The sequence below is a fragment of the Pogona vitticeps genome, chromosome 15 (assembly GCF_051106095.1).
Source record: "Pogona vitticeps strain Pit_001003342236 chromosome 15, PviZW2.1, whole genome shotgun sequence".
Lineage (NCBI taxonomy): Eukaryota > Metazoa > Chordata > Lepidosauria > Squamata > Agamidae > Pogona > Pogona vitticeps.
In genome coordinates, this window is record NC_135797.1 from 3,967,181 (window position 1) to 4,038,240 (window position 71,060).

The 71,060-nt window shown below is 50.0% G+C and overlaps 1 protein-coding gene across 2 annotated transcripts; it reads left to right on the forward strand.

Moving 5' to 3' along the window:
• Positions 1 to 12,932: 12,932 nt before the first annotated feature.
• Positions 12,933 to 57,354, forward strand: EFNA3 (ephrin A3). Of its 2 annotated transcripts, XM_072983898.2 has the most exons (5): positions 12,944 to 13,334; positions 50,883 to 51,172; positions 53,539 to 53,604; positions 55,582 to 55,659; positions 56,018 to 57,354. In XM_072983898.2, exons 1-5 carry the CDS (start codon positions 13,219 to 13,221, stop codon positions 56,137 to 56,139), a joined length of 672 nt encoding a protein of 223 aa, XP_072839999.1. In that variant the 5' UTR covers positions 12,944 to 13,218; the 3' UTR covers positions 56,140 to 57,354. The 2 variants fall into 2 exon arrangements, with proteins under 2 accessions (XP_072840000.1, XP_072839999.1); XM_072983899.2 differs by lacking the exon at positions 55,582 to 55,659 and having other exon boundaries at positions 12,933 to 13,334.
• Positions 57,355 to 71,060: the final 13,706 nt, after the last annotated feature.

A 71,060-nucleotide genomic window follows, 5' to 3' on the forward strand; every position in this document is an offset into this window, starting at 1 on the left:
TTTTTAAGAAAAATTCAGCCAGGGGGGGAGTGGAAGCCCTCTTGGAATCCGTGGGGGAATCAGGCCAGCTCGGCGCTGGCAAGACGTTGACTCAAGCCGACGAACCATGAGGGCCTCATTCAATTTTAACGAGCGCCATGTCGCTAAAAAAGGAAACAGAACAATGGGCACAAGGGGTGTGTATGTGTGTGTGAGAGAGAGGCGGATGGACGGACGCACAGATGTACAATCTGGGCAAATGGACTGGTAGCCGTAATTGTCATGGATTTCCCTCTTGAGAATTTGGGGGAACCGAAGACGTCCGGCTTTTCCACACGATTCTTCTATTTATGGACTTCCACGAAATGTGGTGGTGGTGGCGGGGGGGGGGTTGGTCTGGATCCCTCTGGCGACCTGCCAGGAAAAGGGAACTCTCATTTATTTGCCACCCCCACGTCCACCTGATGGCTCCGCCCACGGCCCGCGAAGATTCCATTTATTCCGCGAAGATTCCGATGGCTCCACCCATGGCCCGCGAAGATTCCATTTATTCCGCGAAGATTCCGATGGCTCCGCCCACGGCCCGCGAAGATTCCATTTATTCCGCGAAGATTCCGACGGCTCCGCCCACAGCCCGCGAAGATTCCATTTATTCCACGAAGATTCTGATGGCTCCGCCCACGGCCCGCGAAGATTCCATTTATTGAGCGAAGATTCCGATGGCTCCGCCCACGGCCCGCGAAGATTCCATTTATTCCGCGAAGATTCCGATGGCTCCGCCCACGGCCCGCGAAGATTCCATTTATTCCGCGAAGATTCCGATGGCTCCGCCCACGGCCCGCGAAGATTCCATTTATTCCGCGAAGATTCCTATGGCTCCGCCCACGGCCCGCAAAGATTCCATTTATTCCGCGAAGATTCCGATGGCTCCGCCCACGGCACGCGAAGATTCCATTTATTCCGCGAAGATTCCGATGGCTCCGCCCACGGCCTGCGAAGATTCCATTTATTCCGCGAAGATCCCGATGGCTCCGCCCACGGCCTGCGAAGATTCCATTTATTCCGCGAAGATTCCGATGGCTCCGCCCACGGCCCGCAAAGATTCCATTAGGATTCTGCCAGAGCTAATCAGATCTCTCTCTCTCTCTTTTTTTTCCTAGAACTCCCATCTTTAGCCTGGGATCTACTTGCCCCTGATTATAGAGACAGAATTTTAAAAAAAATAGATCCAAAGGTAGCGTTTCCTAGCGGTTGGAGTCTAGCAATTCCCAGCCCAACATATAGGGGCCTTTCCCTTTTTCTCTCCTGGGGGTGTTCTGGGGACAGAGATGCACCCCCCCGGCCACGCCCCTGGCCCTCCCTTTCCTTGGGTCAGCCGGAGCAGGGCCGGAGGGGCTGAAGGCTGCTCACCAACCCCCCCCCACCTGGGCCTCTCCCCTGTTGCACTCCCGCCTGCGCCTTCTCACGCCCGCTCCATGTTTATTTATTTAATGAATAATTTATCCCACTCTCTGCTCAGCAGTCTCCATTATCACGCCCCACTCCCCCCTTTTTCTCGCTGAACCAACCCCCCCTCCCACTGCAGCTGCAAGGAGCAAACCATCATCACGCCTCCCCCCCCCCCCAATTTGAGCTCCGCTGCTCCTGCCTCTTCGCCCCTGCCTGCCTGGGTGATCATTTATTGAACACTGTCTATGCACTACTCTGGGAAGGGTTCCCTCACAAGAAGGCAAGGTTAAATATTAAGCAGAATGCATGGGGAGGCAGTTCAGATACACACACACACACACCCCAAACACACACCCTACCGACCCGGCCTTCTTCCTGCCCTCTTGGCTGGCATGATTTGCCCGCTTCCCTTCTCTCCGGGCGAAGGATCCGGCGCCACCCGCCCAGGCCTTCCACCCCTGCGAGGTTGAGATGCCGTAGTGAACTCTGCACTCTTTATTTTCTTCTGCGGACGTGCAAAAGGATGGAGGAATCATGGAGGGCAGATCCACTGTCGAGGACAAAGTTGCTGACTAGCTAGATCTACCCAGATCCGGCAGGGACAGCAGTCACGTAACTGATTTCCCAAGCGAAGGACGATGCCACCAATACTATTAAGTCTTGGTTATCATCATCGTACAGTACTTACAACCTGCCATTCTTTTTTAAAAAAGCTTTTTACTCATCATACTTATTTATTAAAGCTTTTTACTCATCGTATTTATTTATTCAAAATATTTTCACCCCGCCTTCTTGCTTAAAAGGACCCGAGGCGGCTGACAATATTGAAATACTTAATTATCGCACTTAGCTCCAGGCTGCATTTGTGATTCATTTTATCTTCCTAACGACCCTGTAAAGGAGGCCAGGGCAACAGTGGATAGTCCAAGGCCGGCCTGTCAGTTTCCTGACCGAGGACGGATTTGAACCCAGGTTTTCGAAACCGCTACCCCGCACAGGTTCCCAAAGGGTTTTTATTTTATATTATTAAATATTATTAAATATTATTAAAAACAAAAATCTTCACACGCCTTGTGAAGTAGATTAGTTTAAGAAGTTAGGGAGGGACCAGGAAGGAGAGAAGTTGAACCCAAAGGCTTTTCATCCATATCCCTGTTCTATAGGGTGGGGAAACTGAGGCACCCTGGCTCGAGCGTACGACCACGGTTGGATTTGAACGCAGGCCTTCAGCTTCCCCAAGCCTTTCGGATCTGCTTAGGCCTCGTGCTTCTCGTGGATTTTGGCAGCGCGACCCCCTCCGAGCTGCCCATGCGCATCAACTTCCTAGTCCTCAGTGGGGTTTCTCGGGTGGCTGGCTCCCCGCATCAAGTTCTGCTCAGCAAACCCAATGCGCTTCCCCCCACCCCCCACCCCCCTGCCTCTCCATCGCCTGGCGTTCTCCCAAAGCTGGCACATGGCGACGATGCCAGCCTGCCGCCGGCTTTGGGAGGGGGGGGGAAGTGAGTCAGCACCGAAAAAGCGACAAACAACCGCCTCTTCACGGGCGGCCGTGCCAACGCCGAGGAAACCGCACATCCGCGTCTCCCCCGCCGGCCCGCAGGAGAATGGGACGCGGAGTCCCGCATGGTCAGAGGTTTCAGGGGAGGTGACCCTCAGCCTCCGTGAACCGTCTCATCCATCCGGGAGGCTCGGCAAGAGCTGCTGGACGTGGGTTCGAAAAACCAGCCCGCTGGTGCCGGAGTTTGTAGGGCAGCGGTCCTGGATTGCTGGCTTTCTGGACTAGAGATTCCAGAATCGCCATCACTTTCCTGCGCTGTGGTATGATGCCACAGGCTGATTAATAATAATAATAATAATAATAATAATAATAATAATAATAATAATAATAATAATAATAATAATAATAATAATAATAATAATAATAATAATAATAATAATAATAATAATAATAGTAGTAGTAGTAGTCGTAGTAGTCGTAGTAGTCGTAGTAGTCGTAGTAGTAGTAGTACAGTGGTGCCTCGCTTAACGAGCGCACCGTACAATGACGAAATCGCATAGTGATCCCTTTTTTGGGATCGCTAATGCGATCACTCAACGTTGTTTAGATAGGGCGAAACTCGCTTTGCGAAGATCGGCAAGCGTTTCGCTTACCGATCTTCGCAAAACGAAGCCCCGACGATCAGCTGTTAGGCGGACAAAATGGCTGCCAGAAGCCCCGAAATGGCCGCGCGCAGCGTTGTCGCGCCCTCCCCTCGCTTAACGAGGGCGCAAAAATGGCTGCCGGCCATAGGAAGCATCGCTGAACGGTGAGTTTTCGGCCCATTTGGAACGCATTAAACGATGTTTAATGCGCTCCAATGGGTTTTTTTGATCCGTTCAGCGATATTTCGCTATAGTGAAGGTTAATCCGGAACGGATTAACCTCGCTATGCGAGGCACCACTGTATCAGAACGGCAGAGCAGGAAGGGATCCTATGGATCATGGAGTCTATTCCCTGTGAAGGAGAGGCATATGGGGGGAATTGAACTCCCAACTTCTGGCTCCTCAGGCAGATGCCTAAACCCCGGAGCTATCCAGTTTCTATAACGTGGTGTGCCTTTTTTGGGGGGGCAGCCAGCGTTCTCAACCTAATGCGAGGAGAGCTGGGTGCGCATGCCTTGTGGGGGGGCGTGCTTATATGTTTTCACTCTGCCAGTTAGATTAGAATTATCGATAATGTCAATAATGACACTCGTCAACAAATCAATAGTTAACTATTGGCTAAAAATTCTATTTACCACTCAGTCAGAATATTTAATATCATCATATGGGGAAATGAATTCTGGAACGTGGAAATCCTCCGTACTGCAACTAGTAGCCAAACTTGGATCTTCAGAAGAGTATGTAAGGCACCTTGGTCTGTCTGCAGCAAAAAGCTTATTAAAGCAGAGATTATTTGATCTCTGTTACCAAACAGATATAGGTTCGCTAAGCACTCTAAAAACGGCCCCGTTCTATAAGATTATTTCACCTCCGCCTATAAATCTTCCTTCTTATTTTGCCGATTTAGTGAGCTTCGACTATAGAAAAGCCTTCACTCAGGCACGTCTTGATATGCTGCCACTTGCTAGCTTAAAAGGGCGTTACACTCAAACTCCATACTGTGAGAGAGTTTGTTCTTGTGACCAAAAATCAGTTGAGAACTTAGTACATGTTGTGTTTTACTGTCCCCTATTCGTGACCCACCGTGAAAGGCTTTTGAAGCCTATTTTGGAAAGACATCCTGGAAGACCTGTCCAGAAAATGCTCGGGATCCTACTCTCAGACAGAAATAAATTTATCACATTTCGAATGGCAAGGTTTATATCTATACTTATGAAAATGAAAATAAAACTTGTAGCCCCCACTATTACTAATCAAGCAGTTATTTAAGTTCATGTAACCTTTGGGGCCCCCTCTCCCCGATAGATGCTTGTTATTGGCATCAGATATTGTCTTTCAACTGCCATCACTTAGTTTTCCCTATGGTATTTTTAAGATGTTAGAGGTTTTTAGCTGTGATAGATATTTAACCTGGTTTTAGTTCCCTCCCTCATACTACAGTGTATTGAATTGTACTGTATTGTGTTGTTTTTATTTGATGTACTTTGCAACGGCCTGTGTGCTACGCAATAAACTTATATGTATGTATGTATGTTTTCACTCTGCCAGAGGAAAGGGATCCCCCTGTTTTTTTAAGGGGAGCTATTTCCATACATCCGTGTGTGTACAAGAGGGATTCCCGCTCCTGCGCACGGGTGGCACTGCATGTGGCAGAAGGTGGTGGCTGGCACGCCACGGCAGACAGAAAGGCAACACGCTCCCGGTGGCCTCCACCGAGCGCCAGCTGGGAATCTCACACGCCTCCCCCAACCCTACCTTGCTTTCCTCTCTTCTCTCTCCCCCACCCACCCATTGCTGCTCACAACACACTCATCCTCTTCCCCACCACCACCACCCCGGTCCCTGGCACTGCCCGTTCTCCCTGTCGGCACTGGTTGTGCCGTCAGCCTGCCACGGTTCCATCCTGCCGGCTGCGCCGTGGGCGGGCGAGCGGGGAAGGGGAGGGCTGCTTTGGTGCTGCAGGCAGCCCGCGAGCCTCCGTCGGCCTGCCTGGCGAGACGCCAGGAGGAGAAGGACGGGGTGGTGGCCGCCAGCGGGGTGGTGCATCGCTCGCCCGGGCGACCCTGGTGAACCCCCTCCCTTGGTGGCAAGGGGGAAAAACATGAGGGTGCAGAGCCACTGGGGGGTTGTGAAGTGGTATCCACACGCACACACCACACACCCTCCTTGTGTTCTGCAAATCTCGGTGGCTATCCCAGTCTTTGGAGATGGGTTGTGTATCACTTCTGCCCAAACAACCAAAATCTCCCCACTACATATCCCCCTGAATATTTATCCCTAGGCGGGCACCTTGGGTTCGCTTTCTATTGCAAGTGCTGCCCTTTGGTCACGTCAACGCCACCGCAGCCCACGTTTTGATGGCGAGGTCTCAAAAGGGCCCCTTTTTGGCCTGTGGTGTTGTCCTTGATACTACGTAGGTGCAGAAGGACACCAGAGGCTTCTCCAGATCTGAGGTGGCTTGAGGTGAAGGAGGAGAACCTGCCGTCCTCGTCCCCCTGCTCACACCGACCTGCCGGTTGACTGCTGAACACGGGAAAGCATCTCCAGAGCCCCAAAAGTTAATTTACATGCAGGATAGAGGTCTTCCCTCCAAGAGAGGTGTAGACCGAGGTGCAGGGAGCATGAGGAACAAGCTAGGAGCTGCCAGGGAGGGTCTCCCATCTGCCACCTGAAGCAGGTGGGTCCCTCTGCCTCATAAAAGGTCCGGCTCTTTGTCTTGGCCAGATCTCTGGATGATCTGCATGTGTCTTAACCAATGGGTTCCATCTACCCACCCGCCGACCCATCTATCCATCCATCTCTTGTTGGTCCGTCTGTCGGTCACAGGACCTGAATCGATTAACTCGCCTAAAGCCCCCGGGGGAGATTTTGAATCCGGGCCCAGCCTCTGGAGTGCTACCCTTGAGAAGAGGGAGGCGATTCGGGGCCGAGTGATAAAACAGCCCGCTCTGGGAGATTCGTGGAAGCAGGTAAACCTTCTCCAAAAGGGTGAGGTTTTGGTGCAGCCCAGCAAATAGCTTCTGATGATCTTATCTCCGGCTGTGGACGGGGCAGGGAGCTGCCAAGAGCAGGCCGGTGGCAGATCAGCCCCCCCGGCCCCGAGGAGGAAATGCACTACTAAAAATCCGACCGAAGCAACTATGGGTCAGCCTCACGTTTCCATGTGCTAGCACCATCCTGAGAATGTAGGATGCTCTGGGGGGGAAACCATCGTGCTGGGAAAGGTGGAGGGCAGCAGGAAAAGAGGACCCCCAGAGACAAGATGGACGGACTCTCTAAAGGAAGCCACAGGCGTGAGTTTGCAGGAACTGAGTGGAAGATGGGACAATTTGGCGATCGCCCCTTGATGGGGTTCCCTGGTCGGAGAGGATCAGGGAACACTGTGGACGGATGGCGTTCGGTCCGGGAGGCTTCTCACTGGCGCTCCCGGCTCTCTTCATTTTAAGGGTTTTTCACCCTCTTTTAGCTGAATCCAGACACCCCCCCCCCACGGAGGGCTCTTCTCCGGGACCTAGAGAGAAGATCGCAAGGATCCAGTGGGATCAGAGCGGACTTAACCCTTCGAGCGCAGGCCGGGATGGCACCGGACAGGTGAGTGAGTGGTCCAAAAGGCCACCCAGAGCCTCTGAGTCTGTGGCTCTCTCCCCCCCTGCCCCCCAATACAACACACACCCCTTCTGCCTTCCCACTTCCCCTTCCTCCCACCTCCTCTGCCCCCACCCGGGCCCGCCATCAGCCCAGTCGTTCAGCGCTTGTTTTTTTCCATGTTACATTTTCTCCACTTCGCTTCCTCAGATGAATAATTAATTGAAGCTTTTTTTGGTCTTTCGGCTTCGTTTCACCAGCCACCTCCCTCCCTCCCTACGTGTGTGTGTGTGTGTGTGTGTGTGTGTGTGTCTGTGTGTGTCTGTGTGTGTGTCTGTGTGTGTCTGTGTGTGTTTACCCTGTGCCCAGCAGATGGGCACCTAAACGCCATTACTTCCCCGGTACACACTTCACACAAATGAACACCCTTTCCCCTATAGCTGTACACACACACACACACACACACACACACACACACACACACACACACACACACACACACACACACACACACACACACACACACACACACACACACACACACCTGGCTCCTCTGCCAGCAGGTTGAGGACAGCAGGGCCCAGATCCAAGGCAGAGTCCGGAGAAATGCCATTCGTAAGGACTACAAACCCCAGAATCCCCCAACACAGGCAGCAGCTGGGCATTACTGGCCAACTTTAGGACTTGTTCTCCCTGTCTGGCCATCTCTTTCTAATGAAACCATAATAGATGGTTTTATTAGAAAGAGATCTAGAGGCCAACAATATATATAAAAATATATATATTGTTGGTCTACATAAAGACAGTCTTCAGAACAACCCTTGAAGGTAGGCCAGGCCGAAAGTCCTCGGTTAGACAGAGGTTCGCTAGATGAATGTAATACTTCCGGCATTCTCCGTGTGGGGTTTATTACCTTGTCAGAGTAACTCTGCTGTTTTGCATGCCTTTTATTTTTATGGCTGTTGTTATCTTTGTCAGCGGCCCCAGGCGATGCAAAACGAGGAGGAAGGCAGGTATATAAGCCTTTAAAAATAAATAAATAAACGAATAACCCTAATGGTAAGTGAATGGTTGCTAGGTGAGGCAGGAAAGTAAAGCAGCGTTCAACAATAAACACAGACACACAAACACACACACAATATATATATATATATATATATATATATATATATATATATATATATATATATATATATATATATATATATGTATGTATGTAATCAGATCTATATTATGTACATATATAACCGATCTGTATTATTCATAACAGAACAGATTATTTGTATATTTGTTCCTCGACACATTTATATCCCGTTCTGTGTCTCGAAACAAAACACTCAGGGAGATTTCCGCATCTATCGAGATGATCTATATTTATTTCGATAATCTAGATGATTTAGATGGATCGCTGTATCTACAGGGTAGGAAATAGATAATAAAGCAGTGTTAATTTTAAAAAGAGAGAGAGAGAGAAAAGCCTTCTGGAACATTTAAATATATTAATATGTCGCCACTGAGGTGGGGTAGACCCATCAAGTCCTGAAGGCCTCAGAATATAAATATTCTCTCTGCTCCTCAAAGCCCTACTGTGAGGTAATTTTTAAAGCCACACACCCCTTCTTAGCGAGTGGTGGGTATTCTTTCATTTCTGGCAAGGCAACAAAACGTGGCCACAGGGTTTTTCGTTCTGGACTACACCACCCAGCATCCCCCAGCCGGCTGGCAAGGGGATTATGGGAGTCATAGTCCAAAAGCACTGCCTTTTGAAGTGGAAGCCGTGTGAGTCTGTGTACGTTTTTCGACAAGAAACACAAAGCGAAGCGAAAAAAAATGTTTTTTTAATGACATTGTGTTACCTTACAGACTAGCAGCTATATTTTAACGTAAGCTTTCACAGAACGTGGTCCATTTCTTCAGACATATGGGCTAGAATACGGAGACTACCTTCGTGCAAGACTCTGAGATAAAAACAAAAGTGGTGTTTAGTTGCATTTCACGCCTAGTAATGATTTATGACCCCTGTTTTGTATTCAGTTCTTTGAAGCCTGGTCCTGGAAACAGCAACAATGCTTAATTGTGACAAGGAACAAGACGTGGCAGACTTTACCTTTGAGCCTTGTTCCAAAAAAGGTGCGTCTGGTTCGTTGGGAAGGAAAATAACAGTAGATAACGACATAATGATTACATTTGGTAGTGGCTTATGAAACATTGGCTAATATTTAATCCAATGAGATGGGTGTCCAGCATGTGTATATATTTTATCCCAGTTCTTTCCCTCTGGATTCTTGTTCTGACTTTGGAGAAGACAATGTGCCAGCACCTACATGTGCTGACCTGGGGAGGCTGGCATTGGCTGCAGAGGATGCCCAGATTTAAAGCCACTTTGCCCCTAAAAAAACAGGGTTTCTCTTTCTCAAGGGCTGCCCACCCTAAGAATATATATATTCCCCTCTCACCCGGTGACCAGCAAAGGGACCAAGTTCCAGAGCCTCCAGTTCGCACCTCTACCTCTCTCCATGTTTTGTGCGCAACAACCCTATAAGGTAGATCATGCTGAACGTACATGACTGTCTGAAGGGCATTCAAGGACAGTAATGGCTGAGTGGGAATTTTAACCCAGGTTCTCTTGTGCCCTAGTCCGAGATGGTAATCATTACAGTTACTTGGCACTATTAATCATCATCGGAGAAGCTTGGTGTGGTTCTCTGCATTTGTGTGCTTGGCCTTCCCCCCCCCCCGGCCCCCAAGAAGGAAGGAAGATGGAGTGAATGAAGCAGGAAGTTGTTACAATAAGCCAGGAAGGAAACACCTTCTATTGACTTTGCGGGATTGTTCATGAAGAAGGAATGGGGTTGGCGAGGTGTTTCTAAGGAAATAACGCGAGCCGGGAGCCAAGCAATGGCCTGGGCTTCAGGAAGAGGAGGTGGCCTGCCATTGTGTGGATCTGAGCACAGATCTTGAAGGCAAAGGCCCAGATCCTTGCTCAGCTGGGCGAGCGGAAGAGCAGGTGTAAAGGCAGCAACGACCCTGGCTTCGCACATTTCAGCGTTAGCCATGGAATAAGATTTCTGAGGTCCTAGACTTTGTTAGACTAGAACTCCCAGAATCCCCAAAATTTACCCATGTTGGCCGGGGCAGCTGGGGGTTGTAGTCCCTCAGCACCTAAGCATACACCGCCACCCTTGTGTCTCCAACGTGCTAAACCAGCAGCTGTTTTTATCAGGTAGACTACCTCTGAACAGGCAGGTTCGTCTCAGGACGCTCGGGGCCATCTGTTGTTGTTTTTAATTTCGTTGGTTGGTGCCCGAGAGAAGAAAATACACCAGCTTTTCACGCTCTGTTGTTTAAGACAGTTCTCCTCCAGAAGCCCCTCAGTCAGCAAGGAAAGCGATGCAACCTCGGCTCTTCCGGCGTCGCTCTGACATTCGCTCAGATCTGGAACGTCACTTCATCTCCTCTTGGACGTTAGCTCCGTCGTCTTCCCTTCTGTCGTTTCCCTGATCTCAGGGATTAAAAATGTAAGTGCTCTGGGGCAGAGAACAGCGGTTTCCCTCTGAAAGCACCATGGATGTTGGTGGTTCCCCGGTAATAAGAAGACAAATTATCTAACGAATGAAGAGAGAAGATCTACAAGGCTTAGACCTGGCCACACCAAACGGTGCCCTGTTATCTGATTTTTTATTTTTATTTTTTTTGGTGGGGCGATAGATTAACCATGCGCAAGAGGAAGAATTAGGCACAGGCTGGGTGGCGCCGGGTGGACGCAAAGACACCGAACCATCTCAAGAAGGTTTAGGTGGTTGCCTAAAGCTACCACGCAGCCGTCTGGAGCGTGGAAATAGTGGGGTGCCCACCCTATTATTCACGGAGAAGCGATAAAGACGTTCGGCAACCCCGTTTCTCCCAACCCATCGGCGTCGCGGGGATGACGAGAAAGCCAGTGACTACACCGAGCACGCCCTGATCAGGTCTGGTTTCGCAAGCTAAGCAGAGCTGGGGGCTGGATAGGGCTTGGATAGGAGATGATGAGATTGGGCTAGGAAAGGATCTTGCTTGAGAACCCGGACGGCCAAGATGGGCCCAATGGATTGAGGATGATGGTCGTTCCAGGCCTTTCCTTGGTCCTGTTGGGCGCGAGAGAGTCTTCCCCGCCCACCACTTCCTTCTATTCAGCTCCTCGCTCTGATGATGCCCCCTGCTCCTTTAGTCCTAGCAGGGAAGCCGCCTCGCCATCTGACCTCCGATCAGAGCCTGGACGACATCCAGAATCCGACTGCCAAGATTTCCTAAGTTCTGGATCTGTTTGGTGGGAGGGGCCGGGATTCTTTTCAATGGGGAGGAAGGGTGGGGATCCAGAGGCCTCCGTTCCTCCCAGAGATCCCCCCCCCCCGGCCAGAGTTCACACCTTGGCCTCGGGCAACATTCCCGACGCGCCGCAGCTGCCAGGGCAAGTTTAGACACGGCTGGGCCTCGCGGAGTCTCTCCGGCGGGTTGGCTGGCTCCGTGGGTCTGGGATCCCAAGATTCCCCCTGGGGTGGTGGGCCATGAGGCTTCCGTGAATCGCCCCTCCTCCCCCAAAAAAGTCAGAAACACATGGCGGGGTTTCTGGAGAGATGGGCTGGCTGGGGCCCCTGAGATCCAGCAGAGAGATCTGTGCCAAATGTATACCAGCCGGTGCCAGGGCAAAAAACACACCACAATGGGCCAAGAGAGAGCAGCGAGCCACAGGCTATCCTCTGGAACCACCCTCCACCCACAGCCTGATGCCCACCAGTCCTAAACTGCCTGGGGATGATGGGCATTCTAGTCCCACTCCGGGCGATCAGAGAACGCTGTTTGTTCTGCGCTCAGAAAAGAGTAGGGGCACAGCTGGCAATTGTGGTCAGGGTGGGAAGCACTCTGCACAGCCTCAGAGGCCCCATTCTCTCTCTGCAGGTTCCTGAGCACTGACCGCCGTCCCCGTGCCGCCTTCCCTCTCCCTTGGTCAGAATGAAGCCTTCTCCTGGCTCTGCTTGGGGGGGGGAAGAGAGAGAGAGATGGAATGAAGCCCAAACTCCCGCTTTCCTGTCCAGATGTTCGCCACCTGGTAACAATTATTTTCTAAATGGAAAACTTTGCCAGGGGGGCAAAGGGGGGGGGCTTCTTCGGGCTACCCTGGAAGCGTTTGGCCCCGGTCACTCCCTTTCCTTCACACACACACACACACACACACACAGACACACACACACGGATAGAAATGGCTCAGCTTCGGGATCGCCGAGGGGATGGCCCTCCGTTTAAGCTCAGGGGCACCCTTGTTCAACTCCCAACATCACCGGCTGCTGTGCAGTTACATTCAGAGGCTAGTTCTCAGGCTGAGGTGGGTGCTCTCTGCACATTCCCAGAGGACCCCCTGATGTTCCGCTCTGGGCGGGAATTAAAAACCCCCTCGGGCACACGTTTACATCTAAGCTTCACTCCTGATTCTAAGCAGAAAAGCCACACCAGGGGCTGAGAACTACAGCTTGCAGGGGCGAGGGCCCAGGCACTCTGCTCATGCTCAAGAAACCCCCTTCCTATGGCCGCCAAAACCCACTCCCCCCACGCCAAGGGAGGCTGGAAAGCTGGAGGGTGCTAGAGTTGGAAAAGGGGGAGGAGGTGCGTGTATGTAGGATGGGGTGCTGGGGGTGGGAATCATGGGGGTGGGAGGGGCAAGGGGGCGTGGCCAGATGCAGCCCCGCCTCCCCGCCCCAAGCCCCCGCCCCTCCTCCCCTCCTCCGGCGGCAGGCTGGGCTGGCAAGCAGAGCGCCTCGGCGATGGCGAGAGCAGGGCGCACAGCTTAGGGCGCATCGGCGGCTTGGGGGGGGGAGCCCGTGGGAGTCGGCGGGGGCGCGCAACGGGGGCGCGCGCGCGCTGAGGAAGAGGAGGAGGAGCCGTGGCGGCGCTGGCAAGGGGGGGGGGCGGTGTGCGGGCTCCGGCGGCGGCGGCGGCTTTGGCTGGGGATCGGGGGGCTCCGCGGGCGCCCGGGCTGGATGCGCGCTTGAGCGGCGGCGGCGGCGGGCGCTGCGCTCCGGGCGGGCGGGATGGCCGCCCCCTTCCTCCTGCTGCTGATGCTGCCGGTGCTGCTCCTGCTCTGCCACGGCCCCGGGGCCAGCCTCGGCAACCGGCACGCGGTCCATTGGAACAGCTCGAACCCGCAGTGAGTCCCGGACGGAGGGGAAGGGAAGGGAGGGGGGAGATCGGGGAGGGGAGAGCCGGGGGGGGTGTGGGCGTAGGGGAGGGGGCGATGTCAGACCTTGGGGGCTGGAGGGGGACAGGGCGGGGGGGGGCGCGCCTTGTTAAAAAAAATAATAAGAGAAGGGGGGGCTGGAGGGGGAGGGAGAGGGGCACGCGTGCTCGGGAGGGATCGCGCAAGAGGGTGGGTGGGAAAGATCGCGATCCCTGGGGAGACGGGGGGGGGAGGAGAAGCGCGCTTGCAAATACCTGGAGGGGAGGGGAGAGGGGAGGATCGCTCCCTTGCCGGAGGATGGGGGGGGAGGATGAAAGAGAGGCGTTTATGGAGCCCTCCCTACCATTCTCAACCCCGCTCCACCCCCCCCTCCTCGTCTGGCGGCTGTCTGGACTGGGACCCCCCCCTTCTCTCCTTCTCCCCCCCCCCCATCAGCCCTTCGTCCCCCCCCCCCTCGCCCTCCCACCGTCGCCTTCCCCTCTGGGTTCTGCGATTCCAAGCCAGGGTTTCTGTTTCCCCCCCTCCACCCCCCCCAAAATCTAGGCAGTGGGGCCTCCGTAGTGCCGGAAAGGTGAGGCGAGGGGGGTGAGGTGGGGGGGGGTTGGGCTGCCCCCTCCCGTCGAGGATATATTGTTTTTTTCCGACGGGTGTTCCTCGACGGAGTTGCCAGCCGTGGGGGGGGGGACGGGGTGGGGGTCTGGGGGGGGAGGAGGAGTTGGGGCGGATGAAGGAGCCATAAAATAGGATGCTAGGCATGGCGTTGGAGAGGGAGAGAGAGAGAGAGAGAGGAAGGGGGAGAGGGAGGAGACACGAGACCAGGCGGGGTGAACGTGTGAATGCCCTTTGCTCCCCCCAAAACATGCTGGATGCGTGTCTGGGCGGGGGTTGGTACACTCTTCCGCACCTCACCCCCTGAGACCCAATCTCCTGGCACTGGGACACCCCCTTTCCCTCCCCCCCCGCTGCCCCCTTTCCCCCGCTCCTACACGCTAGCAGGGATCCGACACCCCCCCCCAGGCGAGATCCCTCAAGAGGTTAAGGAGATGCTTGTGGGGTCGGTCGGTGGCATGACCTATATATATATTGGTGGAGGCTGGCATGGGCGCCTAGGTGCCCAAGCCCCCACCCACTCAGCCCCCCCCCCCGGCCGTGCCAAGGGGCAGGCTCGCCAGACGGGCCCCGGCGAGGCTGACAGACAGGGGGGGAGACAGACACGCGCGCACGCATTCACACGTGGCTGCCCGGAGGTGCGGGAGCCCCGGGGGGGGGCTCTCCCTGGGTGTGGGTGTCTCCCCATCTCTGGAGCAACCCAGTGGCACGTGCCCAGGCAATGCCAGGCCTCCCCACTGGGAACTGGGCGAGGTTTTAAACACACACACACACACCTTTTGAAACATACCTTCAACTATATATGTGTGTGTGTATATATTCGATTTATTTCCCTTGGCTGGAAATATATATAAAGAGAGAGATCTCCTGTCGGATTCCAGAGGGACTGTTTACTGCAAACCCAAAGGCTACAGAATACTTCGAGCATTTCAGAGGTGGCCGACGGAGAGGGGTTGCCTCCATGCCAGGGCTGTGATGGGCTAGTAGGCCCTTCCCTCCATGCCAGTCTGGTGGGGTCAATTTCCCTGTTTTTTCGTGTTTTTTAATATCCCCCCCCCCAAAAAAATTCTGGACCACATTCCTCGCAAGTCCAAAGAGAATTCCCTAAAAGATCTTAGAAAATCTTGGGTTTATTTCGGTGGGGTGGAACCCCTTTTCCACACCTATGGAGGTGGGTGGCCACACTGCTGTCGGTGTGGCCCCCGGGACATGGATGCCGGCCGGGTTTGTAGGGGGGAGACGCCTCCTGTCTCCCTCTGTGGGTTGTAGGGCCAGGGAGTGAGATGTGAGGTGGTCCCCCCCCTCCGACCCCCTTTTGTGTGCATTTTCTTTTGTGGCTTGTGATTCTCCCTGTTCTTCAGAAATTGGCTGGTGGTCGTCCCGGGGGGGGGGGGACTGGAAAAGGGAAGGAATTTGGTGCTCCCGCTTCATGCCTCCTGTGAGTCAGACTAGGTTTTGGGGGGCTTCAGCGCCTGTATTTGAGAGAGGGGGGTCCTTTTTACGCATTCATGCAGGCTTCAGACATCCTGGCTGGGTGGGAGAGCCACTGGAACGACAGAAACAGTTTGCTTTCCTTTACAGTCCGGACATCGAGAGCTGGGTTGACTTATTAACATGGCGGGGCCACCCTGGCCGGGACGTGGCCACCAGCCACCTAGGTGGCCACCCCGTGGCCTGCAATTTCTCCCTCCTGGCTCTGGGAGGGGGCTTTCTTTCGCCGAGCCGCGCTCCCACCTGCGGCGTGTGGAGACTGCCACGCCAGCCTGGGTCCACGCCGTTCCCGTGGCTTTCGCGAGGGTGCCGGTCCGTAGGGCTCCTCGAGCGATCAAACGGGTCTGCAGAGCGAGCGGAAACGGAACTGTCCTCCCCGGCTTTGTTCTTCTTGCGTGGATCTCTCTTCTCCCTCCTCGGATAAAAAAAATAAAAAATCAATAGGGGGGTTTTAAAGTAATAATCTGGAAATTGTTATGGCCGCCGCGTGAAGCCACAGGGAGCCGGATCGATGGGGGGGGGGTGTTAACGGCGCCTGTGCGGCATCTCGAATCATCACCCTGCGGAGGAGAGGACACGCCGGCCAAGCCACGGCGTGGCGTGGAAGAGGGCAGTGCCCAGCCTGGGCCTGAAGCAATGTGATTTGGGCACACAGCGTTTCCCTCTCGGCTACCCCTTCTGGTGGCCACCTTCCACCAACGACTTCCATTCCCCGGAGAGGCGAGCATGGCGAGACGGGTTTGTGTGTGGGAACGGCTCCTTGGCCTGTCGTTCCCCCCACCCGCCTCCTGTCTCGGCCTCCCTCTGTCTGTCCACCGGGCCGGGTCTCTCACGCCCTCCAGTCCCTCCCTCTTTCCCTGGCCTGCTCTTTTGTGCCTCTGGAGAGAGAGCCCCCCCTTTTCACGCCTTTGAGAATGTGATCTGAGGCGGAAGTCCCAGCCTCATAAATCGCGCCTCTCGCATCGGGCACTTGGCGGGCACGGCACAATGGCCGAGAGGGGGGCCTGTCGCACCTCGGTGGCTGCCGTGCTCAAACCTGGCCTGACATGGGGTGTCTGTGTATATACATTTGTACATTATATATAGGGCAGGAAATCGGGCCTACAGGAAAGAGAGACGCAAGCTTGGAAGCTGAAGGATGGTTGCTAAGGGATGGGTACAAAAGGTTCAGGTAGAAATGGGCCAGGGGCAGACCCACAATGCACCGGGGCCTCCTTTGGGGGACCAAACGGGCACAATGGCGGCATTTGGCGTATCCTCTGAGGGAGCCTGCTTCTCCAGCACCCCAAAGCCCACCGCCGTTGACCGTCTCCTCCTTGGTTTCCTCCAGCTTTGGAGGGTCGCCAGATCCGCACTCGCCACCTAGCCCTTTCTCCTCCTCCTCCCCCCACCCCATTCCCCATCCCTGATCGGGGTGTCGGGGCGCCTGTTTTTTTTGTGGCGAAGCGGCGCGCGGCGTTTGCGGGAGAAAAGGGGGGGCCCTGCCGCAGAGCCGGGTTGCCGGCGCGTCGGGGATATTTATGGCGAAGCAGTGCGGCAAAGACTGGGTTGGAGAGCGAGCGCCGCACGGCGTCCCTTTGCGCCGTCGGAGTTCGGGGATAAATTATCGGCGGGACTGGCCCTTCTGGGGCTCGGTCTCTGGGGGTCAGACAGGCCGTAAACAACCCCTAGCGAGACACCTGCCTTTCCCTCCCTCGTGCGTGGCTTTTCGCTGTCCCTCGAGACGGTTTGTCCGGCTGGCGCCGGTCTGGATTCTCGCCTCTTAGGCTCGGCAGATAGCCTGGGATGGGTGCTGGAGTCTCGTCACCTCTTGTACGAAGCTGAGCGTGGAGGTTTAATAGACAACTGTCTTCCCCTTGGTAGGAGAACGAGGAGACGTCCATCAGTTTCTGTGGCACGTTGTGTTTTTGTCTTTTTCCGGTGCCAAAAAACGGGATCTGTTTTGAGATCCTCCTTCTCCTTCCTGCTGTTCTTCCTGCTTTCTGGCCCAGCCTAACCCTCTATCCAAAGAGGGAGGATGATTCCTGTAGCCATGTGCAATCCCGAAGCTGGCAGGGGAACCTGCCTTTCAGGCATGGGGGGGGTGGTGTTTCCCGGCCATGCCAGCCAAGCGTCCTCTTCTGCTTCCAGAATGCAGGAGGTTGTGTGGGTGGAGCGACGCACCCTTTATAAACCTCTGCTCTTCCTTCCTGATGCATTGAACCGATGCCTTACACAATGCAAGATTATTCTCGTCCTCGGCCAGCTTTGCTTCCTCCGTGGCTCGGAACCACGTCTGTGGTGTCCTTGTGGCCACTCGGGACTGCCTAGTGGCCCCCAGCTTCGATAGACACTAGGAATGAGTGAAAAGCTGAAAACTGTGGGGCTGTTCGTGGATCAACCCGTCTCGTATTTGGTCCTCTTTTCCTGCTGCTTTTCCCGATGCCGTCGTTTCTCCAGCCATTTTACGCTCTAACTAGAACTCAGCCTTGGTTAGATTCGGCTTATTTCTTTCTTGCCATCCGTGATCTCCATAAATTGACCCATCTCCTTCCCTACTTTATCATCACAACTACCCTGCGAGGTAGATCATGGCCTGCCCAAGATCCCCCGTGGCTTACATCTGACTCTGATCCTTCTAAGTCATAATCCTGCACTGCACAACACTGCCTGAGTTCCAGAACGGGCTTGGTGCTTATACGACCTCGTGTTTCGCACCCAGGACAGCCAAGAGCCTGGGTTTTTTTTTTCGAGCATCAACCTTTGCCCTCAACCTCTCCGTGGTCCTGCTCTTTGCGTGTTGGAGCGCCATCCTTGCTAGACGGTCTGCGGGTGGGTGGGTGGGTGAGCGTTTGGTCCCCTTACAGGCACTCCAGACCCCATGCGCCCCAAACCCTCTGAGGAATCTCCCTTTCCCAAGCAATTTATTGTGTCACCCTGATGGGTGTGCGCACGGCGACCTCTTTTTCCCCTGGACAAGGGCGGATGAGGCCCGAATGCTGATGACCTGCTGATTATTCTAGGATGGATTGACAAGCAGCAGGGAGATGGTCGTCCTAAACCCTCCCAAACAAATAGCATGCCCCGTATTTTTAAAATTATCTCCTAGTTTTTTCCTCCAGAGAATCAGAGACTTTCTTTTAACCCAAAAAGCAAGGTTCTCAGTTCAGGAGCTGTTAAACCTCCAGCCGATTGAATCTAAATATATATAAAAGGCACGTTGATGTTTTTTGCTTGTTTATTTGAATGCCTCTTTGAAGGTTTACAGTTCTCCTGGAAGAGTATCAAAAATATATAACCGAGTGTATCCAGTAATAACTCCGTATAAGCATGGTCCTCTCCGAGGAATACTACCGAATAAACCAGCCTTATCTTAATAAGAGAAGGCCAGATTAATTCCTTTCCAGCACGAGTTTGGGGAATTTTGCGAGCGAAAATGGTTTCGGAAATAGAGATTTTTTTTTCAATTAAATATAATCACGGTGCAAAGACGTTAATGCAATCAATAATACAATTATGCCACGCGTAACAACATTGCGTGTTTGCGCAGGTAATCGGATTGGGAACGCAAACGGACGCCTTGTAAGTTGCTACATTGTGGAGCGTCGGAAGAAAAAAGTTCGAAACAAGGAAAGGCATAAAGTCCGGCTGTCTATCCACCCAATGTAAAGTAGCTTCTCTCTTAACTTCCACCAACCGGGGGGCCTTCCAGATCTGCTGGACTACAAGGCTCATCGTTCCCAGCCAGCTAGTAATGGGAGTCATAGTTTGGGAGGGCAAACAGCCCAGGTTAAGGAAGGTGGCAAACAGAGGGATTGGAGAGAGTGCCGATGCCGTTATGTGCCAGAATATGCATTGCTGTGTAGGATTTGAACACAGGTCCTCAAAATGGAATCTTGTAGAAGGGGGTGTGTGTGTGTCTCCCTGTTTACTATCACGGTCTGCTGGGGACCTTGTAGAGGGGGCATTCTTTCCTGTGTTGGGTTCGAATTGGCATGGATACTGCCCCTCCTCATCACCCTGAGTTAAAATCTGGTACAGTGGTGCCTCGCTAGACAGTCACCCCGCATGAGTTTTTTCGCTAGACATTGACTTTTTGTGATTGCTATAGCGATTCGCAAAACAGTGATGCGTATGGGGGAATTTCGCTGGACAATGTTTGGTCCCTGCTTCGCAAACTGATTTTCGCTAGACGATGATTTTGACAGTTCCCTCCGCGCTCGTAAAACGTGTTTTCGGGACCTAAGCTTCGCAAGACAGCGATTTAAACAGTGGATCGGCGGTTCGCGAAGTGGCTTTCCTACGGCCAATCTTCACTAGACAACGACTATTCCCCATTGGAACGCATTAAAACAGGTTTCAACACATTCCAATGGGGAAATGCTTTTCGCTAGACAATGATTTCGCTCAACAGTGATTTCAGTGGAACGGATTATCATCATCTAGCAAGGCACCACTAGTATGAAATGAAGAATAAACAGCCGACGTCTGGAGTTTGAACAGCATACATGGCTTCAAAATCATTCTGTCATTCCACAATATTTTAAATCTGGGCCTTTCATTTGTTCTATTCTCCGTAAGCTGCCCCTATTACTTCCACGTAATAGATGTTTTATGGGAATTGAGTTCCAATTTCCAATCCTTGCTTGGTCATGGAAACTCACTGGGTTGTAGCAGTGGTAAAGCCGGTCCTTAAATAAATCCCTTACCTAGAAAGCCTTATCAGAGGTCCCTTTTGATCTGTCCAGACTGCAGACCAGATGCCGTAATGCTATTATTTTTGCATATTAAGTTAATCCAATCACTGGTAAATAAATAAGCGCTCCCAGTGGGATTCTTAGCCGTGGCGTTTTGTGGCTTCCTAGCATGAATGATTGTTATTCTGTGCCTTTGTAGAAAGCTTCTGGACTAACCATCCCCACAAGGCTAGATTTCACAATTTAACCCTAAAATTGTTACTTTTGTGTTAATGGGAGGATGTTGGTGGAAAGAGTAACAGCTTTGAAAACACAGACAAACACACACTGTTTTCCCCCTTTAGAGGTTATTTTCAAACATTCCAAGCATCCTTTCCCCTCTTTACACAAAACTAACAATTTTAATGCCAGATTTAACACATTGTTTCCAAGTTGCCCTCTCTTTTAAAACTGCAAGTTTTTTTCCCCTACCTCCGCAGACTTCCCATGTTCTGCAGTGGGATTTAATCCAGATGGATTTAAATCACAATTTAAATTATTTTTAAAATTGAAAAAAAAATGGTTGATTTAATTTTTTCCCCAATGATTTAAATTTTAAAAATCATTTTTTTAAAAAAAAATCAGCTTGTGATTTAAATTGATCTGATTTTGGAAAATCATTGGTTTTTCCTCTACCCTGGTCCCTCTTAATTCTGCTGGATGAAGTTTGGATTAGTTTCTCTGGATTTTCTACCAAAGAGGCGCTAGCCAGAAGGAGCGTTTGAGTGGCCACTGTAAAAAGCAAGATGTTGGCTTAGACCACAGATAAGATGAAGGTGGCCTGTAAGTAACCTGGTGGCACGAAACAACAGAGATTTAGCCACATTGATCCCTATCAAGATGGACTACTGCAATGGTCTCTGCTTGGGGCTGCCCTTGGAGATCAACAAAAGAATAATAATAAAAAACAGACCCCATCTTTTCACCGCCCAGCGTTAGTCCAAATGGGCTTCTGGGAGTTGCAGTCCAAGAACACCTGGGGACACCCCCCCCCCAGTTTGGGAAACCACGGCTTTAGAGGGTCAGGATTGCCCCGTGTCATTCTGGTGCTCTTCGTTGTTACGATTCTGCTGGATTATTTCCCTTCTGCTATTCCTGCAAGTCCTGCTCCGGCCGCACCTCATCCAGCCTGCGCTTTGCAGGAGAGTTAAGATGTGGGAAGCGGCAGCAGCTGTGGGCGATGGGCTGGGTGTGGTGGGGTTTGGCCATACCTAGGTTCATGGTGTGTCTGCCTGAAAATATACATATAGTGGTGCCTCGCTTAACGATTACCTCATTAAACGATGAAACCACTTTATGATGAAGTTTTTGCAATCGCTATTGAGATTGCAAAATGACATTCCTATGGGGAAAATTCACTTGGCGATGATCGGTTCCCTGCCTGGGGAACCGATTTTTCGCTAGACGATGATTCTAAAACAGCTGATCGGCAGCTCTAAAAATGGCCGCCCACTGTGCAAAATGGCTCCCCACTGTTTTTAGCACGGATTCCTCGCTTTACAGGCACCGGAAAATGGCCGCCCTATGGAGGAGCTTCGCAAAACGAGCAGGTATTTCGCCCATTGGAACGCATTGAACGGTTTTCAATTCATTTCAATGGGGTTTTTTAATTCGCTTGACGATGATTTCGCTTAACAGCGATTTGAACGCATTTCAGAGAAGGGAAAGGCCACCGTTTGGTTGCTGGAGAGGTGTCTCAAGAACAAGATCCTGTTCAACAGCTTTCCTGCTCCCTCGGTGGGATGCAGCAGCTCGCCGGCCTGCAAAGCACAGTTCGGGCCCTTGCACCTCTTTTGCTGGCCTGCAAAGTAGAGTTGAGTTCCATGCAGGGTATATAAAATGTGAATACCTCCACGGTTTTGATCAGGATTCTTTCTTGCTCTTATCTGGAGATCCCCAGTACGGCCACTCCCCTACAGACCACGCCCGATCATCCTTAGCTTGCAGACTTAGACATGATGATCCAGGCAACGTGATGGTCACCCCCGTCTCTGCCTGTTTTGCTGAACAACTAAGCATCAAAGAGATGCTCTTGCTTTCAGCCCTAAACCTTGCTCTCCCCCTTTGTTTTCAATCCCGTTCCCTGCTCTGTGACAGCCTTATTCTTGCCATTTCTTAAATGCACCTCCTCTCCCACCAAACTGTTCTCGCTAGCTGTGTTTTTGCCTGGACGGGCATACATCTGTAATTAGCCAGAGGACCTACCCAGTTCAGAGACTGTGACCAGAGACACCCCAGGGCGCCTCCTCTTTTCCCAGTTCTACTGGCTGGGTAGAACTGGTAAAGATGAGATGCCACGTGTGGAGTCAGAGCAAACCAAGGACATCAATTCTCCAAGATCTGCTGTCCGATTCCGTTCGGACCGTTTCTGGGCCAAACTGCATAACTTTCAGAAACGGAGAGGACCAAGGGATTTGCTTCCCGCCTAAGCCCCATCCGTTCCCTCCTTCCAGAGGCGGAAAAAGTCAAGAGAGAGAAGGATTATTCTGTGTCTGATCCGGTCATACCCCATGCGGGTCCACAGCGGGGTGGACTCTGGCTGGACAAAAGGCCGCCATCATCCAGGTTGGACAGAGGATCAAGGGTCACCCCCTTGGATTTTACTCACCAAAGGAAAACTCGATGCCGGCCGGTCAAAAACCCTGGCATGCCCTGCAGCAGAGGTTCCCCTTTAAACCGTGGATGAATTAAAGGACCTCTTCAGGGAACCTCGTTGGAAAAGACAGGGTGGGCTGACTGCCGAATCAGGTCGCCCCCGTTGCAGAGTCTGGCAGTCCACGTGCCAAAAATAATAATAATAATAACAAGAGTGTGCATCTCGGAGCCTGGCAGCGACTCTGACGCTCACAAGAGTCTGCGCCATTTTTTGTCCCACTTGTGGCTGGCTGCTCACTCATGGGACTTCCTTATCCGCAAACACAGAGTCCAGAAATGGTGGCTTCAGGTGGTTACAGCAACTGCAATGGCATCTTGAAAAACGAGTGCCGTTATTGTACTATACACCTTTGAGAGCTAGAACAGAAACAGAGGGTTAAAAGACTTGAAGGACGAAGAAAGTGGGCGGATGGGAGTCAGGATTCGAACTCAGTGTGCTGACTTCCCTTTTCCCCGTGGTAGTGCACAAACGGAGTGCGAGGAGAACTGTGAGGAAAGAAGTAAGGATTTGTGAACGGAAGCGCCATCTTTCAAAATAGGACCCCCTGTTTTAAAGAGTATTTAATCTTCCAACCAACCTCTGCTCTGTTTTTCAGAAATGCGATTACGTCTCTATACTCTTCTGGGTGGGATCAGATCTGGCGGTCCCTTTTTTTAGCCCGAGTAAAAATTTCATTGTAAAATTTCAAGATGGAATAAATTGTCCCATTTCTTTCATCTTGAATGATCAGCCGTAACAATCTGTCCGCTTCCCTTCTCGTTACACTGCCAACGTCTTCTAGCTTTGCGCACTGTTTTGGGCTAGTTTTATGATTTCTTGGTCTTTATTCATTAGCTTTACCATTTTGTCCATTGTCTCCTAGAGTCGGGAGACTCTCGGCTCTGATAAATCCATATTTCAAACGCTTCCCTCCGTTTTGCGGTTGCCTGTATGAAAGCCCGCCATTCTGTGCCACGCGACGGGACAGAAAATCTATGAAATCGTACAACCAGCATTCTTAAAGCCAATTTTAAATAATTTCTTGCTGCCGATTGCATGCATTACGTGAAGGAAGCTGAAGCAGCCCATCTGTATTCTAATTTTGTGTGTTTGGCGGGGGGAGCAGGCTATAATCTGGCTGTTCCGTTCAGCCAAATTCTTTACATTTTCCACCCTGATGTGTGCTTTCATTTGGGATCTTTATTGGCGTTTCTAAGGCTGTGATTTTTTTTTTTTGCGGGTTGCTGCTAGTTAACAGGAGGATGGCAAATTGAGAAAGGTGTGTGTGTGTTCGCGCATGCGTGTGTGTAAGAGATTTCTACATCAAAGCCTCCACTCTAGCGGATTTGGGACTGTCTGTAAGCCAAAAAATAGGATGCACTCTGGAATTTCCATGTTGACAAACACTTTTAGATGTGTCCTTTTTTTAAAAATGTGAATTTGAAACATGCAAATGATGTGCTGCCAAGCCAATTCTGAGTGAGAGCAAGCCAATTCTGAGTGAGGGCCATCCTTTAGCATTTTTTATCTATCAGAAGTGCTTTGTCAGTCCCTCCTTCTGGTGGCATTCATGTGCTCCTTTGCCCAAGACTATTCCAGGTGTCAGTGAATGGCATCCTATCAGCCACCCCCCCGGGTGATTTGATTTGGCTCTGCTCCTGAACGACATGGGGGTGGATTTGAACTCGCCACCCTAGGCGTTCCAGCCTCACTTAGCTACCTCAGCTCTAATGCTGGCCAAAAAAAAGTGCATAAAGCCACTTTTTTTTCCGGCAGAGGGAATGTATAGAAGTTCTACACCTAAGGTTTCAACACATTTTGGGGGGAAATAGGATTAAAGCCGATTCTGTCCTAGAAATACTCCCTCTGCACAAAACTAGTCAAGGGAACCAGATGGAGCCTTGATATGGGGGAGGTCATCGTTTGCTGAGGGCATTTTTAGCAAAACACGACTGGATTTCTTCAGCGATTAGGAAAGAGAGCAGAAAAGGCTGCCGTACACTTAATTAACCGTTACGTGGCTTAAAAGCCTAATCCGTTTACATGTTGAATATTTTTTAACGCAATAAGCTGCCATCGTGTTGCGCACTGAGATGAGAAACGGTACAATCGCCAGGCAAAATGGTGACCGAAACATTGGTTGATACTGTGGTCCACAAGTGCTATATTTTTATTTTTGATTCCTCCAGATGTTTAGCTAGGGGAACTGAGTGGACCTCTCTACCCTGATGTTTTCCAGATGTATATCAATCTCAAGGTCCCTTTATTACATGGGGATGGTGGGATATTTTTTTTAAAAAGACCAGTTCACCCGGAACATGCCTTGTGGGAGAAGACCCTCCTTAAAGTAGCAACCTGTGCAATTAAATTTTGGGCAATTTGTTAACAACCTCTGTAGTTAGATTTTGCGCAGTTTGTTAAGCTGTGCAGTTCGGTTTTGTGCAGTTTGTTACCAGCTTGTGCAGCTGGATTTTGTGCAATTTGTTAACAGCCTCTGTAGTTAAATTTTGTGCAATATGTTAACCCGTTCAATTAAATGTTGTGCAGTTTGTTAGCAACCAAGGCAGTTAACTTTTGTGCAAGTTTATTACGAATCTGAGCAGTTAAATTTTATGCAGTCCAAAAATTGTGTGCAACTTAATAACGGATAGTGTGGTTACATTTTGTCCCTGATCTGCTATGTCTCTTATTTCTGTAGCATGTACACCGGGCAAAATGCATGCTGTTTACTCTTCCCCTCAAACCTCATCAACTTGTTTAAGGAGAATTGACATGGAACTTAGAGGCGGGGAAACTCCTATGAGTCTGCCCTCAAAAATGGATAAAAATACCCTTGAAAAATAATTTTCAAAGGTAACTACAATATGCCTCTATGGCTTGATGCGTTATTTGCAAGCTGCAACTCCATCAGGGCAAAAAAAGAGTTATTTATCGCACCTAACTAAAACATCTGGATCACATGGTGCATTTAGGACTAAACTCAGTGAGTTGAGGCATTCAGAAAGACTCCTAAATTGGTTTTAAAGGAGCTGTGTGACTCCTGAAATTCCTTAAATGACAGCCTAACACAGCTATCTTGTTGAAACCGGTATTCACGGTGTTTTAATTGATGATCTCCCATCTGTGTGGATTTCTGGTTTGACAGTCGGGCATTGGCATCAGTTCTTATGCCGCCAATGTACTGTACATTAAGGGTTCAGATGCCATTTGGAGAATGAGCTGGGAAATAACGGCGTCGGGTTGGTGACTCTGATGTCACCGGCGGTAGCGAAGGTGCTGTGAATCCGCTCCAGCGTTGAGTCTGAACTTTAAAGCAGCTGTCCCCACCCAGGTGCTGAGCTGATGCAGTGGGGTGACGTTTGAGCACTTTGGATATCTCCGGCATAGTTCGGGGTGAAAAGGAGGGAGGGATTCACCTCCTGCCTGAAATCATCACAATCCTTAGCCTCCACCTTGGGGCCGATTCGGTGGGAAGAGGTTTCAGCACCTTGCAGAACTGGGGGGAAAATCTGGAGTGGATTCACTGCCCTCCCGGAGTCGTCACAAGCGAGCATCCACCTTGGAGAGATGAAGTAGAAAAGCCGGAGTAACCTTGTGGAAGGGAAAGAATCTGTGGGTTCAGACACGACCGAGAAGTGTGTAAGCGTGTTTCCTTTGGAGGGGGGCTGATAGTAAGCTCTGGCGCTCTTCATAGGCACAGAGGTACTCTTGTGGTGTGGTTCCTTGTCCATTTGGCTCAGCGGTTATTAAGTACGAGACTGTAGGGTGGAACTTTGGAAATATGGGTGCCGGCAGCGATATCGCTATGGGTCTTCTTCGGAGGAGAGAGCGCTCGTGTTTTTTGCTGTGTAAATAGCGCTGTCCGAGCCTTTGGACCTGTTTAAAGAGGGATTACAGATGCCGGGGAGAAAATCCTTCTTTTTAATGCCAGTTCAAGAAGCCTGCCCTTTTCAGGACCGGAGGGGAACCATATGGAGGGCAGGGGGTGCCGTTTTACCCTCCGCCGGGGGGGGGTCCCCGTAGGCCAGAGATAAGAGCAGTGCGGTTTTAACACCTCAAACTATAACGCAGCCTGCAAAGCGAACAGCTACATCCCTCGATCCGGATCGGTGTGTGTGTGGGGGGGAGGCTTTAATCCAGATTAACCCCAGGGTGAAGATTAAAAGGGCTTTTTTCTGCATTCATCTTAATCCTGTTAAGGAAAGCCGCTCCCCTGGGCTCTTTTCAATTTCCCTCCTCTTTTCCCCCCCTCTCCCCCCCCCCGGGCTCTGAAATGGAGACCCAGGATCAGTTCTTTCTAAGATTTCTGAGGAGCGAAATAAGATTCGCGACGGGTTAGAGGCGACTCCGCAGCTCCCTCGCTCGAGGACCCTAACGCTGTCTCCTCAGTATGTGAATTTCATCCTATAAATGGATACAGCAAAAATAGGATGTTGGTTTTTCTTACATGTTTTATTTTTAAGTTGGGAGGTTTATTTATTTATTTTTACCGAGGGGAGGGGAAAGACAGACAGACCAGTGTGTTGATGAGGAAAAGCCCCTGAAATGTTTATCAACTCATCTGTTTTAAATTTGACGTATTCTCTGCGTCCCCTTGGATTCCTGGAACAAAGAGAGATAAGATATAATTTTTGGGGGGAGGAGGAAGAAAGTGTGCAAGCTTCAGAGTGTCACAGGAGTCTTAGGAAGAGAAATGAAGGAAATTGCCATCGTTTTGCACGGGATGTTATAGATTAATCTCCGAAGCGTGCCTTTTTGGCTTGGGACGAGGCTGATGGAAAAAAAGGGGGGGGGGGGACAAAAGCCTTCACTTCCAGACCGGCGTTTGACACCGCGAAGGGAGTCACGATTCAGCAGCTGCTTTGCTTGCCGTCTGGGAGCGCAGCCGGGGGAAAAGCAAGCTGCCGCTTTGCGTTTATGTCCGCCACACCGAGATCTACCTTGTCAGGCCGATAACGCATCCTTGAAAAAGGTTGGCCGCCGTCCAGCGTTGGGGGGGTGTTTAGCGGCCGTGCGTCCCCGCGAGGCGTCGGGGTTTAAGCATGGAGGCTTCTGGGAGAATCTGCCAAAGGTGGCCAGCCGCCTGGCCTAACGCAGGCCGCTTCAAGGTCAGATTAGATCTGTGTCAACCAAGAACAATTTGAGGTTTACATTTCTTCCCTCTCGCCGAGGCGTCAGAAGGAAGATAAATTGGGGGGGGGGGGGGGAGAGAGGATAGGTTAAAAACCGAAATCAAAATATAAATAAAAGAAGAAATGAAAAAGAGAAAGACGTAGTGAAGTTGGGAGGTAGGCAAACAGAGTCCACATCTTGTGGCACGGAATTCCTCTCTTATTTTCCATTTTCACCTCTCTTTCTTACCTGGGGATATTGAACGGCTGGATAGCTCAGTGGGTTTAAGCCTCAGGCTCTGGAGCCAGAGGTTGGGAGTTCAAATCCCCCCACGGAGTCTTCCTGGACAGGGGGTTGGGCTGGATGATCTTGCGGGCCCCCTTCTAGCTCTGCAGTTCTAAGAGGGCTGTTCTTCCGTACGCAGAGCAGGTGCTTGGGGAAAGGGTGGGGAGCGCACCACGATCCCTGGCTGTCCACGGCCTCCCGCCTCGGTTTGTAGTCTCCCTGCCGTTTCCACTTCAAGGGGACTCTTATCGGCTGGCGCTCCACGCTCGCGGCGCGGCGTCTTCAGAGTCCTCAGAGCTGTTGAGCTGGAGGGCAGCCTCCCGGAGCGGGTCGCCTTGGCATGTCTTGCTCGCGGGTGGGCGGGCGAGACAACCGCGCGGCCGGCGGCTTTCCTGCCTGGAAATGATGGGGGGCAGAAAGCAAAAGATGCCTGTGGTTCTTCTGGGAAAGGATAAAGGGCACGAAGCGAAAAACCGGCGCCTTTTGATTCAGCTTCGCTAGGCCTGTGCGTCTGTCTTTCGACCCGAATTAAAATGAAATCCAGAGTTTACATCTTCTTAAAACACACAGAGAAGGAAAGTAGCCATGTGTTCTCATTTTAGGTGCCTAATGAGGACTAGTAGCATTGCATGTAATCATATAATAATCATGTGCTGTCTAGTCGATTCTTTTCAAGATTTCCAGATAGGGAATATACCAAAGTGGTTTCCCCCTCCCTTTTTCTGGGGGTGGCTCCGGGACTGTGCAGCTCGCCCAAGGCCACCCAGGCTGGCTCTTCTAGCAGGAGGCGCCGTGCGGATTCGAACTCCCAACCTCCGGCTCCACAGCCGGAGACCTCAGCTGCGGAGCTTAACATGGGAAGTGCAAGCTGCAAAATTGGCTCGCTGATCCTCCCTGGGAATGGAGAGGCTGCATTCTTTTCCTCCTGGATGGGAGAGTTGTATTGAAGCAGAACAGCACTCTGCCTCAAGGCGTCTACAGTCTTGAAATCTAAAGTTGCATCTCTGCGTGGAGGAGATGTGATGAAAAGAAAAGGCCAGGCCCAGTATAACCAGGGGAGGAACGAAGGCAGCAGAGCATCCGTTGAGTAACTTAATCTTATTTTGCCTAATTAGGTCCTGGTTTTACCTGCCAGGACATGGGGCAGGGAATGATGCAGGATGGGGCCAGCACATTCCTCGTTCTGCATTGTTTGGAAAGCTTTGGCGACTTGTCTTTTCAAAGCTGCCACAAAGGAATACAAGAGCAGAAAGAAGCGTGTCTCCCTGAGCATGCACAGAGTGCTTGTCCATCCGGACCTGAGCAACGCCAGCCGGACCCTTGTGGATCTGTGGCAGAGGGGGTTAGAAAGAAGGAAAGGGGCTGCCGTGGGGTATCAGCTGGAAAAATGATGTGTTTGGTTATAGTTTCCAGAGTCTTCTGTCTGGTACGACTGGTGGCACTTCACAAAAGTTACTTCTTATGACTGTGTACAATGGTGTCTCGCTTAACGACGATAATCCGTTCCAGGAAAATCGCCGTTAAACAAAAACATCGTAAAGCGAAATAAAAAACCCCATTGAAACACATTGAAACCAGTTCACTGCGTTCCAATGGGGTAAAAACTCACTGTCCAGCGAAGATCCTCCACATGGCGGCCATTTTCGCTGCCTGTATAGTGAGGAATCCGTTCCTAAACACAGCAGGAAGCCATTTTGTTTACCCGGCGGCCATTTTGAAACCACCAATCAGCTGTTAGAAAAACGTTGTTTTGCAAAGAATTGGTTCCCAAAGCAGGGAACCGATCATCGCAAAGCGAAATTCCCCCATTTAGACCATCGTTTTGCGATCACAAATGCGATCGCAAAAAGATCATCGTAAAGCGGATTCGTCGTAATGCGGGGCAATCGTAAAGTGAGGTACCACTTTATTTTAAAACTCCAGCACTCTTGGTTTGAAATAGGGCAGGGCTTCCTGTCAGCAAAAGTGTTGGGCCAGGTGGAGATGTTGGCACCCTTTTTTTTCCCTTTGGGTGGCGGGGTCCCCGAGGGCAAGGCAGAGCCTCAAAACCTGGCCCGTGACTCACGGCGTCAGCCGGTTTGGGGATTTGGCAACCGGGTGTCTCTGCTGAACAGGATGGGAAAGGACAGGGCCACAAAAGTCAGACAATGAGAGGTGTGTACAAGGCAGCAAACGTGGGTGCAGATGCTCGAGGCTGGTTGAGAACACCTGGCTTTTTTGGGGAGGGAGTATCCAAAAGATCTGTTTGTGGTAGGAAACATCAGCTTGTTTTTATGTATTGTGAATCATCTCTGTGTGGATAGAGTACGTTCAAGGGTGTAGACTCTTGGACTGCAAAGCAGAGCTTCATCTGGCTGGCAAAGCACAGCTCATCTCATGGCTTCCCCGGACCATGAAAGCACAGCTCGACTCCAATCTATGGATTCCCAGACCTGACAAAGCACAGGTCACTTCCAGGCCTTGGCTTCCTCTCTGGGCAGGCAAAGCACAGCGGACCCTCATCCCATGACTTTCTTGGGCTGGCAAAGCACAGCTCACCTCTGTGCCCATGGCTTTCGCAGGCTGGCAAAGCGAAGCTCGCTGCCTTGCGACTGTTGCCTGGCTTTTAATAGCTTTTTATCCGTTATCTCTAACGGCTGGTCAGAAATTGGAATATCGGAGGCCGGCTTCGACTGAATCCGATCGTAGGTAGCCCGGCAATGTCGATGCTCATTAGAAGAGTCTTTCCAGAGTTTCAGGAGAGGATTCGTTCCTGGAGGTGTTAGGGCTTGATCCTGCCAACGTTGACATGTAAGGTAGATGCTTTGCTGCAGAATTATGGCCCAATGTGAGTAACACGTGCAAAATAGCCTTGTTCTACTAACCCTAGGAAGATGTAGCAAGTCTGATGGGGACTCTGTGTGGGCAGAATCCGTCCCACTCCTTTTAGGTTCTCTCATCCATGCCCAGCTTGTGAGATTCCCAGAAGCGCCAGGCTGGTTACTGTGAGCAGCAGGACATGGCCCCCTTCCACCCACTGTGGGCCCGATCCACCGAGGTTGGGCAGCATAGCTTCTGAATGTCAGTGCATGGGCTTCGCGTCTTGCTGGGAAGTTTGGAGTCTGTGAGGACCCCCCCCCCGAACCCCTGCTTTCGTGGGAGGTGATCTGTCCCTTCTGACCCCCGTGGTAAGGACGTGTGGGGTCGGAGAAGGCACCGGCCCTGAGGCGTGGCGGGCCCACGGATGAAGGACCCACGGGCGTCTGCCGGGAGTCCTCCGTGGCCTGCCGCAGTCTGCGAAAACGCCACCTGGGGGGTGGGCTGCGCTCCCTCTCGCTGCGCGGGCCCTTAATTGAGTTGCCAGCTCCAGATTGATCGCTTAATTAAAACTCAATTAAAAGTCCCATTGATCTTGTTAGCCGAAGCGGGTTGGGTTGAGTCTTTGCTAGGGAATTAACCAGTGTGGCCGTTCCATCAAGGCAGTGGGGAGAAAAATATAAGATGCTCCTATGCCGAGCCGACACGTTTTCTACCTTCTCCCTTCGTTTCCGTCCCACAGAGGTTGTGGGGTAAATTTTCGCTTGCACGGGGGCAATGTTCTTAAAAAGGTTCCGCGCCGCTTCGGAGCACTTATTTTGTTTTATGGGTATGTATTTATTTATCTCTTTGGTGTTTACGGCCCCTTTACAAGCCGAGCGGCTTACAAACATGGCTAAAATCAGATTTAATAACAGCGCTGTTCGCAATGAGCCTCCGAAAATCGGTCAGTCGATCGGCTGGAGGCCTCGGGAACAGGAACGGCTGGAAATCGGTAAATTTGTACAGAAAATTGTACATTTCTTAAAGGGGTTCCCCCCCGAACCCTGTAAGGCTTGCCTGTAAGGATCTGGTGGCCTCTTCTGCTAAACATTCTGGCAAGGAACGAAACAGTGGGAAAGATTTGTTGTACGATTGAATTTCTTCTTGTTTCGGCCTTCTTGTAGATTCCTGCCTTATAACCGGGTAGGACTAGATGATTCCTGCGCGGATTGATTTTATCCTTGTTGTAGTAAAAACAGCCCCCTAGAATGGGCTTGGCAAAACGTTGGAAATCAGAACCCAAGCTTTGGGAAATCCACGCAAAGATGGAAGTCTGGGGAAGGAGGTGTGACCAGGGGGGGGGACTAGAGAGGGCCAGATTCAGCCCAACGGCCTGAGGGTCCCCATCCCTCCACTAAAGCACCCTTATGACATTCTTGACTCACCTGCTTCCAGGAAAGCCAGGTAGTGTTCTCTGTCTTGTACCCTCCAGGGAACTGGGGTTTGGAGGTAGACTGCCTTGGAACAAGGAGGTTCTGTTCCTGTAGATAGCAAGATTTTCATGTTTTTCCTGTGGATGAAGGTTCCCCATCCCTCACAAATACATTTAACACCTGAGATGACCCCAGTTTAGGAAAGAACTGTAGGGAGGTAGCATAGAAAACCACGCGGTTGCGTTGGTTTGCAAAATGAGTAGCCTAGGAAAAATTATTCACCTATGGATGGAGATGTGGCTGTATGGATTATTTATGGGCCATTGTCTTGGGGAAAAGAGGAAAAAGAATCACATTTTCAAGTGGTTGTTTCTCCACCCAGAGATTGCTGCCCCATGGGGGTTGTATCTCTCTGTCTGTAAAATGGGCACACCGGGGTCCCGCCTTGTAGGGTCGTCGTAACACTGAGCAAGGACTGTGTGTCTTCCTTCCTTTCGGGGGTCATAGGACACAGTGGGAGAAATTCCACGCTACAGAAGGTTTCTGTCGAACACCCTGCTTTCTTTGGGCATCAGGGTCAGCAACCATCAAGACCTTTCCGCCCCTTACCTTCAGCTCGCCTGGGTGGGATTCGGATCGCCGCTAGGCGAGGCAGGCACCGTAAGCAGCTTTTCATTGCCAGCTCCGGCAGAACGGGCGGCCCAGTGGGCCAGCTGAGCCGTTTTCTGTGGCACGCACAGGAAAGGGGGTCTCAGAAGAACCCGGCCTCCCTGCTCAGCCCCATAGCTACAGCCCGGCTGCCTTTTTATTCCCCCGCCCCCCACGCCATAGTCTGCGTTACTAGGAATGCTGTCGGGGAAGAAGGTGTAAAATCAATGAGCTGTTTTACTCTCTGCCGATCAATATTTCCCTGCTCCGCTGAAAAGCTGGGACGAAGGCCAGCCGGGGTGGTGGGGCTTGAGGGGGGCAGCGCCGGGCTGATGCCGAGGCTGTGGGGCCCAAATTTGTAACAGAGGTAAAATAACTCATAGGCATGCCAGCCCCTCCAACGCTCCCCCCGCGCTCTCTCTCTTTCTCTCCAGAAATTGTCGGGCGGTAACTTCCCGAAACTCTCGCTGCCGGCCAAGTTGGCTGGACCCGATGGGATTTGTAGTCCAGAATAAAAATCAGAATTAAAACCTTGAGGATCGTAGCTCCCCAAACGGGCTTTCGAACAGAGCTGGTGTCGGCGGCTGAGAAAGGTGACCCCGCATGGAGAACAGCACACCCTCGTTGTGCGCCAGAGTGGCTAGGAATTTAGAGGTAGACTGCCTCGGCATGGGGAGGCTCCATTCCTAATTCTTCTTTCCTTCACGCAGCCCACCAGCCGGATGTTCCCGGGAAGCTCAGAAATGGGATGCGAGTTTGGCTCCCACCGGCTTTTCCCGGGAAATGGAGACGCCGAAACATAATGCCCGATGAGAGGATATATATATAGTCCTGCTGGCAAGGAGTCGTTGATAGCCTGATCCTCTATGGATTTGTTTTAATCCCTTTTTAAAGCCATCGGTGTTGGCAGCCGTCTGAGTTTTTAATTCTACTCCATGTGGAAAAGGCCAGGTTTCCCTTTTTCTGTCTTAAATCCCACCTCTTCGGTCCCTCGTAGAGGAACCCCGTTGGGTTCTGATTTTAATGAGAGGCCGAAACACACGCCTCAGTCATTCTTGAGCCTCCAGCCCTCGTATCACTTTCTACCCATGCGTCTCGCGCCCGGCCACCGCTCGCTCGAAAAGCCCCGTTGCAAATTGCGCCCGATGAATTTTCCGCTGGCTTTGGGAGATTTTTACGACGGATTTTTTTCTTCCCTCGTGACCTTCCCTGTCGGCAGGCGAAGGGCTCGGAGCGGGCTCTCTCCCCTTTTCCATGGATCCGTTCCTTGAGGGGACGCTGGTCCTCATTGCTAAGTAGAACCTCCAGGTGGGGATGCAGTCTATCTCCGAATGACGCCAATTGTGGGGCAATGAGCAGGGGAGAGAGGATGTCATGAATTTATCTTCACTGATGCAGAAAACACACCGGACAGGCCGTATGAGATATTGGGCCCCTTGGGGTCATCCAGAGATGCTTGGATCGCGATTTCCATCTCGTCTTGATGGTATCTATGAGCAGGATGGGGGATGATAGGGATTGTGATCCAGTCCCACTTGGAAGGCGATGCATTGCCCAATCTGGCGCTAGCTAGATTGGTTTGTTCTGAACTAGGAGGCTGCCTGGATCGCATCAGGATGTGGATGAGGTGGGGCGTGGAGCAGTTGCACCGCACACCCCCAAACACACACATAATCTCATTTTCAATAAATGTTTTAAAATGCTGCGCTCGGGGCCTTCGGCCACACAGACGGCATTTCGTGGTGCTTAACACAGAAGGAGGGGTGAGCTGTATTTGAGAGATGAGCCAGATCCATACAGAGAGAGAGAGAGAGAGAGAGACCCAGGGGCTGAAGATCATCCCCTCTGGTCTATAGAACTCCTTGCCACTGGCTTTAAAAAAAGAGAACAAGAGGTGGGATATCTCCTTTAAGACACGTTTTCCCACTTAGCCTCATTTTTTAAAATTCAGATTTTGGCCTCCAGTTTTATCAGGCTGGTATTAAGGCACAGCAGGCAGCTTTTTTTTAAAAAAAGAAAATTTCAGGCCAACATCTGGATCTCCCGACTCTTTCCACGCAGGGCCGGAAAAGGGCCCCCGCTCCTTCTTTCCGTGGTCCGGGTCGTGGGCCGTCGGGGAGGATCCGTGAGGGGCGGCGTCCCTTCTGAACTATTCAGAAGCGCCGGGTTCAAGACGAGTGCGCCTTGGCTTCCAGCTGCGACCGATGCCTAATAACGAGGGAAGGATATTCCCATCATGCCTTGCTTCTGACCCTCCTCCAGGCGCTCCGGGAGATGCTGCCATCGGTATTCAGCTGCAATGCATCCTTGATCTGACACGGTGTGATTCTTGGGGGGGGAGGGATCCGGCCCACCCCAGCAGATACTCTGGGCGCACACCCATGCTCCTCCTTCCAAGGGGTCACTGGGCGCCTTACCGCGGTCCCTGCCCGCCTGTACCCACCACCCCTCGCCGCAACACGCATCGGGAGGTGTGGCACGTCGTTGGGATGCGGGCTCCTCGGTTCCCCCCCCAGCAGATGGGCCACGAACGGCTTCCTTTCCTCTCTCCCCCTGTCTTTTTTTGTGTTACCACCGCTTGCACAGTTCCCCGGGCGGTTGGGCGCCGTGCCTCGGCCGCGCTCGCTCGCTCCCAGCGGTTCTGCCAGGGGAAATCCATCTGCCCAGCTCCGACAGGATGATGGAAGGTGCCACTGCCCTCGACGCGCTGTTCTAAAAACCCAGTCGTGCAGAAGTGATCTAGCGGTGTTCTCTGCCGTGGCGCTTAACCCTCCCGGTGCCAGCCTGCCAAGGAGGACAGACAGGGAGGCACCGGCGCCCCGGCGTGTTTGAAGGAAAACCTGCTTTACTTTTTAGGAAGCACGGTTGAGGGTCCGTCCTCCACCCTCCCAAGAATCATTCCTGGGTAAAAAAACAGCTACTCTTGAATTATGGGATGGTCATGAATACCCAGGGGGAGGGAGGTGGTAGAGAAATAATTAAGAAACAGCCATGCTAAACCAGAGGGGATATCTCGGCTATGCCAGGATCCTTGTAGACTGCGGTTGTACAGGGAGGCTCCATTGTCGTTCGCAAATCGCTCTCTTCCGGAGTGCAATTTGCGGCGCTCAATTAGGTGGCCGTGGGGAGAGAAGGGGTCCCGATCTCAGCCTGGGTATGAAAGTCGGTCAAGTTGGCTCCCCTTTCTCCCTCCCCCTCCTTGCCTGATTTACCTCGCAGGATAGTTGTGATGACCAAAATAGGGAGGAGAGCCGAGAGCCTTGACCTCCTGACCCGCAAGGCGAGTAACAATGTTAGACGAGTAAGGAGCCATGGAATAGATATCTGTTCTGTATTTCGAATTCTCTGACTGGATGAGGCCACGCCGAGCTGTCTCACGGGGCAGCCTGTTTCGCTGCGCTGGTGCCCACACGCAACCCAGCTGCGATGCGCCCTTCTCTGAGCGTGGGCAGAGTGCCTTTCCCTCGACAACAGCTCTGTGAGGTAGGCCAGTGGGGATCGAGTGCCAAGACCACCAGGCAGGGAGAACAGACCTAAATAGAACATCAGGCCACCGATGCCACAGGTGAAGATGTTCTCCTCGGCTTCCCCTTCTTTTGAGACCTTCTCTGTGCCTCCTTGGGCTTCCCAGAAGGGTTTTTTGGACCCGATTGATGGTTTTCTAAGCCCCGCCAGCTTCTCCTTCTGTCTTTCTTTTGATCTTTTTTTCCCTTCCCTTCTCCGGCACTGATTTAGAGGTAGGGATGAGATCCCGAGAGAGCGAATGAATTATAGCAGGAAAAGAAAGAACATCCTTTCCCCGTTGCAGCATCCAGGCCAGTGAGAAGACACCACCGCCTTCTGCCCCTCCCCAGAAGAACAGAGACGAACGAGGTTATGGGGTTTTAAGGGAGACCGGAGCATAGCTTTCTTTTCCGTCCATGCTGCCTCTACCGCCCGAGGCAACGGTGGCCCTTTGCCCCACGATAGAGCCGGCTCTGGATTGAGGATGCCCAGCGTCCAGGTTCGCACAGCAAAAGCAGACATTGAGTTGGAAGTGCCTGGAATTTCTGCAATTACTTCTAACGATGAGCTCAACCCCCCTGCCTTTGGGCTTCCCGATTTCTTCTGAGCTTAGCTGCCTTCTTGCCGAGCCGAACCCCATTGCAACCGACGGTGGGACGTCCTGGGTTTCAAAATGCCATTGAGATCCATTAGCTGTACAAAAGACCTGCCCACTTGTGGAGGTTTACCTACAATGGATGTGCTGATACCGCTCAACAGAACCGTTTGTGATCAAATGTCCTTTTTTTCTGTATTAATCATCTCTCTGCTTCGAGTCACCAGGGTGACACCGGACTTCCTGGGACAGCCCTTAGCTTCCCCGAAATTTAGCCCCATTTCACATAAATACACCCCCGCAGCCTGCTTGCCCTCCTTTACGCTTCCGACCTAGGAGACGTCACCAGTGTTTCTGACCGTGTACAGAGTTCAGAAGTCACGGAAGCACCGGGTTCTCGCCCCTTGTGGCCGTCTGTGGCCATAATTGTAGATGCACCTAACCTTACTGGAAAGCGAGAGCTAAGTCTCTGGGCATGTACAGAGTTCCTTTTAAATCCTCCCCATTTTCGAGTGCCGTAGCTCCTTCCTAAGACATCAGGGGATTTTTCGGGGATGGGGGGGAGCAGTGTGGTTATTCCAGAAACATGTGGACTGCCTTGTGATATTTTCTTCCCTTAATCAGCCTCTCCCCGGCCTCTTGTTTTCTTCCAGGTCTCTGTCAGCTCCCTTGAGAAACGCGTTTTATCTCCTCGATCCTTTTCGGTTGATTACCGAGTCTGTTTACCAGGTTGCTGGTGGCTTTAATGAGCCCCGATGGAGGACCTCGTCCCCATGAGAGCGCTTCAAACCCCCCTCGGTCTCTTTTGCCCGTCTCTCTTGCGAGCCGCAGGGAGGGAACAGGGCTGAAATTTGTGGCGTTGTTTTGCGCTAATGTAAAACACGAAGGCAGAGGTGGGCCTGGCTGCCCGCAGGGTTGGCGTGTGTCGACCTCCCCGCCAGGCGGATGCCTGACTGGGCCAAATCCGCCAGGGGGGAGCTGCCCCTGTTGAAATTCTGCCCGCTACAGCCTGACCAAAAAAGGGACCCCAAAATTGCTTCATCGGATAAGTCGTGGTTGAGGCTGGACCCGTTGCAACGCCGCCGGCGTCTTCTGTGGGGAAAGCATAGAGGGGAAGGCAGTGGTTGGAGGAGCTACACCTGTTGAATTTCCTCCCTGCGGAAGCTGACGATGGCAGTGGTTGGAACTCCCTAGGCCAGTGTTTTGAGTGTAAAGGACCTTGGTTTGGGGACCACTCCTCAAATGTTGGAACGAGATCTGAGTTCAAAATGTGAGCAGATCAAGAATATCTACAGGGTTGTCCCGGGTATGTGCTGCAGAGTTTTGAATTTCTGGGAAAATGCTCTTTTTTTCCTACGCAGTAGAAGTATACAGAGGAGAATGGCTACAAGCCCCCCAGTTAGTCCACTCCTTTCTCATTAACTGGTACTTAAAGTTTCAAGACCTCAATCTGAGACATTTGTGGGAGGAAGTTTTTAAAAATGTTTCTTAAAATTACTTGAAGTTACAGGCTTGTGTGTGCTGCTTTTAGCAACCCACTGAACAGATCAACAGCAAACAAACAACTGTCACTGACAAATGAAAGAGGGAAAAGCGCTCGGCAGAGAAACGGGAGAACAATTGGCTGGATAGCTAGACAGTCACCCCAGTCTAGAAAAGTTCCTCCCTGTTGCACAAATTACAAACAGCATGCAAGGTTGCAAATAAAACTGCAACGGTGTGAACAGTACTGAGATAAATAATAGAGCAATGGACAGACTTGGTGTACATCTCAATGAAATCAGCCTATATTTCAAACCTTGAGGACTAGCATCTTTCTGCTTGGCATGCAAACAGTACTAAATTCAACCACTTCCAGTTTCAGACAGGTCTGGGAAATGACTGCACTTAAAACTCCACTCAGCAACCACAATAGTCTGGCTTGGTCGTCTTCTGACATCCTTCTCTCCGATCACTGATCAGCGATAACAAGCCAGAGGCTATTTTAAAAGCCGGGGAGCTGCTACACAGAACAGAGCACAGCCCAAATGTTGACGCAGATTCCATGAACGCACAAACGACGCACGACGACAATTGGCTGCTCTTTTGCTGCGTGAGCTTTGAAAACTCAGAAGCTTTGAATGAGTTGCATGTATCTTTTTTTTTAATAACAAGAACTCCCATCAGCTTTGCGCTGTGTGTCTAAGCAACGAAGCACTCACTCATTTTCTGGAGGCGAAGAATCTTGTTGGGCCTGGAAATGTGACTCGTCATTCCCATGATCTTGCAGGAGAGCGGGACCCCCTTGCGGGAGACTCCTGGGAGTTGTAATCTGGGGGGAAAAATCTTAATATTTTGGCGCTTTGCTGCTTTATCCCGTGGCCGTCTCTTGCATCCACTTGGGGTGTGAAACAACATCAGTAGGTTGTTTTTTATTTTTTATGTTTTGACTCACCCAGGCAGGTCGGGACCCATCGCATACCTGAATACCTGGGATTGTTCTGGGCGTGTGTTGCAAAACAGATTGGAAGCAAGGTTTATTCCCAGAGAATTGGGGCGCTCCCTTGGTATTGCTGATTCCGATTTTTTTTCCAGGGTTGAGCCCAGTGGGGTGGATCCAGGGCGGGCAGCTCCATGCTGAGAAGTTTTCTATTTCCATTTCATCGACTCTTTCCTTTCTCACCGCTTGAACACCTTCCTGATGAAAGAAGTCTGAAGGTCTCCTTGTCCGGGCTGGTTTGGGTTACTCTTCACGCCTTGATTTGCGGGGTGTGTTGCCTGCTGGGTTGGTTTTAGGAGGGCTCTGCCTCTGAGGATGTGCAGAGTTCTTTTCCTGAAACCACACGTTTCCATCCAGTAGGTTGGGGACCCAGTTTAAAAACGGAACCGTCTTCAAGTGTTTGGAAATGAAGTGTGCAGGGTTCCTTAAAGAAAGAAAAAAACACACCATAAAACTGGGAAAGGGGGAAGGCAGCAGGAAAAGAGGAAGGCCACATACGAGACAGATGGACTGTCTAAAGGAAGCCACAACTTTTGAGTTTACAAAAGCTGAGCAGGGCTCTCGAGGACAGGGCATTTTGGAGCGGGCTCGTTCATAGGGTGAACATAAGTTGAGAGGAAGTTGATGGCACATAACAACAAGAGCAAAGGCAACTTTATTGACTTAAATCGGGTAGCGAGTCCTGGCCTGAGTAAGACCTGCTCAGTGCTGAAACTCATATGTACATCCTGTTGATTCACTGGGTACACTAATAGCAGGGCGAGTTAGAAATATAATCTGTGTGTGCAGAAGTAACTCAGAGCATGCTGCTAGCTGGGCTTTCTCCACTCCTGGCGGGTTGCTGGACTCCGGCACCCATCATCCCCACCAGTCAGGGGATGATGGGTCACTGTAGCAGCAGGTGCTTTTTAAAAAAAGCAAAAATACAAACCCAGAGCATTTATTTTCTGGGTCTCCTGAAGGTCAAACCCAGTCTGAAACGCTTGACCGGCGGTTCGCTCAGCAACGCCCTAATCGGACTCCAAATTGCCGGAATATCTCAGATGAGATGCGCGATAATAGATACACATAAACCTCAATTTATTCCAGATGCCAAGCCTTTCTCTTTTCTCTCTGGTGGGGGGTGGGGGCCTGGACGGAGATAAACTTTTATTGATTTTTAACCTATTACCGCGCCGGCCGCTGATTACAAAACCCTTCCCAGTGGCCGACTCCGATTGGAGGTTTGCTCCGACTCCATTCTGTTCTGTAATTTTTAATTTACTCGTATTTTACAGCCCTAACCTCCGTGGTGGCCCCCTCCGGGGAGCTAGAAGTAAAGGGGAGAACGTGCATTATAATATAAATGCGTTTTGCCGGCACGGATTCCTATCCCTTTTACTCTCGACCCGCTGGCGTGGTTTCGAGGGGGACGAGAGACGTCCTTCGGCTTCGGGATCCTGGCCTGCAGAGACCAGAACTCGGAGGTTGAAATGGTCCGTTGCTTTTCAATCTTGGATTAAGAAAATGTGATTAAGGAGGGGAGAGGCTGGAGGAATTAAAGAGAGGGGCACCATGTATTGAGCACCGACAGGGCCCGACTTTCTCCTTTTAATGGCCGAAGGTCCCCGCACTTCCTTCTCCTTGGTATACCAGGAAAACTCTAAGCTCCCCAAGTGAGTCCACCATATTCTCATGCATCTTCTCCACCGTTTTAATTTCTCTCTTCATTTCCCACTTTCCACTCTCTTCTCCCCAGTCCTTCGCCTAAACCTGTTCCCCATTTAATTTATTCTCCTTCCTGGCTCACTTCCTAGAAAGCAACACCCCTCCCTCTCTCAGTCTTTGTGTTTCCAGACCCTGGAGTGGGGGCTGCAGAGAAAAGGACCACATGGAGTTGCCTACAGGCCCTCTGTAGAAATCGGGCTCCCAGGCCGGCCTCCTCTTCCTTGCAGACAGTTAGGGAAGTCTTCCACCTAGTGACCGAAGATGGTACAGCAGCAAGCTACATTTTCCTTAATTTAGTTTTAGAAAAGGTGGACGTCTTAGTCTGTGCGAGCATATCAGGCAAAATACAATAAAACCAAAAAGGACAAGAGAAAAACATCCAGCACCTTAAAGACTAACTCTTATATTTTAATTTGAACTTTCGTGGGCAAGTCCACTTCGTCAGGCGTATGCAAAATAATAATAATAATAATAATAATAATAATAATAATAATAATAATAATAATAATAATAATAATAATAATAATAATAATAATAATAATAATAATAATGAAATCCACAAGTAAAACATTCTAAATATTTGTGTAACCAGACACCCAAGACTTTTAGAGCCAATGAATATTTTGAATGTTTTCTTTGTGAATTTGGTGTTTCATCCAGTATTCCGTTGTTGTTGTTATTGTTGTTATTGCATATGTCTGATGAAGTGGACTTGACCACATAAGTTCACATCAAAATACAGTGGTGCCCCGCATAGCGAGGTTAATACGTTCCGGATGAACCTTCACTATGGGGAAACATCGCTATGCGGATGCGGATTCATCATTAAACGGTGCGCTCGTTATGCGAGGCACCACTGTATAAGAGTTTGTCTTTAAGGCTCCGGTATATCCATGCCATTTTCAATATACAGTATGTGAAGTGGTGGAGAGAGACAGACAGACATGCCTCGTTTTGTTCTTCTACGTTGCTGTTCATTAATAATATGCAAATAACCAGGACTTCCTACTCTGAAAACCCCTACGAAGAAGCGAGAAGATTTAAAAAAACAAACAAACCAAATCGATTGCTATAAATCCATTTAATACAGAATTTAAAAGCAAAAAGCCGAGTCAATAATAACAAGACCCTCGTAAAATCTCACGAGCAGGAAACGGTAACCTACAGGATTGGAACGAACTCAGGATTTTGATGAAGAAATAAACGCCAGCCTTGTTTGGAGAGTTTATAGCCACAGCTTGCAAACGTTGCTGTTTCTTGGACTACGAATCACACAATCCCCCCGGCCAGCGTCTGTTGGATTCTGGGAGGTGTAGTAGTCCGGAATGGAGTGGAGATTTCTGAGCTGCATTTGAATCGTCATCCTTCCTAGAGCATCACATGGTTTATTGTGTTGATTTCTGCCAGTTCCGGGAATATTCGGTCCGTCTTGTTATGACTGATTCCGTGACGAGTCTGCATTATGTATCAGTTCCAGCCAAGCAACAGCCCTGTGAGGTAGGCCAGTTGGGGGCAGAGAAAGAGAAGCCCAAGCTGAGCCACTCCAGCGCTCTAACCGCTACCCAGTCCTGCCTCTTACGGAGTCACCGGAGAAAAATAATTCCTGCCCACCCGCTGTCTCCATCACCGCACAATCCTGTCCCTTGCATAATACAGCGAAATCGGAGCGACAGGTTGTCTGTCACTTCGAGCAGGATCTGAGATCCCAATATGTGTATTTGCTCGGCGAGTCGGAAATCTGGAGGAGACAATGACAGGCGGAGGGGGGGGAGGGTGTTGCAGGAAGGTGCGCGCGGGGGGGAGAGGGATGTGCACGCCTATCTGGGCTGTCTGTCTGTCTGTCCGCCTACGTACGTCCCGGCGTCACGTGGCAGAGTCCGTGCTTTGAGGTAGCACAGGCTAAGGGGAGCCCCGGCTCCCGGTTTGGCCTCTTGGAGAATTGAGAGCAAGAAAAGAAGGATGATGGGCATTGTAGTCCAAGACTGTGCTCTAGGTCCTGAAATGCAGAAATGATGATGGAGTAACCAGACTGGTTTACCATCTTATAGGAACATCCCTTTTCCATCCCTCAGAATCCACAGTTGGCCAAACTTTGGAGGGGGGGAGAAAGTGTACTGTACCAGCTTTTCATCATCATCTTAGACCGGCAGAAGCTGGAAAGGGCCCTAGGGATCATTACGCCCATCCCCTGTCAAGAAGGCCCAGTGGAGAATTGGAAAAAAAACACCAACCTCTGGCCCCACAGCTGGAAACCGAACCCCCCCCTCAGCTATCCAGTGGTTTTAAACACAAAAAGCCCGCGTGTTCGCTTTTATCCAGAAAAAACGTTCGCATAAAGAAGCACGAGGGGATCAAACAGGAAAGTGCCGTCAGCGTGTTTAAGACCAATTTGAAAAGAAAGAAAAACTCAGCCTTCTGAGAATTTTTTTTGAGGCTGTTAGCTCATCTATCATATGCTGTCCAATTATGTCTGACTTAAGGCGACACTGGCAGGGTTTTCAGGCTACAACGTGTGCTATTTAAAGAGTGGGTGTTTCCCCCCTAAAATATTTTTTTTTGCCGACTCGTGAGTGTCCCCGGATGAGAGGGGAACTTGAACCCGGACCCTCCTGAGTCCCCATCGGCCGCTCTATCCGCTACACTACATTTGCTATTATTAATCTATTAAGAAGGTTAATGATTTGATGCCACGAGTGGCCTCGCAACATCCTTCCAGCGATGACATTCTCCTACCAGCTGGAACTCAAAGGTACACTGCTCCTAACCATGGGGGCTTTGCTTTACTGTCCTAGCGGCCGTTCAGCCTGCTTTTTCACCGGATCTCCCGGATCCTTTCTCCGGGAATGCGTTGGCCCCGTAAGGTTCTGCTAACAGCCGGAAACGCCTCTCCCAAGAAACAGGACAAAAGCTCGGATTTTTCCCCAAAGGGCTTTGCTGGTCGGATGCTGTTTGCGCCGGAGCCCCGTTGGCGACGCGCAGGGGTTCCATCCTGCCTGCCAGCCGTTCTGTTTGCGACCCGCCTGGAAAACCGTCAGTAATTAATTGGTGGCTTCTCCCGAAGGGGGTATCAGCGTGCAGTGTGTTGGCATGTCAGCATTATCAAAGCTGGGCAGGATTAGACCCCTCCAGGGCCTCCCCCCCGTGTGGATCAGAAGGGACTGGAAGCACAAGTGTCGCTGCATCGAGATTCCCGGGAGGCGGCCTTTTAAGGCATGAGCGGGTAACAGGATTAGCTGCCAGGGGTTGGTCGAGAGTAGGAAATTTCTTGCAAGCGTCTGGCTGCGTCCCCCCCCCAAGCACGCACAGGAAGCTTGTCAGGCTATCATGATCCCTTGCAACTGGAGGTGGATTGGGCCCTCTTGCAACTGCAGCTGGATTGGCCCCTCTTGCAACTAGAGCTGGATGGGGCCCGGAGAGGCAAGCCTGGTACCCCAATATGGGGGGGGGGGAATACATCACAGAGATATGTCAAATCCGGTGGAAGCTTTATTTTTTAGGCTACTTTGACTAGATCACTACTTTTTACACACGGGTCTTCTAAATGTGCTTAATCCTAGCACCAACACCTGCAATCTCAGTCAGCATGACCGGTGTGATCTGGGATGATGGGTGTTGTAGTAGAGCCCTCTTTGGAAGGCCACAGATCCATCATCTGTCCTGCCCTCAACGGTTTCTGGGCTGTGCCCATTACAATAGGATGGGGCGCTTTTCTGTATTCTGATTATTCATATTTGTACTGTATTATCCATGAGTTAACTTCGTCGGTGTTGTTAATCCCTTCAGGTAGAAAGCTAGCTTGTCGCCAATTATGTGGGTGCCGTATGGATGGGCCAGAACAGAACGCCTCATCCCTAGGGGTGGAGTTCCTGGACTACAGATCCCATAATTCTCCATCCTGGAAAGACGCTTGAAATGTGGCTCGCCTGGGGGGGAAAGGCCTACGCTGAGGCTGAACTCGGCCTAGCTGCGTCCAAGCTTCCTGTTCCTGCCCTGGTGCTACCTGGGAGCTTTCCCTCTGAACAGGAAGCTTAGGCCGAGCTAGGCCTAGCTAGGCCCCCAGGTGAGCCAAACTGAGATGTCTTTAAAAGCGTGTGCAAGATAGTTAGAACTCCCGGAATCATGGTGTTTGTAGTCCAGAAAAATCTGGAAATCCCATTCTGACTGGCCACAGATGTGTTTCTGCAGCTGTTGCGCATGGCTGCGATTTTTTTCCCCCCTGCACACTTCCTTCCCTCTGAAGATGAAAAATGTTTTCAAGGCGACAAAAGGCTTTCCAGGCTCCCTCCTCCTGGCTTTCGACAATGGACTCCCCGCGATGGCGGGTTCCCCCCCCCCTGCTCCGCTTTCTGCCACCCGAACCCTCCACCTGCTTTCTACTCGTTTGCCAGGTTGCCTTAATTGCTGGGCGCGGCGCAATTAGTGCTTCTCTCGCAGCCCTGACGGCCTTTTCTGTTTCTCCTCGGTGGCGGCTGCCCACGGGGAGGAGTTGGCATGGCTATAGGATCTGGCCTGGGCCCAAAGGTGAAGATTATTCCCCCTCCGCCTGCCCCCCCAGCGGGCATTCGGGGGGTGCCCCTCCAGGATGCCACGAGGATGGCACTTTAAGGTCCTTTGCCAGCCGTGTCCTTTTCTGTGTGACTCCATTCCATATTCGTCCTTTACCTTCCCTTTCACTTCCGCGTTTCTTATATTGTCCCCCAACTATCAGTGAAAATGTAAACCAGTGTCTTGGATAATAAGGACGGACAGACCACCGACACCCAGGCGTCAATCCTCTTATTTATGGTGCCGCTCCCCTCTCTTTCGTACAGTGGTGGCTCGCTAGACGATGATAATCCATTCCACTGAAATCGTTGTCTAGCGAAATCATTGTCTAGCGAAAAGCAAATCGTCATCTAGCGAAAATCGGTTTGTGAAGCAGGGACCAAACATTGTCCAGCGAAATTCCCCCATAGGAATGTATTAAAATCCCAATTCATAACTCCGCTTTTCCTTTCAGCCTTGGGTGTCCCCCTGAAGCCTCATTTCCCAGCTTGCCTGCCTCCTTTCCTTCCGGCCTTGCTTCCCTCATTCAGTTTAAGATTGTAAGTACTTTGCGGGCACCAACTCTTCTCCGGGTCTTGGAGGTTTATTTGCTCAACGTAGCCGTGCGATGCTCCGTCTCATATCTGATGACCAAAAGCCAGCAGACCTGCGTTGGCACCGGTCAGATTCCCAGATCTTAAAGCTTTTACCCTGCCGGCCTCTTGTTATTAAAAAGCCTTTCCCTACATCTACATGATGGCTTTGACCCCTGGTTTCTCAGGCGTACACGTTGTTATCGTTGTATGCTGTCAAGTTGCTTTGGGGATTTTTGTGGCCCTACGAGTGAATGCCTTCCGACAGGCCCAATCAATAACAGCCTTGTGTCAGATCTTGCAGACGCAACGTTGTGGTTTCTTTGATGGAGTCAATCCATTTCACATTTGATCTTCCTCTTCTCCTACTACCTTCCGCTTTTCCTAACATGATTGTTGTCCCCAATGAGTTCTGGTGCTGTGTCTAAACCTAAGAGAGCCTCGGTTTCATCATTTTAATTTCAACATAAGCAAGAACATGATATTTATCTTTCTGGCAGCCCCTGATATCTGTAAAGCTGTCTTCTAACACCATATTGTCTAATTCTACGGAGAAGTCCAAAATTAGTTGGAAGACTTGGGAGTGTTGAAATCCCAAAAAGAAGCTTTCTCACATTTTGACATCCTTGGTGTGATGCTGGGATGGGTGGTGAGCATCATCCCTCCCTCCCCGTTCTAATTTCGAGATGAACTTTCAAGTGTCTTGTGTGGCTTGCATTTCCTCTGAATCACTCATGGCCATTTCCATGAATTTTAGTCTCTTTCAATCTTGCCAGGTTTTGAAAATGGCTTACGCTCAAGTGCAGAAGAATTTCTGCTCAGAAGCCACGTGATTTTGGGAAAAAATAATCCAAAACCACAGACGGCGCAGTGCAAATCACCTGCATCTTTTTGTACAGCGACCGGGGAGGGGGGGTGGGGTCCTGTTGTTGCCAGAAAACTCAAGAAAACAGTTCAGAATTGGTGCCAAAAACAGGAAAAGTTAGGAGGGATATTTCCGTAAAGAAGATCGTTATGGGGGGGCACCCCTGAAAAGCCCCAGTACCTGACTCCCACCTATCCTATCCCAGAAAGAGGGGGGAATACCCAATGGAAAACACCTTCAAAGATCATTTCAATTTACCATATTTTTCCATGTATAAGACTATACTTTTGTCTAAAATCTTTAGACTAAAAATTGAGGATTGTCTTATACACGGAAGTAAGTTGAGGAGATAACAAAAACAAGTGCAGGGGAAAGCAGGGATCAAAGCGATCCTGCAGCACTTTGATCCCTTTCCCCCCACCTGTGCTAAGCCCCACTTAGATTTCTTAATTTTGGATTAGAAAACTGGGGGGGGGGGCGTCTTATACATGGGAGCATCTTATACACAGAAAAATACAGTAATAGGCAGATTGGTGGTAGTCCTGGACCAGTGTTTTACATTGGTTTCAGCGCAGCTAAGGATGGAGAATGTCATTAAGGGTTGAGTATTAAAGAGCTGTCCAGGGTCCTGAAGGTGTTTGGGGGCGTATATGGTTCAGCCTTTGAGGAGGGGTGTGTGGCTCTGGTGAAGTTCCAACTAAAACCGGAAGTGGATTCAAGCCGTGCCACCCTCAAATATTTGAGTCAGCCTTCACTAGATAGCAAAGGGCTTGAAGTCTCTGGCTGTGGGGCCAGAGGCTGGGTGTTCGATTCCCTGCTCTGCCTCCTTGACAGGGGCTGGACTGGATGATCTATAGGATCCCTTCCAGCTCTGCCATTCTAAGAGGAGGAGGACAATTTGCAATGCTTTTACAAGTGGCAGAACACCAAGTTCTGTTCCCCTCTCGGAGAAGCCGAATGCGTATTCTTTTGCTAGCGTTTAAGAAAACAAACAACCCCCCCTAAATGATGAATTGGCAGCGTAGATTCAGTCTTGTCTGTCTAATACCCGCATCCGTAGCAAATTCCTGCTCTGCTCCAAGCTAAGGAAGGGAGCGAAGAGTACTATAGCATGAAAATCCAAGGAGAAAGGACGGCCGGAGAGCTGGGATCGGGAGGGGACGGGTCGGCACTGAAAGGCTGCTAGAGTTTTCCGAGCCCGACATCAACGGATCGCGGCCATTCCAGGCGCGCCAGAGCTGTCTGTGGCTGTCCAGACCGATCTTGCAAGCTGTCAGTCAACGCCGGCCCCAACGCCCGACGGCGTTAGGCTCGGTCTTGTCATTCCTACACAGGCATCCTGCACCCAGCCAGGCTGGGCAGTGAGTTTTTTAATCCTCCGTTAATTACAAAGCAGGAAACACACAAAAAAAGTGTTTTTTTTTCCTCCATTTCTGCTCCCCACCACTTCTTTCCTAAGCTATGAAACAAATGCCTGTCTGGAAAAAAGAAAAAATGATAAGCCTTGAGATTATTAGGAACCACCGGGGTTGATTTATCGATTAAATGGAATGATTAGGTTTGTTCTAACGAGATCCGGGATTCGAGTCTCAGAAGGCTAGTCTAGAACATGCAGAAGAGGGACAGCTGTTGTCATATCCCTCCAGAGGGTGTTGGACTCCAAATACCATCATCTCCTACCAGCCTGGCAAAAGGGTGATGGGAGGTGTAGATCGTCAACATCTTGAAGGACACCATTTCCCCACTCTTTTATTGTCTGAATGCAACACAGCCAAGAGGCAGGCTGAAAAAGCAAAGCATATTTCTTTTTAATGCTGTGATTCATTTCTGTCACAGCCGAGAGCAGACCTGGATGTAGAGGAAAGCTAGGGTTGAGGATGTTTAAAAAATAAAAAAAATAAAAATACGTTTTCTCCACCCCACCTCATAGGCAGAATTTGGGGGAATCTAAAAAACAAAAAGATTCACTCCAAAGAGTCTTCTTAGATTGATTGATTGATTGATTGATTGATTGATTGATTGATTGATTGATGCCTTTTCAAACAGGATTTGAAGATCGATGTAAAAAAAAAAGTTAGAGAACAAGCTAAAAAATTGGAGAATATATTCATGTTCAGAATATGACTCCTGATATCCTGGCCAGCGCAGTGGAGATTTGAACCATAAAATCCAACACACTCCTTCATAGCCTCGCCATGAGTCGGAGGCGACTTCATGGCACATAACAGCTAAAAACCCTTTTAAAGGGGCATAGATTTCAAACTTGACTAAATCAAGCAAAAAAAGAGCCATCTTTTATGTAACTTCTGCTTTGCATAATTTTAACAGTGGACTCGCCAGCTTGCGTTAGAGATGCGAAGCCACCTACAATTCCCGACAGTCCAGCTTTTGAGGGTTCGCTAGATGCTCTCCACCACCTTTGCAGAGTCTCTTAAGGACTAGAAACATGATGGGTTTTGCAAATAAAGAGAGTGTTTGCCATAAAATCTCTAGTATTCTCTGCCGATTCCTTGTTCTCGCAGGGGCGTGGGGCCTCCGTTCAGCCCCGATTTCAGGCATGTCGGTAACAACGGAAGGTAGATCCGTTAGGTTTGTGGGAGTACCATCCACTTTCTGCTCTTCTGAATACATCCCATGAAAATAAATGTGTTTTCTAAGATGCTGGGGAAAAAGATGGAGCGGGTTGGGGAGAGGCCATTTTGACGGCTCGTATCCTGCGGCCTCCCGTGGCCATATCTGGGAATTACAGCTTGATGTAGTACTGTAGTAACCTGGCGTGGCTGGGGTACGTATTCATTTTGCACCTTAGATATTAAAAAGGTGCTGGGGGGAGCATTGTGGAAGTGAAGTCTAGCTTAAGGCTAGGGTGGTTTATATAGACCGTTCCCATGTTCTTAGGGAACACGGATTTCAGTTGACAGTTCGGTGCATTCCAATCTTTCTCCTCCCACCTCGTGTCTGAAGCTCTCAAAAGCAGAAGCCAAACCATGTGCAGCTACTCTGACTGTGTCTGATGGGCACTAAGAAATGGGTGTTGTAGTACCAGACATCTGGAGACCAGGGTATGAAACCTGAAAAACGTACCCATTGGTGCGAGACTCAGCACGTCAACTGTGGATATCTTAGGGAAGTTACTTTTGCTTTGTGGTTTAGGGAGGTTCTGTTTTCGGCGGGTGCTTCCCGAACAGGGGCTGGCCTTGATGATCTATCAGATCCCTTCCGTTCTACGATGATGATATTGACAGTGGTTCTTCTGGATTACTTACAATCCTCGTTGTGCGGCCGGGGAAATCTTGGTTGTTAAAGATGCAGCTTTCCCCCGGTCTCGACTAGAGAGAAAGGCTGTGGACCTTCCCTGCCAATGGGAGGTGGGGAGCACTCTGCACACACTCTCTGGTCGTCTGTCCCAGAAACCCAACCAGGAGTTCACCAGCAGCGTTGGAGAAACTGCCCATATCGGCATCTGTTTGGTTAGGGACAAATTCTCCGACGTTCTCGGTCTTGATTTGCCCTCTTGTCTTTTCTTTTTTTCCCCCCCTTCCTAGTTTACGGCGAGAGGGCTACACGGTTCAAGTGAGCGTCAATGACTACCTGGACATCTACTGCCCGCATTACAACGCCTCGGTGCCTGAAGGCCGCGTGGAGCAGTACATTCTCTACATGGTCAACTACGACGGCTACCGGACCTGCAACATCAGCCAGGGCTTCAAGCGCTGGGAGTGCAACCGCCCCCACGCCCCCCACAGCCCCATCAAGTTCTCCGAGAAGTTCCAGCGCTACAGCGCCTTCTCGCTGGGCTACGAGTTCCACGCCGGACACGAATATTATTACATCTGTGAGTCGGGCGGCAGGGTGGCGGAAGGGCTGGGGCTTTGGGGTGGGTGTTTCGGGGGAGCGGGGGACCCTGATCCTCACCAATGTGCCCAGGACTCTGAACCGGAATCCTGGTCTACCACGCTTTGCATAGACGAGTCCCACTGTTCGGGAGGCAAGGTCTACCTCTACTTCAAACAGGCTGCCTTATTCTGCAACAAAGCAAAGGAAAATCCACTCCACCATCCTCTCCTGAGATGATAGGGGACGCTTTTGTTTTTCACAACAGCCCTGCGGGGTAGGTTTAAAAAGTCACCTAGGAAATGCTTCGGAATTGAATAGGGACTTGAATCCAGATCTGCCCAATCTTAATGCAGCGCTTTGTAACCACGCTGACTCTAGGGACCCCCCCCCCGAAGCCTGTTTTTAAATGCCAGCGACCCCGAATTACTAGCATTCTGTTTCCACCTCGCTACCTCCCTTCCCAATTTAAAAACAAAAACAACACCCCTGCTAATTTGCGGCTCTCGGATGTTGCCGGACACGTCTGAGTCGCTCCCGTAATGATTACAACCAGATCCGACAGCGAGATTAAATGTTTGACTCAAGATTACGCTCGGGCGGGCCTGAGCATCCGGAAGGCAATGCAAAAGAGCCGGGTTGATCAATTTGTTCATGTTCCTGAAGGCAGGTCAGGAAAGGCGCTGGTGAAAGGAATGGATCTGGTGGGATGGGGGGGGAGCCCCGAGCGATAAGTCAATAGGTCTGGGGGCTAAAACCTTAGCAGAAATCCTTAGCCATCGAAATCGACACGTTGCCTTCTAAACAAGACTGCTTCGATTTTGAACTGCAAACCTCGACGCCGTCTTTGGGGTTAACGCCAGCGTTGAGCACTCTCTAGCCGTTTTGAGCTAGCGGGATGGGAGCTGCTCGCTCCGTATAGATCCAGATCTTCAAAATAATACCTCCAGTTTACAAATGTGGGATCTTATGCTTCCGGGCCCACAATTCAAAAAGCCTGAGGAATGGCTCGATCTTGCCGCACCGTGCTGTGCCCCCGTGGCCCGCCGGAGAAGGAAAGCTAAGCTTTGACATTGCAAAGGGCAGCCTGGATGTTGACGACACCGATGGTAGACGTCAAGATGGTCTATACCATCCCCTCTTGAGCACTCAGCCAGTCGTGCTGGTTGAAAAACAGCCCTGCCCGTTGGCTTTGGTGAGAAGTGACAAACGGATGAAAATCCGCTTCTGGGATTTTCCCTGGCATGGTGTTACACGTTAGATTGTACCAGTGCTGGGGGACTCCTGTTCCACACCGTGACCATTGGGTAGGGGGCTGATCTACCCCCTGACCACACTTCAGGGTAGATTTGGCCCCCCAAACCCTACTTATTGCCTTGGTCGATCTTCCATTTACATGAAACCTATCCTATGAAGCAGGGGATTACCGTAAGAGTGGCTGTAGTACATAGCATTTTCCTTTTAGAAAATAAAATTACTAAGTGCAAAGTTTCTATAGAGTTCCAGAGGCCTGCTCTAGTGTAAAGCTAGTTAGATCCACACCCTCCGATCTTCCAGCGTCCTGGTTTAAATGCACAGAGGTGGTGGACTGGGCCTCAGTAGCAGATGACTTGTCACTTGAAAATCATAAGGTTCGTATATTGCTTTGAAAATAATATTTCAAGCTCCGGGAAGTGTCGGTGGCAGCATGGGGGAAAATGGGAGGCCGTTCAGGCCAGGAGGGGTTGGGTCTGCCCCCCAAATTTTGGAACTGGGCTTTGTGGATGGCTTGGAGCCTAGTTCGGTCTGCTAGGACGGGCCACGGCGGTGTGGCTGAGCTACGGCGTGGTGTGCAGAAGGTGTCATGTTCGAATCCTGGCATGGCTGTAAAAGGACATTCTCCCGAAATCCCAGAAGCGGGGGGGGGGCTCTGCCAGTCCATGCCAACCTGGGAGGGCAGGAACTGCAGCCTTCCAGATTCTGGACTGCAAAAACCATCAGCTTCTGCAACCTGTGGTGATGGATAATGGGAGTTGTAGTCCTACCCATTCCTTAAATGGATCAGTGGTCTTCCCCCCCCCCTCGTGGGTCAGTCAAACCCCTGTGTTCTGGACCCACAATGAGATATATACCTCGTGGCGTATCTAGGTGAGTTAGCATTCCCTCAACCTAGGAGAGCGCAGCCTGCTTTGTTGTTGGACTACGATGCCCATTGTCCCCAGATGAATGTCCCCGAGCTGGGACAAATCTCCTGGGCCCCCACGTGTTCCTGGATCCTTAAAATCAGAAACGGTGAGAACCGAACTAAGGAACTTTCTGCGCACAAAGAAGGGGGGTGGCCTCTCCCGATGACCCTCAGCCTCTCCTTCTGTTCTTGTCTCATTTCAGCCACTCCGACGCACAACCACCGCCGGGCCTGCCTTCGCATGAAAGTCTTCGTCTGCTGCGCTTCCCGTAAGTAAATCTCTCTAGCCGCACCCCGTCTTCACACACGCTTGCGAGGCTCCAGGCCGCCGCCAGGCCGTCCCTCCCTGGCATAGGAGTGGCATGCGTGTTCCCTGTTTTGACCGGGCGGAAGGGCTCTGTGGAAGCTGAAAGCTGAAAGCTGACCGAGGTTCCAAGCAATGAGCTGGCCAGATCAACCCTTTTTTCCTTTCCACCGAGAACCTTCTTTCTCATTCCTTGAGTTTTCCTTTGTCCAAAGCAAGCTACTAGTCCTCAAGGGCAAAAAGGGTTTTGAATGTTTTTCTTCTGCCCAGTTGAAAAAAGCTTTACTGCAGCAACTTTTATTTTTATGAAACAGGATATAACCCAATGTTACTTAAACACCAAGACAAGAAAAGAATTAAATTATATTTTTGGCCAGGAGTTCTAAAGGCTCGATATGCGTCCCCCATGGAGCAGGTAGATTTGGGGCCCAGGAGAACTGGATCCAAAGGGCCACCTACCTGCTGAAGGTAGACTGGTCCACAGTTCTGTAGCACAGCGCCAGTAGACTGGAGCTCAAGTTCCTCCCAGTCAGCTCCGAGATAGACCGAGTCTCCATGGGGCAGCACCAAATGTCTACAAGAGCACATGCGCTATAATGAATCAGCGCTATTCAGGATCACATTATACAGGATGTGACTACATAAAATTTATGAAAGACCTCTGTTGAATACAGTTGAAAGTTTGTCCTATCTGGCTTATATGGTTCCTCAGAATTTCTAACTTCTCATTTGGGTGTACAGTGGTGCCTCGCTTAACAAGCGCACCGTATAACGACGAAATCGCATAGCGATCCTTTTTTTGGATCGCTAATGCGATCGCTCAACGTTGTTTAGATAGGGCGAAAATCGCTTTACGAAGGTCGGTAAGCGTTTCGCTTACCGATCTTCGCAAAACGAAGCCCGACGATCAGCTGTTCGGCGGACAAAATGGCCGCCGCAAGCTCCGTAATGGCCGCGCGCAGCGTTTTCGCGCCCCCCCTCACTTAACGAGGGCGCGAAAATGGCTGCCGGCCATAGGAAACCTCGCTGAACGGTGAGTAAAGGAGCCTTTTGGAACGCATTAAACAATGTTTAATGTGTTCCAATGGCTTTCCCTGTCCCGTTCAGCGATGTTTCGCTATAGCGAAGGTTAATCTGGAACGGATTAACCTCGCTATGCGAGGCACCACTGTAACTGCAAGGAATAACTTTCCTGCATTGTTCGTACCATTCACCTTGAGTGTTTTTTTTAAATATAGATTCTCTCTGTACATGGAGGTTCTCTTTAGCCACCGCAATGGCCGATAACCCCGAATACCATTGCAACCTGAACAGAGATTGTAAAAAGCACAGCTCAAAACGGGCTTGGAAAGAAACTGGTTAAAAGTTTTCAAAGATGTGGCCGTGTTCATTAGTTTTGGCCAAAAAAAAAAAAAAATACTGAAAAAATAAGAGATTGGTTAGAGTGTGGCAAAGCTGCTCCTATCCTTACAGGTCTGCTTTGTAGCCACACCAACAGCGTCCTGGCTTTCACTCCGCACTGTATCTTCTGATTCACCCTCCCATGTCCAGCTGCCGGTTTGAATGTGTGCGCTCACACCCCACACCCCACACAATCCATGTATGAGCAGGCCTAGTTTTGCTTGGGCTGCCCATAGCTTGCACCCCAGCCTGAAAGCTGCGTTGTCCTTCCTGCCCCTCTCATTGCAGGGGACTGCGATGGTCCAAAAGGGTGAAAAATGAACATAAAAAAACATTTGAAAAAGCAAAACCAAAATGACCTCTTTTTTTCCAGAGGTTGGGGGCATTCGTTCGACAGCTTCCCCAACTCTGTCTAGACCAGGAAGCCAAAGGGGCAGGATGGGGCGGGTGGGGAGATGATCATTGGGGAGGTGGGTTGGAGCATGAGACCCCTGCCCTCTATCATGGGCATAACCCTCTCCCCCCCCTCTCCTGCCCACAGCGTCACACTCTGGGGAGAAAGCAGTACCGACCCTTCCGCAGTTCACTATAGGGCCAGAGGTGAAGATCGAGGACCTGGGTGAGTGAGACCCACAGAGCTTTCTGCTGGGATGGGGGGCAGCCTCGTGAGGGGGGGAACATGGCCCAAAGTTTAAGCCCCCCTTCCCTCGGTAGTATGATTCCCCCTGGTCCCCAGATGGAAGAAGCAGAGAGCTTCCGGGGAATTCTGCCCGAGTAGAGACCAGTTTAGCTATGGTAGCCTGGGTTCCTCCCAGAATCCTTTGCGGGTCGGCCATCTTGGAGGCACCGCCCGGAAGGGATGGCGTTTTGAGCAGGAGGCGGGGGAAGAGGGTTCCCGCCACCTCGCTGAAGCCTGATTTCCCTCCTCCCCGTCTCTCCTCTCTCGTTTTATTTTATTTTTTTTAATCCTCTTACAGAAAATTTTAACCCGGAGATGCCGAAGTTGGAAAAAAGCATCAGCGGGACCAGCCCGAAACGAGAACATTTGCCCCTGGCGGTGGCGGCCGCCCTTTTCCTCATGATGCTCTTGGCCTCCTAGCCGCGTCGGTCGCCGCGGGAGGGGGGGAGGCCGACCTGCACCGCCTACCCACGCTTGCCTGGGTCCGGGGGTCCCCTTCCGAGACAGCCTCGGTTTGCAGGCGCAGGATGAAAACGTGAAATTTACGGGCGGCTGGAGGGGCCACCTGGCACCGAGCAGAAACGGCCTCGAGATGCAGGAGGTGGCATTTTTCCCCGGCTGTTTCAACCCTGATCCTGACCCCTAAGGAGAACCTCGCTGTTTTTCTTCCGTGTTTCTCTTCTCCTCTTTTTTGGCCTTTCCTGGGCAGCAAGAGGGTTGGAGGTCCCTAGCGGCCAACACCCTGCCCGGATACGCACAGACTTGGGCCGATATGGGCTGCGTTATCACGGGCGAGCGTCGGCTTTCTTGTCGTCCTGACCTCAAAAGCCCGCATACTTGGCGATCTGTTGTCGGACCGCAGGTCCCCCTTGCCTGCCTCTTCTGGTGTCCTGCCGTGACTATCCAGAGGAACGGATTGTCCGCAAGAACTTTTATCCGGCTTGAGCCGAGACGGTGTGTTTTCTTGTAGTCTGGGGAGGGGGGGAAAAAAACGTGGTTTTGTGGTAGAGATCCATACCCGACTTCCCATGAACCAGGACTTTTTCGGATGCCAGAAATTGGGAAGCGAGGGGGAATACCGCCTCCCCAGTGATCCCCAAACTGGGGGAACTGGAGTCAGGATAGGTTCCCCTCCGTCCATAACTTTTGGAGTAACCTGTACATATCTCAAGTGTGTTCTGTACAGAGAGAGGCTCTATTAATCCGTGTCTATAGATTATATAAAACTGTTCTCGTCGTGGGTGGGCGCGGGGCGGGCACCGGCCTGCCTCTTTAAGCCAGAGGGGTGTTTTCTTTTTTTCCTGTCGTTTTGGGGTCTTTTCCCCTCCCTTTGTCTTCTGTGAAGACCAGACCTATGCAAAAAAAAAAATAAGACGCACGGACACTTTTTTTTTTCCTTCCTGGGATGGGATTTTGGGGCCAAAAAAAAGAAGATTTAAAAAACCCACATTGATGATATTAAAAAAAAAAAGAGTGAAAGAAATTTTAGGGGTGAGGGGGGGGTCTGTATTTTCTTGTGTTTTTTTTTCCTCTTCTCCCTCCCTTCTCCTTCCCTTGAGAGCTTTGGCTGGCGATTTTCATATACTTGCTCTTAGTCTATTAAAAACAAAATGAAATAAAATTAATAAAAATATACCACCGGCTCTTCTTTCCTAGCTCTGGGGTGGCTTTGTGAAAATAAGAGTCATCGTTTCTTGGCACAAGATGAGGAGAAAAGGCTGTCGGTTATTATTATTATTATTATTATTATTATTATTATTATTATTATTATTATTATTATTATCATCATCATCATCATCATCATCATCATCATCATCATCATCATCATCATCATCATCATCATCATCATCCTCTGCTTAGGTTTTTGGTTAAAACTTTTATTTGTTATGTAATACCAGTCAATGTTTTTATAATTTTGATTGTGCGTGGTGTTCAACAACAGCAACAGCAACAGCAACAACAACAACAACAACAACAACAACAACAACAACAACAACAATAATAATAATAATAATAATAATAATAATAATAATAATAATAATAATAATAATAATAATAATAATAATAATAATAATAATAATAATAATATACGTAGAACTGCAGAGTTGGAAGGAACCCAATGGATCACTGAAAATATTTGAAATGTTGCTTTAGAGCAGCCACTGATCTAGGTTAAAAAAGCTTCTGAATAATGCTAAAACTGTCCTTTTAAACATACATTTAAAAATGCAGCAAGAGAAATACATCCACAAAGCATCTCGTCACTCCAGGTTCTGTTTTGCTGCAGAATCCACCCAAAACTAATGCCACATTTCAGCATCCTGTGATACGGTTACCGAGAGCCATTGTAAATGGGTGTCTCTCAGTCTCAGCCATGAGCAAATTATCTTTAAGAAATGCCGGGGACAGGGAGAACCTATGTCCCAACCAGCAGCTTGGAAATAACGCGTTAGATTTCACTCATTTGTGTTAAAAGGGTTACATGTTAGATTTAACTTATTCATGTTAAAAGCGTTACATGTTAGATTTGACTTGTGGTGTTAAAAGTGTTGCACGTTAGATTTGAGCGTTGCGCGTTAGATTTGACTCGTTTTAAAAGAGTTGCACGTTAGATTTAACTCGTTCGTGTTAAAAGTACTACAGTATTTGGTTAGCAAAAAGGCGATTCAACGGATGGATCTAAAGCACGAGGGAACCTTTTAATGCCACCTCTAAAATGCCCCTCTCTTTTTTTCAAGATGATGCCTCACTTCTATTTTAGCGCAAGAGTGACAGTTTTAGCAGCAACAAGCTAAATCTCGTGTGTTATTTCCAAACCAGTTAGTTACTTGTAACATGTTGTTGTTACATGCTGTCCAAGTCCCTTCCGGCTTGCAGTGACCCCAGGAATGAGCCCTCTCCAAAATGCCCTGTCCTCCACAGCCCTGCTCATCTCTTGCAAACTGAAGCCTGGGGCTTCCTTGAGGGAGTCCGTCCATCTCATGCTTGGTCTTCCTCTTGTCCTGCTGCCTTCCACCTTTCCAAACATTGTGGTTTTTTTTCCCCAGCGAATCCTGCCTTCTCGGGACACACCCAAAGTAAGACAGCCTCCGTTTCAACATTTTTGCCTCCAGAGAGGCTTGATTTGATCTGGGACCCACTTGTTTGTTTTTCTGGCTGTCTAGGGTATCTGCAAAGCGATCTCCTCCAGCACTACATTTTGAAGAAATCAATTTTTTCCCTGTTTGATTTTTTTTTATCCCATTCTGGGTAACGTATTGGGGGGGGAGGAGGAGAAGAAGCAGAATCCCGGTCTTATTTTGGTGAGCCACGATGCCAAAAATCAGGAATTCCATACTCCTCAGTACGTTGGCCGTGTTGAAGGCACACTTTTAGTGGGGCCAAGAAATAGGAGTGTAAATCAAACCCTAACCTTAACTCCCATGGCATTGGAATTCTCTGTGGGGCCAGAAAATGTTCCATCCATACAAGTTTTAAAAAATTATCCAGATGCTTTGGGGGGGTGTGTGAAGCGTGAGGCTGATCGCCAGAGGCGAGGGGAAAGTGACGCGGAGGCAAAGCAGTCGGTCGCTGAATTGTGCCCGATGTCTCCCAGGGGCTGCAGAAGAAGAGAGCAGCTGTAAATCTTCTTTCTGGACAGTTAATTCCTGAAGTTTGGAGAAGTGAACGTAGCAAAACAGCATGCTGCTGGCTTCAGATCTCTTCGGTGGCTGTGATATCTGGACAAAGGCTCACCTTGACCCACAAAGATTAATTGCTGCTGGAGCACATCAAGGTGTTGGGAGTTCCTGGACTTTGAACAGTGGTGAAAATAAGTGCTTCTTACATTCGGACTTCTCTCCTTAAAAACGCGCACACACATACCTACACTCCATCAAAGTGCGTTCAGGTCCGCTTTACACACACACAACATATCTTTTGTCCTCCCTGCATGGTAGGTTAAGCCAGATCAGTTTTTATGGGGGTTGGAAGCTGGTGACTCCAGGGTCATGGGGGCGTTGAGTCCACTCCAGGTTTTACTGCAAACTGTAAAAGGCAAATCAGTGGCTCGGCTCGCTCTCTGACTTGTCATCACCATACCACCGTGTCCATATGCTTCCCAGCTCAGCAGTCCCCACCTTTGGGCCTTCAGAACTTGGACTACGGACCTCAAAATTCCTGGCGAGCACGGTCACTAGGTGTGGATGCTGGGAGTTGTTGTCTACCAAGATCTGGAGGGCTAATTCCTGGAGTCAATGAGAAAAAGGATCAAAAGGAGAGCAGCTGCACGTCGGGACCAATTTGGAAGAGAAAGGTAAGGAAGAAAAGCAAAATAAAAGCATTTGGTGAGTGACCTCTGCCTCTTTTCCTGGCTCTTTGGAGGACAGCGTTCCGGGATATTCCACATCCCTTACGGCTGCCCACCTTCCTCGGGAGGTGAATCACCGTCTGGATCTTTCAAAGCCTGTTCGGACAGCCGGGAAGGACCTGGAAAAACCCCTGAATCATTGAACCCGTTTGCGTCAGATGCGAGGGACGTGTCACCCCGATCCGGCACGCAGGCACCGCGTCATGTGCAGGTAAGCGGACACTTCCAGTCAATGGCACCCCACTTCTCTCCCCCCCTTCCGCTCCTTGGAAGGCTCCGTGCTCCGTACAACAACTCTCCAAAGTAGGCGAATCGTAACCGTCATCAAAGGCTGTTGTATGTCCTTCCCTGTGGCCGCGTGGCTCTCCCTCCTAGAGGTCTATAGACTACAAATCCCATCAGGCCTTACCATATGTGTTTATGCCCTATCCACACAACTCAACAGCATGTGTGGGGATGGGAGGCATCATTTGACCGGACATAAATAAAGGTCGCTTCATTGTCTCTGATAATTTTACGGTCCTAACAAACCATGATTAAAAATAAAGATCACGGTCGGGCTGTCAATACAGCAATGCTAAAACTAACATATTATTTCGTAAAGAACTGCTAGATAGCTCACTGCTTTAGGTCTCCGACTGTGGAGCTAGAGGTTGGGGGTTCGAATCCCTCCCCTCCCGGGGCCTCCTTGACGGGGGGCTGGATGTGACGATCCAGAAGGGTCCCTTCCAGTTCTGCAGTTCTGAGATGATGATGATGATGTAGCCCTGCAGCAGTAAAAGCATGGTAGTCGGACTTCGAATTGTGTTTTAAATTGTTCCACTTTAATTCGTGTTCAATTCTGTGGGGGGGGGGGGAAAGGCGGGATAGAAAGCGTGTCTCCCCACCCCTGAACCCCTCCGTTTAGAAAATCAGTTTATAAATCAAATAAATGCGACCGCTTGGAGGTGTTTATCACACTGGCTGCTACAACGGAGTGACAGATGTTAAAAGGCACACACAAAAACAAGCCCGTCTCTGGCCGGAGGGGTTTGCAGGCTAAGATCTGACATAAGAAACAACCCAAAAAAGGGGGAGGAAAAACAGAGCATGTGTTGATTCTGGGGTGGAGATCCCGGCTGGGAAATTCCTTCTTGATGTATCTCAGCTCTAACCACCCCGTTGTGTCTGTGTGTGCATATGTGCGCGCACTCTCCACCTGCGATCCTGTGACCGCAGGCCGCTTGCCAAGGGAACAAGACGGAGCTTGCCCTGGGTAGAAAGAAACCCGCAAACCGGCTGGCTGGGTCTCGGGAAGGAAGCCGAGGTGGGGGAGCAGAAAAGGTGGAAGGCTTCTCTCTCCAAGGCCCTTAACCTTTGGGGTGGGAAAGCAGAGCCGTGAGCGAGGAATGAGCTGCTCCCCCCTGTCTACCTGCCTCGTTTCTCTGTTTCTATGTGCCGAACCCTCGCAGCGAGAAAGGCAGACTCCTAGGCCTCTTGGCTGTGGGTCAAAAATCAACCACAACAGCAAAACACTACAACAAAAGACGTGCACTATCAAGTCACTTCTGACTTAGGGTGACCCTCTTCCAGGTAGAGAATTATTCAGAAGTGCTTGACCCTCCCCTTCCTCTAGGGGGAGCCCTGGGACGGTGCAGCTGGCCCAAGGCTACCCAGGCTGGCTCTTCTCTCTGTGGGGAGGATTCGAACACCCAACCTCTGGCTCCACGGTCCGACACCTCCACCACTGGTTGAGTGTTTAAACCTTATTTGTTTCATTCATTTCCTCGTTTCTCCTGCTCGGATGGGTTGAAAGCAGTGTGCGTAGCTCTCCCTCGCTTTATCTGCCCAACATCCCTGTGAGGTAGGTCACGCTGAGACGGGTGGTCTGGCCCCCCCTCACCTAATGAGTTTCATGGTTCAGCGGATCCTGATTCTCTCGCGGCTCCATCAAGCACTACCTGTTAAAGAACACTCGCCTTCAAGGTAGGCAATGGATATCATATTTCTCCTTGGGAAGATAGAGATCGACTCTGCGCATGCCTAGAGGTACTGTTGACTCGCCGTGGCTGAGCACTACTGAGAACAGTTAGAGAGGCCTCGACTGGGTGAGATCAGCCCAAGGTGTTTACAAGACGTGGCGCCCTTTGGCCCACGGCCTGCCCCATCGCCAACCAGCTCATGCGGGCATTGCCCTTCAAAGTTACAGATCGACTATAAATACATCAATCACGAGATCCTGGCTACAACCTCGTTGGACTTTCCACCCCAGCCGTGCGGTTCGCCGCGTACGTGTGTATAAACAAGGCGCTCACCTCTCCCCTGGTGAGCGTGCTGACAACGTTCACGGGGGTGTGAAGAGAGGAGAGGCCTGCCAGGGTGCTGAGCTCACCCGGGCATCGGAGAGGAACCGTTTCAAAGCTGGCATTTCTCTCTGTCTGTGTCACCACTCCAGGGCCAAGCTGGCGTGGCCGTCCCGTCACCCATGACCTCAGGGCTGAAAGCATGAGGAAGTGGAGGGTTCGAATTACGCCTCCTTTCCAAACTCTGGGTTTTGGGAGGAAAAAGCCAGGCAAATAGAGATGGGGGGGAGCACTCTGGCCGTGGCAGATGATTGCAAATCACGCCGGGTAACTTTGCAAGAGACGGAAATCCACCTTGGATCAGGTCCGCAGGAAGGGACCTCCACGACATCCACAAGACATGCGTTTAGAACGCAAAGCAGAGTTTTTGAAAAAATCCTCGTTCTGCGGAATGACATTAAAATCAACCTCAAAACACATCGCTTAGAAAACAAACGTCAACTTACCGTAACAGGACCGTAACATAATTGTTGTTCTATTAACAACACAAAACAGGTTGATAATGGCAAAACAGGGCACACCCACAGATGATTAATTAATGGATTAAGCCGTGGATGGAAAGAGGAGGCAGGAGAAAACCATGGAAACGTTTCCGATTTTCCTTTTATTGACCCCCCCCCCAAGTGGATCCAAACCGGTTCAATAAATCCTCTTTCCTGTCCAGTAACAAGAACTATGGCGCTTTCTAATTTCTTTCATTTATTGAGAAAGGCCTTCGCTTTATAACACCTTTCACAATAAATGGCAGGAATTAAAAATTGCTATATCGGCAATGTATTTTGTTTTGTTTTGGAAATGCTTAAAGATAAGGCTTTTTAAAGCTTCCCCAACTCTGTCTAGACCAGGAAGCAAAAGGTCTGGGGGGGGGGGGAGAGACAGCTCAATCTGACACACACCCCCAGGGCCCAATCCACCAGAAACTCCCTTTGGGTCAAGTTGAATGCCTTGGGAGCCTCACAGAGGCACAGAAACCATTATCAGGCCTTGAAATGTTGCTTTTGGAAAATCTTTCACAACATATAATTCATTACAAGCCCAATGTTTTTTTTTTCCGTTGTGACTGTTACATTTCTTTGGAATGTCACCTTTTAGGCGACTCCTTCCGCTTCTGGGGGATAAAGGGAATAAATATGTTGCAAAGAAAATCACCTCCAAATGCCCCCCCCCCCCGACAAGCATTTCAAACCCTAAACATGGAAGGAGAAAAGTCAACAAAGAAATCCATACCCATAATTAAAAAAAAGAACATTGTAAGCATCTGTTCCATTCAATAAAAGGAAGTTAAATCAGAGTGTGTGTAAAAGGGAATCAATCAGGACCTACTGGCCAGTGTCAATACCGTCTGCGGTAGATTGAAACCAGTTTTGAGTTCCTATTTGTTCAACGACAGTACGTATCTGCCTTGGACATCTTGCTTCTCCATCTTGGTGTTCCCCATCTGTGAAATGGGTGCCTTTGTCCGCTGCCTCCTGCTGAATCCTGAACTGCAGGAGTGTATGTTAGGATGTTCGGGGTGTTGTAACCCAGAGGTGGTGCAGAATTCGCACCTGGTTCCCACCGGCAGCGGCTTCCTTAACAGGCAGTAAACCCACCACCAATGTTTCCATGTAGTCTCCTGTACCAGTCTACACCGCGTTGTGGGAATTTTAAGGATGCTGGTGAAAAAAATTAAAACAGCACGCTTTCTGTGGGGCTGAATCTCTTTCCTCTTGTATTAAGTGAGGAGGGCCCCTTGATTAATTAGGATCTGTTTTCTACTAATTGATTACCAGCCATCTCTAGGGATGGGGGGTTTTTTTGAATGAAAGGACTCCCAATGAATCAACCGTGTGTGTGTGTTTTCTGCTGAACGATGGGTCCAAGAGTCCTTTTATTCCGAAAACCCGCTTCTCCTCTTCGAAAAACACCGAAGATGGCAAGACGCTGAGGCAGCGTTATCTAAACCAGCTCGATGTCATTGAACGAAAGCGGTCTGATCAATCAGCTCAAGACGCCTTCCCCCAGTGAGGTCTAAGGACAGCAAAGGTCGGAGTGACGTATGGGTACTGAGGACTAGAAACTTGAATGTGTTGATGAGACAACAAAAAACAGGGGACGAGAGCGGTCGGTTTCTCAACCGCAAACGAAGCCAGACAGGCTGGGTCTGGATAGCAATAGATTTCTCTCAGAAAATTACACCATCTTATCTATCTACCTCATCTATCTGATGAGACAGAATAGCTGTAATATTGGTCTGTCACCACCTTTTAATTTCTCAAGGATCAACTTTGGAATTGTTTCTGGGTGGATTTTTCTGGGTAAGCTTTACACACAGAGGACTGATGCTCCCCTCCCACCCTTGAAATCTGCCCCGTGGCCCTTCCTTTATTCCGCTGATCCAAAAAGCGGGCAAGCTTTGGGAATCGACAGAGCTCCTCAGTGGGCTGCAAGTTTCCAAAAGGCAGTCGTGGGGACAAAAAGAGGAAGACTTGACCCAAAGAAGGCATATAAGGTGTGTCCTGTCTGGATATGTTGTTTCTATCCCCTCCCACCGACTCTTTGGAACATTTAGGTGCTGAAGAAACCTGTTGATCTCAAAGGCTTGCACACTTTAGGATGCCTGTTTTGTTTGGCCTGATCAAGAGACTGCGAGGCAATGGGGCGTCAAACGGTTCTCTTCCTGAACAACATGCTGACCCCTGCACTTTGCACATGCCCTGATGCACTATTGTTTTGTGTGTGTTTCAGAGCAGAGACCTGGGGGATTTTTCAGGAGGTACGAAAACATTTTCCTGACTAAAGTTCTTTTTCCTCTTTATGTTTTTGTCACCCCTCTATCCAGCCTCTCTCTCTCTGGGCCACGCCTTCCCTCCAACACTTTGGGAATTTGGGGGAAATTAAGCGAGAGTGTGATCCCCCCCCTCCCGTCCCCCACCTGCTTGTTTTCCTTCCTCCATGATGTACGTGGAGAAAACCTGGAATCTTGCAATAAAACCTGTTATCGCCTGCTTTCACGTGAAAGGTCAGGGCATGAAGAAAGACCGAGAGCTTCCTGCTACTCAGGAGGAGGAGGGAGGGAGGCTGTGAGGCCTAGTGGGTGGGTGGTGCCAGAGATATGGGGAAAGAATGGGTTTAAAGAGATGTGGGGGGTATTTTGGATTTTGGGAAGGGGGCTGTGTGGTCTAGTGGGTGGGGACAGGGATGAGAAACAAGTGCCACTTTTATTCCAAAACTGTGGAAAGGTTTACACCGGAAACCTCCTGGGGCAAAGGCTGGTTCCTTGTTCCGAAAGAGGCAGTGGAAGTCTAGTGGTTAGGGTGAGGGCAGCCCAAGACATTTTGCTGCCTGAGGCAAAGGCCGAGACACACACACGTGTGCATAGAATGGACAGAAACAATGCCCCCCCCCACATCGGAAGATGTGGGGAGGGAGTACGGGACGTGCTATGACACACACAAACATATACATAGTGAAAGCGTGGCTGTGGCCGCCCCCCTCAAATTTTCGCCTGAGGCAACTTCCTCCCATATGGCAGGGCCAGTCCTCATGTCAGGTAGGTGCAGAATGAGAAACCGCGATGGAGGCCTTATTCTGCATCCAGATCCCCACCTTTTTTGCGCCCTCTCTTCGCTGCTGGTCCTACAAGTGGGAGCTTTTTCGGTGGCCTTCCTCTCTTTGCAGTCTTTACATGTTTCATCTTCCTTATTTTACTTAAATCACCAGCTGGGGCTATAGTTCGAACCATATTCTGTGCTGAAATCTAAAAACGAATCTATTGGTAGGCCTGCCCGGACTCAACGATACATCTTTCCCCCTTTGCTTGTGGTGTAGGACCGTCGGCTCTGTCCTGACCCCACCACCACCACTGGTCCCCAGTGGCGGGGCCATACTGGGCCTTCTGGAGCGGCTCTTTTTAGGGCTGACAAGTGGAGACCCGGGAAAATCTGGAAGGCCCAAAATGGCCCACTCCGTGGACCTTCCACGCAGACAGCTGGTGCTCTATCACACGGCTGCGGCTTTTGCTCCGAACTGTCCTCCCCAAAATGGCCATTTCTAGCCTTAATTAACGCAGCAGCTCCCTGGCTGTGTCACCAGGGGGGAATCAGCTTACCAAGGCCTGCTGTCGGCCGCCAGCCTCTCTCTCTCTCTCTCTCTCTCTCGGCTTCTTCCTCTCTTTCTCTCTCGCTGTCCGCGCCGTGTCGAGCATGCAACATTACCCACAATCGATGCCTCATTACGCGATAAACAAGGGTAAAGTTGTCTCACAAATGCGTCGAGGAGTTATCGCTTCCTCTCCTGCTCTGGCGGCTGTTTAAACGGGACTGGATCGGCACTCAGGACCGACACGCGGCGGGGGGGTGGAGGAGGCTTGACAAGCATCCATGTCTAGACACCCCGAGAACTAGTAGCTTTTTATCGGTCCGATCGACGCGAGGAAGAAACGGAGTCGGTTTTTTAAAAAAGTAATGGAACAGATAGCAACGCTTTGTGCCGGTTGGAAGACTTCCCTGTTTTTCCAAGAGAGGGGGCGGATGGGATTTGTAGTGGAACTGGGTCCGGAGGGTCCCATCTAGGGGGAAAAGGTACAAAACGCCTGCCAAATTCCCACACCCTCAAAGGAGCTGGTCTTCAACGCAGTGCAGCCCAGGAGATTTTGTCACCCGAGGGAAACCACCTGTTTCGTCTTCCCCGTCTGCGAATAGAAGCTGACTGGCTTCGACAGCGGGACTGATTCGAATGTCAGCTCGGCCCACGGAGCAACATATCCCATCGCCTCAGAGGCTAGTTCAGAGGACGGAAAGAGAGGTTAAGAGGCGTGTAGGATATTCATCATTTCCCACCCCTTCGCCGAGCGCAAGACGGCGTATGGGCCTCCTTCTCTTCCCCGCTTGGTCCTCACGACAGCCCTGTGAGGTAGGGCATGGTTAGACAGAGTGGGGCCCCTACATCATGAGTTTTGTGGATTTTTGAACCCTGGGCGACACGCTAACCACTATACTCCACTACCCCATGACAGTTGGTCAAGATGGCGGCGCAAGCACTTGCAGCGGCTAGGCATTCCAGAGATCGGCCCTTATTACGGACTCTACATGCTCAGGCACAAGTAATTTACAGTCGACAAGAATTATTATCTATTGGCAGAGACAGTTGCAACTTTGAATCTACGGTCTCAACTTACAACATCCCAGCTGAGCTTTTAAGACAGCCTGCATATCCGGGGGTTACTCCCCCTGCTCTCCCTGTCAGGAAGAAAAGAGCACGGAGAAAACGCAAGCAGAAAAGAGGTTGCAGGGCCGGTCTACGAGTGAGGTTAGGCAAAAATCCTCACAAGCCTGCATTGCCAAGTCTTTTTGTCTCAAATGTTAGATCTCTACCCAACAAGATTGAGGAGCTGGAACTTACTATCTCCCTACAGAAAAATATTCGAGACTGTTGCGTTATGATCTTTACAGAGACATGGCTTGACTCTTCCATCCCAGGGGAGGTAATTGAACTACAAGGACGCAGAGTACATCGAGCAGACAGATCTGTTGAATCTGGGAAGAGCAGAGGTGGAGGGGTTTGTGTTTACACAAACGATAATTGGAGCACAGATGTTAAAATACTGGACATTCACTGTTCTCCTGATTTGGAGTATTTGGCAGTGAAATGCCGCCCCTTTTACCTGCCTCGTGAGTTTAATGTTATTATAATAACAGCAGTATATATACCTCCTGATGCTAACACAACCACAGCTTTGAGTTGTTTGTTAACTGCTATCAGCAAACAGCAGCAGGCCTACCCAGATGGAGTGCTGGTGGTAGCAGGTGATTTCAATCAAGCCAATTTAAAGACCGTCCTCCCTAACTTTTATCAGTATGTGGACTGTCCCACTAGAGGGGAAAATACCTTGGATCAGGTATATAGTAACATCATACATGGATATAAGACGAAGCCATTGCCTAGCTTGGGACAGTCAGATCATATATCTCTTTTTTTGATTCCATCATACAGACCTCTTGTTAAAAGAATCAGACCATCAATTAGAGAAATACAAGTGTGGCCAGTGGATGCATCTGAGCAACTTCAAGATTGCTTTAGGAGCACTGATTGGGCACTGTTTGAGGAGGACAATGTTGATACTTATGCCTCAACAGTACTGTTTTATATCAAAAGCTGCATCAATGTTGTTACTACTACCAGACAAGTACGAGTGTTTTCTAATAACAAGCCTTGGCTAAATAGAGAAGTGCGCCTTTTATTAAAAGCCAGAAATGCTGCTTTTCATTCTGGTGATGAACTACAGTACAGAGAGGCTAGAGCTAAACTGAAAAGGGGCATTAAGGATGCCAAAGCTATGTACAGCCAGAGAATTGAACAACACCTTGAAAGTTCTGACACTCGCCGAGTGTGGCACGGCCTAAGACAAATCACTGGTCAGAGTAACAAAAACAGTCTGTGTAGCAGCAGTGATTTTTTGGCTGAGCAGTTAAATCAATTTTTCAGCCGTTTTGAGGTGGAAACAGGAACAACCATTATTCCAGCACCTACTGTCTATAATACATCACTAGAATCTACCATCAACAGACAACCACTAGTACTGCAGATTTCAGATGTGAGACGCGCTTTCCAGAATATTAATGTTCGAAAGGCAGCTGGACCAGATGGAATCATGGGACGAGTTATTAGGGGCTGTGCTGCAGAATTAGCTGGAGTTTTTACGGATATTTTCAATCTATCCTTGTTGCAGTGTTCAGTCCCCACTTGCCTGAAGACATCTATTATAGTGCCAGTCCCCAAGCAGTCAGCTGTGGTATCTCTCAATGATTACAGACCAGTAGCTTTAACATCTGTTGTTATGAAATGTTTTGAGAGATTGGTGCTGGATTACATTAAGGCTAGTCTTCCACCTTCTTTGGACCCATGGCAATTTGCATACAGGAAAAATAGATCTACTGATGATGCTGTGTCCATTGTACTCCATACTGTATTGAGCCACTTAGAACATCAGGGAACTTATGCGAGGCTGTTGTTTGTGGATTATAGCTCTGCTTTTAATACCATTCTACCAAATAGGTTGTTTTTTAAAATGATCAACCTGGGATTACCTCAGGAGATCTGCATGTGGATAAAGGATTTTCTGACAGATAGGCCACAGTCAGTAAGGATGGGATCTCACCATTCTTCTACCCTGGTACTAAGTACAGGAGCTCCCCAGGGCTGCGTGCTAAGTCCCTTCCTCTATTCCCTGTACACACATGATTGCACCCCACTGTATAACACCAATGCAATTATTAAATTTGCGGATGATACGACAGTGGTGGGGCTCATAAATAAGAACAATGAGTCTGCTTATAGAAAGGAAGTACAAAGGTTGATACTTTGGTGTAAAGAAAATCATCTCACACTTAACATCAAAAAAACTAAAGAACTCATAATTGATTTTAGGAGGAAGAGATATGTACATTTACCACTGTACATAAACGGTGAGGAAGTGGAGAGAGTTGGTAGTTTTAAATTTCTGGGTACTTACATCTCAGAGGACCTCTCATGGACTATAAATGCCAACATGCTAATGAAGAAGGCACAGAAGAGGCTGTATTTCCTGAGAATGCTCGGCAAGTTAAATTTATCTCAGCATTTGCTTCTGTCATACTATCGTAGCACCATTGAGAGTGTCCTAACCTATGGCATTCTGGCATGGTTTGGGAGTAGCTCTGTAGCGGACAAAAAAGCTCTACAGAGAACCATTAAAATTGCCCAGAATATCATCGGGCTCCAGCTACCAACCCTGGATGACATCTTCACATCCCGCTGTCTAAGGAAATCACATAGCATCCTGAGAGACTCTTCCCATCCTGCTTATAACTTTTTTGAACTGTTACCATCTGGCAGAAGATATAGAACAATTAAGACTCGGACCACACGTTTTCTCAATAGTTTTTATCCCAGAGCTATAATTGCAATTAATAATGAGCTTAAAGACCACCAGTAGTGAATAATTAGTTGGACTGTGTAACTTGGCCTGCGGTGTAGATGTTTGTATTTTTAGTGGGGGACTTTTAGTGGGTGGGGAGTGTTTGGGAATTTTATGTGTGTGCATGTGTCTGGTCTCTGGGTGTCTGTGAATTTCGTTGTATGTGTATATACTTACAATGACAATAAATTATTATTATTATTATTATTATTATTATTATTATTATTATTATTATTATTATTATTATTATTATTATTATTATAAGCTGTACATCAAAAGAGAGGGGGGTTTCCAATGCATGAGAAAAGCCGGTCCCACCTCCATCTGCCAGCCATCGAAGGGGGGGGGGGGGGAGTACAGAAATTTCTGTTTTTGTCGTTCCTGATTTCTGATACTTATGCTCCTGGCTGAGAAGGCCCGACAGCAAAGGTGGGGTTCCCTTATCGCTTTGGGGGGGAGGGGGGAGGTCTGATTAGTTTTAAAAACTTTATTTTCAGGGGTAAAGTTACTAAGAACAAGGTTGAAGCTTACAACATTCCCGAGCGTTGTTTGTTTTCTGGATTAAGGGGAAGGAGATGAAAAGCAGGAGGAGGAGAGAAAGGAAAAGAGAGAAGTAGGAAAGAAGGGCTGGAATCCCCAATCCGCCCGCCATCCGTCGTGACATTTCTGAACCATCCCTCCCCACCTTTTGACGTTCACAAAGTCCATACTAACT

Bases quoted from the DNA above. Each gene is read 5' to 3' on its own strand.
- EFNA3 (XM_072983898.2), top strand. From the start codon at position 13,219: ATGGCCGCCCCCTTCCTCCTGCTGCTGATGCTGCCGGTGCTGCTCCTG. The intron at 13,335-50,882 runs GTGAGTCCCGGA...CCCCCTTCCTAG, and splicing joins TGGAACAGCTCGAACCCGCA to TTTACGGCGAGAGGGCTACA. The intron at 51,173-53,538 runs GTGAGTCGGGCG...GTCTCATTTCAG, and splicing joins ACACGAATATTATTACATCT to CCACTCCGACGCACAACCAC.